Source organism: Castanea sativa, chromosome 8, assembly GCF_040712315.1.
Source record: "Castanea sativa cultivar Marrone di Chiusa Pesio chromosome 8, ASM4071231v1".
Classification (NCBI taxonomy): Eukaryota; Viridiplantae; Streptophyta; class Magnoliopsida; order Fagales; family Fagaceae; genus Castanea; species Castanea sativa.
Window position 1 is genome coordinate 47,594,466 of NC_134020.1, and position 71,348 is coordinate 47,665,813.

A 71,348-nucleotide genomic window follows, 5' to 3' on the forward strand; every position below is an offset into this window, starting at 1 on the left:
CTCGATACAACGCACGTTGATTTGTGTGTACTTAAATTATATCCTGTGACTATCTATCTATCTATCTATCTATGACTGTGGGCATGTGGAAGATGATTAGTGTTGGTGAATCTTGTGACATCTTTTGTGGGTCCCATGTGGAGTGGGCGAGGATGCGGTGGCTGTTGCTGTGTTTGGCAAACTTTGGCTGCGTTGGGAATGGTTGAGCCGAACCGAAGTGTGACACGTGGCGTTGAAATCATGGCATAAAAAAGTTGAGGGAAAAGCGGTGGGTTGGTGGAGATGCGGGGTATCGATCCCCGTACCTCTCGCATGCTAAGCGAGCGCTCTACCATCTGAGCTACATCCCCTTTTGCCTCTGATGCTTGGATAATAATTATTTAATGTAATTTTATGAGGAGATAAGTTGAAGTAAATTTGAAATTTGACGAGAGGTTGAGAAATATCATTATTTAAATGCTTTGATACAAATAGGTTTGAGCTCCCTTGAGTTTGATTCAAATCTGTATGTCCATTTGGATCCGTTTATTTTGCTAAAACTGAAAACATTTTACTGAAAATATTACAAATAAAGGTATAAGTTAGCTGAAATAGTATAGTGGACCCATAAATAATACCAAAAATTAGTGTGAGACCTATGAATAGTAGTAAAAATAAGCTGAATAGTAAGATAAGCTGGCAAAAATATTTTTTGCCAAACGAACACTACATATTAATAACCTAAAATTAATAACAACATTTAAGGCACACTTGATAGACTGTAATAAGCACTATAATGTAATAGTTATTCTTATAATATAGCTATTCAGTAATTTGATTATATTTTTATTACAAGAAATAGTCATTTCTTATGAATAACTAACATGTAATTCCATGCATATGCATAGATACACTTAAAGATATACAATAAGATGCATAATTTAATTCCTATATATATATATATATAATTTAAATACTATTGATAGTCATTGTTATATTTTGTTAATCCTTTAAAAAAATTTGTAAGGATATTATTATATATAAAATGTAAATTGTCCATTTTTTTTATAAATATTGTGAAGCACTTTTTTTTTTGTGATTCATTTATTATAGATTTTTTGGTTTTTGTACTTAATAACTTATTTGAATGAATATTTATGATATGATCCCATATTTTATTTTAAAATTAAGAAATAAAATTCTTTAAGAATAAAAAAATTTAGGACACATGGTGCAAAATTGGAACTCTAATTTAAAATTCTAATTTGAGTTTTTCTTCACTTCAACTATTATTATATATATAGATTATTTTTTAAAATGAGGAATAACTATTGATTTCTAAAAGAGATGTAATAACTATTCTTTAGTAGGTGTATTAATTTTTAGAATTAATATATTTCTAAATAAACAAACTTTCCACATGTACATAACAATTATGAAAAAAAAAAACCATAAAAAAATAACTAATCTCTCTTTCAAATTTTAAAAAAATATTATTTTTTAGAAAATATAATTATATGAGTAAGATATTTCCTAAAATATATCTTAAATTTGATCAAAATTACTTTTATTCCATTGTTTTCAAGGTTCTATTATTGTGTTGTTACCAAACAAATGAATAATAATAAGTATTACATTACAACATCTTGTATTTCTTATAATACCTATTCCTATTCCTATGTAATTACATTTACAGTCTATTAAACGTGCCCCGTATTTAGTACTTTTCATGCAATAGATTAATAGAATATTTTTTTTTTGTACTTTTCATGTTTTATTTAAGCCATTTTAAACTTAAAATTGAAATTCAGTTTTTTTCCCCCTCAAATACTAATATCTTGTATATTGCAATAGTTTTTTTATTGTGAACCAATCAAAGTAAGAAAGTTACTCTCTCTAAAAGTCATTTGTTGCAAATTTGAGAAAGATTTTTTTTATTTTGGGAATTAAAAAAAAATGTGTTCCAATCTTGAATCAAACTATCTCACTTCATGCTCATGAAGACACTTCAAAAATTTCATGTATTAATAGTGTGGTAGATTAAATCTAAAACTTCCTAACCCGAAACCAATAAGGCCACTACCAGAATGCCCTCATAATGGTAAATGCGAGAAAGATTATAGATTTTGTTTAATGTTGAAAACTTCAAAACAAGTGGACTTATAAGATTTCCATGTAACTCTTTGAAGGATTGGAATATGATCATTTTTCTTTTTTTCCTTTTTGTTAGTACTCTCACACTTTCTTAAACAAATTATGTGAGACTAAAATTGAGTTTTTTTTCTCCCATTGTGTGTCAATTTTTCTTTTCTTTCTCAAGAATCAATTTTAATTTCAAATGCTTATTGTGACATGAATGGTCAAGCTTTTTCTCATTTTGAGAAGATTTCAATGGCTTTCTCTCAATTTTTTATTTTTATTTAAAAAAAAATTACCTTATTAGTAAAATATGAAACTCATTATATCATATATGCATAGTTTCGATCTTAATGATACCATTGGATTATAAAATTACTAATTATTTTTAATAAAGTACCTTTAGAGGGATTCTAACATTAGATGTTAGCCATGTTATCAACTTAATAGTTTAATGGTAAATTGCAAATTACAATCCTAAAGTTTAGGGGTGTTTGAATTTTATACCCTGAAATTTCAGAATTTGGATTTTACCTCTTAAAGTTTAGGTTGTTTAGATTTTACACATGACGTTTCAAATTTTGGATTTTGCCTCCTAATATTTGAAAGTGTTTGGATTTTATACCTTTAAATTTTGAAACTTTAGGTGTAAAATTCAAATATTTCCAGATTCAAATACTTTCAAATTTTAGAGCATAAAATTTAAATTCGAAAATATCAGAATGTAAAATCAAAATAACCAAAATTTCAAGCGGTAAAATTAAAATTCTAAAACTTTATGGTGTAAAATCTAATTATTCTTAAACTTTAGGATGTGATTTATAATTTATTATTTTTTTTAAATTAAGAAAAATAATCACAACCTTTGAAATACTTAAATAATATCTGATTATATTAATCATGTTTTTTATTAATAATTATACGTGTGTACTTGGTGGATCTTGATTTTTTTTTTAATGAGGTTGAATTTACGATCTCACTTTTACAAAAAAGAGCGTGTGCCTTTTTCAAAAGTACTTATTTATTTATATATTTCCCACACTAATGCAAAATTACCCCTTCGCAGCAGTCTTTGTCATTCGTCCTTGGTTACCTTGGATTCTGTTCGTGTTTCTGTTTATGTGTCAGAACGTGATCGTTTCTTAATTCAATCACACAAAGCTTCCACATCTACAACTGTTTGGTTTGAGGGTTAATTATAATAAAATAAGTCTAACTAAATTAACCAATTACAATTTTTTTCATAATTACTTGGATAATATGTTGTGATTAGTATACATTAAAAATGAGCAAATATGAAAGTAACATTGCACAAATTAGAACTTATTATCTCAACAAGTTATGAAATAAATTGCGAAAAAAATTATATACCAAACCTTTCTAGTACTGAAAGAATAATGTTATGTTTTTTAATATTTTATATAAAATCTTAAGTGAAATAATTTGTGCTTATTACTTACATTATTTTTTTGATGCACTATTTAAAATTTGTTGTAAAAATATTATAAAAATGTGCTACATTTCATGCTAATTTTTAGCTGGATCCGATTCGTCGCCAAGTTTGAACTTATTTTTGTTTTCCCAAAGTGCTAACTTTTAACGGCTTGATTGTCCCAACACAAAAGTAGAAAAGTGAAAAAAATATTCAAACGTTGCGTGCGGGAAATGTCACCTTGTTTGCCAATGTCAAAGAAAGCAAGAAACCTCTAAAAAAGCTACCACTGATAAATAAGAGTCACTGTTACAGAAGACAACACAGCACCATTAATGTACACAACAAAACCAACAAAGACAATTATTACTACACTAAAATATTGCCAGAATTGCATGGTGTGAGTATAGGCACATAGATTATATCTCACGCAGGCTCATCACTCTTATATTTATATTTGCTGTACAAATCAATAGGTGACCAGTGTGCATTAAGGGAGACAAATCCAAATCTTTTTCTTTGACTCTGGCTTCAGTGTTTTAGGCCACAAATCGGGCTAAGACACGCAATCTCCGGAGCCAGATTTCAAGGACACTGCTCCAACTCACTAGTCACAAGTCACAAGTTGTAATATATTTGGTGAGGGTCCAAATATGATACAATTATTGGATGCTCAAGTGGATTGAACAATGAATATTCATTCCTGCATTTTGGGCTAAAAATCTCATATGGGTATTGCAGTTCTGAGCTATTTTGTACTGTTTGTTTAATTCTTTGTGCATTTCATGCTGGTTGATCAGGTGCTTGGGCTATAATTCTCATCTGGGCTCATCTGGGTGTTGCAATTCTTGGTTAGTTTTTGTTCTGTCTGTTCCTTATTTTCTGTCTGTGATTTTGATTATTAAAAAGACATGGACTTAATTTTTCATCTAGATGTTGATGTTTTTTGGTTGGTCTATTGCTATATATTCTTTCTATTTTGATTAGTTTATTGAAAGTATCGTATATGGTGGAGACTCGCACTAGTTCATGTAAATTTTGCATTATTAGGGGGGGATTTGAAAGTGTCGGTTCTGTTTGCTTATGAACTAAATTAACATTTTTTTTTTGGGGTTCATGCATGTGGAAAATGACAAAAGTAACAGATTAGATGTGGGGATTCTTATGTTCACATGGTAGATTTAAATTTGATTTTGCCCTTCTGGTTGTATTTAATTAACCATCCCCTTCTTTCCCTTCCCATTTCTAACTAACCCTTTTCCTGACAGATTAATTATCTCTATTACTCTGCATATTCTTAATCCGTGGTTCTTAAAAGAAGGCTATTTCCCATGTGAAGTTGTGATAGTTTTTGAAGACTTGATGATTTTAGAAGTAAGGGGAAGGCTACGTTTGTTATATGTTGCGTGGTGCAAGTATTCTGTTACTCTTTTATCAAGTAATGTAACACCTTGAGGTAAACAATCTAGATTGTTAAAATTTTGCCTTTGATTGTAGTTTCATTTATCTTCTTCCGTATTCTGTGAACCATCAGCAGCATTTTGGCTGTGAAATCTTAGGACTTTTTTCCACAAAATTTCTCCAGCTCCTAAGGGTATAAAAGGGGATCATAATTCTACTTTTGAGCCTATTTATTGGTTATTTCAACTGAAGTAGGTGCTGTCTGCACCACTTTTGAATCCTACCCCTTTCTTTAATTACAAGCTCAAATTATCTTTTGACAATTAACTCTTCCTGCTATAATAATTTTGTTAGGATTACGTGTGAACAGGAAATTCCATTGTTGAAGCAACCTCTAATAAGATGCTTGCTTATAGCTTCCTCCTAGGAAAAATACAGAGCATTTCCCTGACTATTTATGTTTTGTCCTCCCAGGCTTTCCTTAGAGAACCTAAGAACTAAGATATGTAGTCAACATTTTATGTCTTTCTGAGTCTTTTAGTAGTTTTTCCTTTGCTTGGGTTAAAAGAGAATGTAATGGAGCAGCCCATAAGACAGCTGGATTGTCTCTTGCTTCCCTAGAATGTTTTTTTTTCAATAATCACAGTCAGCCAGCTGCCTTAGTGTCTGTTTGTAAAGCTGACTGCTATCCAGTTTAATTCAATAAAGATTGAAGATTATCAATAAAAAAAAAAATTCTTAAGGTGTTCAACCATATGAAACTCTTCTATATTTTCTTCTTGGGTATTGCAAGTTGTGCTTTCCCCCTTGCAGTTGCATGGACCTTCATTAGGTTCTGGTATATACAGATTTGAGAAAAAGTAAGGTTTCAATTGGGTATATAACCTTCGATCAAAAAAACAAATCGGGTATACAAAAAATTAAATCTGTGAGCTGGTTTCTAATATTCTTTTTACTGATGTTGGGACTTGGGAGCAGAAGAATCTGGCACATTTCTTGTTTTTCATATTGCATCCTACCGCTGATTAGACATGGCCAATCAAACATAGTTATTGACAATGTCATAATCATATTTTTTTTGGGTAAGTACATAATTTAGTTACTTGTAAGTTGTAACAAGTATATGGCCATCTTCATAGAGAAGAAACAAATTTGTAAAGAAAAGAAGAGTAAATGTTTTATACCACAGCATATCTTTATCACTTCTGTATACGATTGATGCTTTCATTATGAATTGTCTGTGTGAAAAGTACCTTCTTTTCTTTACTAGTTGTTGTTAGTCTCTATTTAGTATTTAGTTCCTTTAGAAAATCTATGCAAAATTTTAGTACACTTTCCTAAGAAAGTTTTTATGCGTTTCAATTTAAAATTCCTTTTTTAAAACTTTAGACTGGTTTCTAATATTTCTGCCTTTGTTAATAGAAATCAAGCTTTCATGTAACTACCTAAAACAATTTTCTGTAACATATAGCCTACAGCAGTAACTGAGCTTCTAATGTGGTAGGTATGACAAGGTAAATCCATCCAGACATTACAAAAAGTGACACGAGAGAGTAGATTTTGATATTGATCCGATTTTGAGGAGAACATATCAGCATTCACAATTGACAGGAAAACATGTTCTGCAAGGAAGTGACTGAGTCTTGCACTACATCTATGGATCCGGATCTGGCAACTTCTAGTGCTGAGTTAGGAAGTTCAACTTATAGAAAAGCTGACCCTGGGTTAGGTGGAAATCCTGGAAGGCCCTCAAATAATGATGTGCAAGACCTACTTGAGTGTCCTGTTTGCATGGATCTGATGTACCCTCCAATATACCAGGTATGTTCTCATAGATTCTGAACTTACATGATAATTTTTTTCTTTTTTTGGGGGGGGGGGGGGGGGGGGGGGTATTTCATTTCTTTACAAAATATTCCTTTTTCTAATGAGAATATACTTGGGCATTATTGCTTATAAGCAGAGTTACAAAGTTACATGGTTTCACACAAAACAACTTTACTGTAGTTTATGAAGCATTCATTGTTAAGAACAACTAGAAATTGTGATACGAAATGACATTGAAGTTATCTTAAATCAGTTTAGAAAAATTCAAGAATGATATTAAGTTTTCAGTCAAGAAGTGAAGTCCTTGTGAGTAAGGGTGACATGTTAATTGAGTTGACTAATCTTATATTTGCCAAAGCTGTTATCTGGAATGTTGGCTCTTTTCAGAAATCTTTCTAAATTTATTTTGATCATTCTTTTAAATTGTATATAAAATGTCCTTGCTATGATAATTTCAAACGCTTCATCCATCATGGATCCTTCTTTTCTATTTTCTATTTTATTTTGCAATTCAACAGTCATAAAACTGTTTGATAGTTTTAAGCATTTAAAATATTCTATTTAGCATTGCATTCCTTTCAGAAATTTAGTAAAATTTTTGTAAAGACATGGAACATTGAATCATAATAACTTATTTTATTTGGTGTCATAGTGTCCAAGTGGCCACACTCTATGTTCAAACTGCAAGGTTAGAGTGCACAACTGTTGCCCTGCGTGCCGACATGAGCTTGGAAATATAAGGTGCTTGGCTTTAGAGAAAGTAGCAGAGTCCTTAGAGCTCCCTTGCAGGTACCAAATATTGGGTTGTCATGATATTTTTCCATACTACAGCAAGCTCAAACATGAGAAAAACTGTAAATATCGTCCATACAACTGCCCTTATGCTGGAGCTGATTGTTCTGTGACTGGTGATATCCCATTCCTTGTCATGCATCTCAAGAATGATCACAAGGTTGACATGCATGATGGGTGTAGTTTCAGCCACAGATATGTGAAATCCAATCCCCAAGAAGTTGGGAATGCTACGTGGATGTTAACTGTAAGAGCTCTTCTCTCTCTCAGCGCCCCCCCCCCCCCCCCCCCCCCAACAACATACACACACATCAAGGAAAATTGCACGAGTGTGTTATATGAGGTAAAGGCAGGGGAAAATTCTTTCCCACCTCATGAAGAAAAGTCAATTTGGTTGCTTCAACATGGAATACAAGAAAATAAATATGAACCTCACAATTGTCCTTGATGGGATATGATGAATGCCAGCTGGATTTCCTGTGGAATTATGCATTTACTTTTCTGATTCAATCTGTCAAAAAAAAAAAGAAAAGTTCTTTCTGCCTTTTATTTGGCTTGTGAAATGAATGGGTGGAACTGGGCTTAAGCTTATGGAAGGCTGAAAAAGGAAGCTATATTTGTGCATTATCTTGTACCTTATCCCATTATCACCAATATCCTAATGGTGATGTAATGCAACTTTGTTCTCTTGCATCCAATTCTATTTGATTTGCACCAACCATCTAAAAAACTATCTTGTAATTCTTTCATCTGGTGCAGGTCTTCAACTGTTTTGGCCGTCAGTTCTGCTTGCATTTTGAGGCTTTCCTTCTAGGAATGGCACCCGTTTACATGGCCTTCCTGCGGTTCATGGGTGATGAAGATGAGGCAAAGCAATTTAGCTACAGTCTGGAAGTTGGCAGAAATGGAAGGAAACTTACATGGCAAGGTATACCAAGGAGTATCCGTGATAGCCATAAGAAAGTACGGGATAGTCAAGATGGATTAATCATTCAGAGAAACTTGGCACTCTTATTTTCGGGTGGTGATAAGCAGGAGTTGAAGCTGAAAATATCTGGTCGTATATGGAAGGAGTAATAAGATATTATAGAAACTTCTTTGGAAATGCTGTTTTGGGAAAATTGAAAGGTGCCAATTTTTTTTTTCACCCTGTAAATAGATAGATGTTGTATTTCTTATTGATTGAGGTCACTTTCATTTATGTATCAATCTAGGAGGGCATCTTTCCTTGTTGATTTCAATGTTTTGGTATTTCAAATTTACTTGGCACGCATAATTAAAACCTACTCACAATGTTATTGAAGTGTGAGGAATTAGGTATAATAAGGATAACTGTGCTCTAAAACCTTTTCTTTTCACTTTATTAAACACAATTGAATATAAAGAAACATTTCTAAGATGTATAACCAGAAAACAAAAACAATAAGAAGAAAAGAACAAGAAATGTTCAGGAAATGATTTGAAATTGGTACGTTGGTTCATTATTTTTTCCTAGTGTCATATATTTCAGTTGACCCTCTTACAATCAAGCCTTATCTCTCCATTATTTCCTGTCAAGGGGCTTATATTTCCCATTTTAATCATTGACTTAGCAAAATTGTCAAAGAATTCACTCTGACTATTAGCAAAACGGTTTACAATGTCAACTGTGTCAGCCCCAGTAGTTGAGAACAACTCCTGATCAGTTTGGAGAAGGCCTTGGTTGTTTTGAAGGTTTGTGAAGTAGTTATTATCAAAGCCATTAGGAGTAGAGGGATCAAGATTGGTTATGGCATTGCCATTCCCACCGTCCGGACATGTTTGGCGAAGCGTTCCCAAGTATGTTGTGTCTAGGCTGGGGTCTGGATTTCCGGTGCTGCTGAAGTTGTAAAGCCGGTGACTAAAAACCCTACATTGTGCCCGCCCAAATGTATGTGCACCTGAAAAACAACCATATCCATCAAATTTCAAAACGTTAGTCTTATACATATAGTGAAAGGGTCCGAGATCATGTTAACCGCATGTGACATCTAAGTAACAATTAGAACTCCTGATAATCACATTATAAAATTCACAGACTTAAGATCTGTTTGGATAAAACTTATTGCTGAAAACTGAAAACACTGTAGCAAAATAATTTTAAAATGTGTGAATAGTACCGCGGGACCCATTTTTAATGAAAAAGTTGCTGAAAAGTGAAATTTGTGGGTCCGTGAACAGTGCACGAATGCACTGTTCACAGAAGACTGGGTCAATAACTGCGACTGAAAAAAAAAAAAAACTGCAAACGCAAACGCAGCATTTTTCAGTGGAATCCAAACGCCCACTTAGTATAAGTATGACATGGGATGCCTCTATAAAGAAATTTTGGACATAGATGTGACATGACCTATAGGCAATGCTGAATGAGTGTGAAATTTGTTTATGGGAAAAAAAAATATTAAGCTTCAATAATATCAGACTTTGGTTGTTTTTGTGATTGTTTTTACTTACCAGATAAAGCAACTAGATCAGTGGAATCAAGTCCCACAGCAGTAAACTTGGCTGTGATGTTGCTAAGGCTTTCAAAAGGACTTGGAATGGAAGTATTAGCACCTGCTTGGTTGGCTGACTTGCTATCTCTTCTTCCCAATTGAACTTCCCATGTTGGGCCTCCAGCCTGCAACAGTCAGTTTATTGTTCATTGGGTTGGGGCAATGAAATCCCTATCTACTATATATTACCATGCATTTTTATTCACTCGAATACTATTTAAGTTGAGGATTTCCTTCTCCAAAAAAATAAAAAATAAAAAATTGAGGATTTAAATAGAGTTAGCAATATGTAATTAAGTTATATTTGATAATAGTGCCTACATATACGAGTCAATTATTCAAACCCTCAAATCATAATTTGTGTTGCAAAAATGTTAATCTTTTTTTTTCGAAGCTCAAATATGAGTTCCATAAATAACCATATGGTTCATATTTTACAAATAGAAGTTCTTTGTACGTTGTTTTATAATTCTATTTATATCTTGATCGCCTCATACGGTCACAACACTCATACCCATTTTTATATCATAGTCTATGCTCATTGTTTACTACAAATTAAAAAAGACAACGTTAGAAAAGAAATTAACAACATTTTTTAAAATTGTTTCAGATCATGATTTCTTCAATAATAATAGTATTAAATCATTATGTGGAGCTTTAGAAAATATGTACTTAGCCTGATTTTTGTACGGGAAGTCTTGTAGATTTTTTTTATCTATGAAATCCAGTAATCTGTCTTTCACCATAATTATTAATTAGAAGAAGGTCGATAGTGTTTATAGAGTAGTTGGTTTGACCATTAGATAACTTGTAACATCAACTTAGAATTAGCGTAACAATTAAACAAATTATAAGAAATTTTACATACGTAGTCCTTGAAGAATTTATAGTACATTCATACATGTTCAAATGAATGAAGAAATAGCTATAATATGATATTATAAGAATATTTTTTAAGATATATATAGAGAATATATATATATATATATATATATATATATATGTATATATATTAAGTTTTGTCCAAACATGATATCATCAAGAACAGACTAAGTTGTCATGTGTCTAGGTTTAATTTGTCGGTGTTTTTTTTTTTTCCCCATGTCCTCTTGGCTGGCCTGTTTAAGTTTTTAAGTAATTTTGCTACTAAAAGATTTTGTTTATTAATTGTAATTTGAACGTTTTATTATTATTATTATTATTATTATTATTATTATTATTAAAAAAGTAATTAATTGAGTGCAAAATAACAAGATGGAAATTACTATATAGTATATATATTAGCTATAATATGCTAATAATAATGAAAAACTAAAATGTTTTATATATAGGACGATATGATGATAGAATTAGTGAATATTACCATAGAAACCAATATCTGAGAGGAAATGGCTAAAATATCAGCACATGAAACTACTCCTGGGCAAACATTCTCTAATGCAGTTTTAATATCATCGACCACATCAAACCCAGCTGCTGAGTCGGCATTAGGAGCTGCATTTTTCTCACTCGCTATGCCATCTGCGTCATCTAGCAAAATTGAGCCATCACACCCCTACATGACCAGATGCACATAGTGAAATATATGTGGTAGCATTCGAAAATATAAAGTATATACAAAAGAAAATTTCAATGCAAAATCTCCTGGGTCCATGTGACACACTATTTGCTGTGTTCTAAAGCTCATATACGTGCGTACAAGGGTGCAAACTACAAACAATGGGTTAAAAAGGGCCATTAATTTAAAGCACAACTCTTCTTGACTTCATTGTGCATGCATATATATGCTATTCTTCTTATATACGCAAAAACATACACATACGTACACACATTTGCAGAAATTACTGAATGATCAAGAGAGAAATTTACATCAACAAAGCAATCATGGAAGTGAAGGCGGATGAGCTTGGCACCAATTCGTTCATCATTCTGTGCAGCCTGCTGCACTACACCACGTACAATGCTCGACACATTTGCACACGTGGTATCGTAAAACGTAGGGTTCAGTTGAGCAATAGAACTTGAAAACAATAAACTTGTAAAGAGAATCGTTACTTGAACTGAAAATGTAAACATAGTTTTATTTTTTTCCTTTGTCTTGGGGATGTTGAAATGGAATTGAAATTTGAGAGATGGACTTGCATTGTGAGACACCATATTGCACCCTTTATATAGGGAGAGTTAGTGGGGGGTGAGTAGGTGAAAGTGGAGCCAAGAGTTTAATTGTATGTTAAGCAAATGAGTAGAAAAGTCAATCTCTTACGTTTGATGAGAGTGAAAAAAAAAAAAAGAAGTGGAATTTTCATATGTATGATGTAGGATTTAAGAATCTTTTATTTCATAGAAAAATTCAATCGTCGGTTAACTGTTCTAAATATCTAGGAAAAGTAGTCCTTTTTTTAGAAAGGAAAAGTAGTCCTTTCAAAAAAGGAAAAGTAGTTCATTACTTAACATATCTCTGGCTTGCAATATTAGCTAGGACATAGGGCATAACAGCAGACTACATGAGTAAAGCCATGTAAAATAGTGGAACTTCCTATGTGACCAAAATTCTCTCTATCCTAAGTAAAAGCCAGTGCCCTAGTCTTGGCCATATTACTAGTCCTTATTACATCAACTGTAACCCTAGATTAATCAAGGGTTGGCATAATAAATTAATTTTGTTGTAAATTCTGAGTGTTGTATGTACAATTGTTTGACACAAATGATAATCCAATACTTACTCTTCTCTTTCAATATTTGTGACCAATGAAAGGAACCTTCGCTTAATTCACACAAATTCTGGATGTATTATTGCTCTTCAAAGAATTCACACAAGTGATTTTCTCTCCCTTATTTCCCTTGACTTTTTCCAATGCTCACTCAATTTTCCCCTCCATGAACACGGTGTTAGCTGTACAATTTGTCCAATTTTAATTATGCTGACTTGTAGTTCTTATTAGTTTCACCTAAAATGGAGACAATGGCTCATAATGCAAAGCAATGTAGTGGTTCCATGTGATGAGATACTCTATAAAATTGACTATAGGAAAATGAAGACATAGTCTTAATTAATCTAACCAGCTAGCTAGCATGCCTTACAAGAAAATTTCATCAACACTAAAATTCTTCATAGGAACTTATATGTATTGCTTCAAGGACAATCCTTCTTACGTATAGAAAAATGGTATTATCCAGAAATGTAATGATATGGTCAAACTAGCTAGCAGGACGCTCGCTGGAACAGCCAGATCTTATACTAAAAAATATATATAATCAAACATTCTTTTACTACAAATACTTCAAAGCTGGACTTATTGATATTATTTTCATTTTAGGATTAAAATTTCTGAAGTGTAAGAAATACTATATTTGATGGCAAATTGGATTACTATTCTAATTTTATTGGACTATTCAAGCTTGAAACTTCTGCCCGCGTATCCAATTCTAGAACTACTAGATTTGGTCAAATTTTCGTGTACAAAAGGTCTTGGTTTGTGAATTAATTAGCCCGCGTAAGAAAAGTTGTTAAGTGTTCCCATCAAATTAAAAAGAACCGCGTTTACAGATAATTATTTTGGTAAGCTTGTCTAAAACAATAAGAAAATTCAACGTTATTAATGACACCCATATACAATAACCAGCACACCACCATGGAGTGAAGACTGTACAATATTGTTTCAATACTACCCGCCAAGCTTGAAAAATAATACGTCGGTTAGGTTAAAATGGGTTCTTCATTCTTAAAGTTTAGAGTCATTCTGATTTCTTGATTTTTAAAACTTGCAATTGACACCATCGACTTTCAAAATTTTCAATTTACCTAATTTACTTAGGTCTTGCTATTATAAAAGTTGAAGGTGTAAATTGTATTCATAAATAATTTTTATTTTTATTATTTTTATATAGGATAGAAATTCTATTCTAAATCTAAATGTATGTGTTTGAAATTCCCTTCCTAACTAGAGACTTGAATCTCGGTCCTTACCTCCCACATTTTATAAGTATTTATATTTGTGAAGTGACCATTACACTAAGAGTATGTGGTGGTTTTATAAATAGTTGAATGATTGATTTTAAAGTTGAATGACTGATTTTAAAGTGATGCCAAACATTTAAAGGTGTAAAATGTATTCTAACCAATAAGTTATCAATAGCTGAGATTTCATTACAAAAGTACTTCAAATGTATATGCAGCTAGCACTTGTAAATTGTAATGCATATCCCTTATATGTTAATGATTCATTTGTTTGGCAAAGATGACCATGAGGCTTAGAGGGAGAAAAAACATTTGAGGTATTAGACATAATAGGTATCAAGGACAAAGTTTGACTTCAAAACTGGTTTGTAGCTATTTTTCCAATTTATTAACTGACAATTTATAAGGTCATTTTTTTTAGAGAGAGTTTCAATTTATGACGTCCGCTCCTAATAATAGCTCTTTATTATTAGACCAAGATACCAATCAGTTTTTGGTGTAAGTGGAGATTGAACTCCAGATCTCTTATACAACCATTAGAAACTTTACCAGCTAAGTTAACTGGAATCCACATTTATAAGGTCATTTATATGTATTATTTTAAAAAAATCACATGACTAAAATTACATATAAATGGTTATTTCAACCGTCACATCATGAGTTAAAACAAAAAAATTCCAAACTATTTTAGATCCAAACTATTTTCCAACATGCAATGTAATCAAGATAGTCTTGAGCTTGTTACAAGAAATTATTGATTATAATGTTCGAAAATTGAGAGAAAGTGTATTGTACAATATTGTAGTATATGTAAATAGTTGTATATATAGGCCCTTCATATAGTTATTTTTTTTTAAAGACTCCAGACCTTCATATAGTTATTAGGTGATAAAGAAGTACAAGTACAATATCTATATACACCTAAAGAAGTACAAGTACAATATCTATATATAAAAAGAGCCAACAGGCTCATAAACAATGTTATGAATAGTATTTTTGGTTTAGTAAGTTGCTTTTTTACTTTTTTTTTTTTTTCCTCTTCAAGTTCACCAATTTGGTTTGAGTTTTTTTTTTTAAATTTTTTTAAAGGATCTTTATATGTTTACTTTATACTTATAATGTAAGCTTACATTGTATATATACAAAAAGTGGCAAATATTATATACATTTGCCAAAAAAAAAAAAATTGTACAAATTTTGCAAATATGTACAACATTTGCCAATTTTTGTGTTTACAATATAAATTTACATTGTAAGTGTAATATATATTTCTATATATAAAAGAGTAAATGAGAAAAGTTATAGTAATTTTGCTACAGTAGTTTTGGTTTGTTCAATTTTCACTGTTTTGCTAGCCTCTATTTTTTTTATTTTTTTTTTCCTTTTGGTGAATGCATAAAGCTGTAGCAGATTTGTTATATTATTTTTGGTTTGTCCAATTCGCGCTGTTTCACATTATAATAAAATATTAACACTACAAATTGGCATAACTTTTTTTTAAAAGGATCTTTATATGTTTACTTTGTACTTGTAATGTAAGCTTACATTGTATATACACAAAAAGTGGCAAATATTATATACATTTGCAAAAAAGAAAAAAAAAATTATTGTACAAATTTTGCAAATGTGTACAACATTTGCCAATTTTTATGTTTACAATATAAATTTACATTGTAAGTGCAATGTATATTTCTATATATAAAAAGAGTGAATGGGAAAAGTTACAGTAATTTTACTACAATAGTTTTGGTTTAATTTGTTTAATTTTCATTGTTTTGCTAGCCACTATATTTTTTTTTTTTTTGGTGAATGCATAAAGCTGTAGTGGATTTGCTATATTATTTTTGGTTTGTCTAATTCGTGTTTTTTCACATTATAATAAAATATTAACACCACAAATTGGCACAATATTTTCATAATTGTTGATGTGTTAATTCATTATAGGTCAAAATAAAATAATAAATATCATACTAGAGCTAACCACAACTAAAAATAAAAGTATTGTGAAAAAGAAGTACTACATCCACAATAATTTTCACAACACTTTCATAACAAATTAAATGTGGTAAATTGTTAATGGTTCTAATTTAAACTTACCAATGAAACTATTTTTTTGTCCACCAATAACAACTTGTAGTAACCTACTACTTATGATTTGTTGTGAAAATTTCATGGACATAGCATTTTTTTGTGTAAAAAATATTAAGACATTTTAATGTCATCACAATATTTTTAAAATTGCTGAGTTGTTAATTCTTTACAAGTTAAAATAAAATATACCAAAATTATAAAGGTATTTTGTTGTGTTTTTAGAAAATTTTTGTTGGTTTAATCAACTTTGTTGGGCCAACATTCACTATTCTACGAGCAATTTTCTTAGGTTGACTTTTTGTTTTTTTTTTTTTTTACACACCATTTTAAGTAAAAACACATAGTTTTACACACAAATACAAAAACAAAAACTTAGGGAAAAAAACTTTTTATCCTTTATGTTTGGGATAGTTTACAATTATTTTTTAAACTTTAAAATCAAGCAATTTTTCCTTTAATATTTTGGAAAAGAGCAAATATGTCATATTATTAAATATTCTCTCAGTTAAACCCTAATGAAAGCTTATGATTCTTAAAATATTTTAGTGTGTAATGTGTAAATTACTCCCACTAAATTTTAACATCCCAAAAATTTTCTTAATGTATTTTGAGGTTTAAATGATAGAAATTCTTAGTTTGGAATGATGATATAAGATATTTTATTTGTTATCTAAAGAACGTTGATTTTGTTGGTTTAAATTTTCAAAAATTATAATTTATCTAATGAAAAATTCGATGACACATGCCTTTGTTATCATCTTCTTCTTCTTTTTTTATTTTTTTTATTTTATAAATTCTTAGCAAAACTCAGTTGTTTATTGTTGGAAGATGATGATATTCATTATTATTTTTAGAAGTTTCCATAGAGTAGATATATTGTCTTTAGCAAGTAAGTACTAAAAAACTATTATAGTAAAATAAATATTTATATGTTAAATAGCTACCCTAACTTTGTGGTTAATCAAAATTCTTATACGAATAAGATTAACTTTTTATGACATAATTATCAAAATTTTTAAAATTAATGTCTCTTTTGATTAATGTACTATATACTTTAAAAATTCAATAATTTATATCTTTATTTTGTGATACAAATAAAATCTAGAATTGATTTTAATCACTACTTTATTTTCCACGGTAAGCACGTGCCTTGCATGTGCTACCCTAACTAGTATACAATACAAGTGTTAATGCAACAAGATATTGGGTCCAAGCTAGCGGACTTGAACTATTATTCTTAAAGGTTAGAAGCGAAACTCTCTACCATAATCCTATGTTAGTAGAAAAAAATGAAAAACTTAAAATTAAAAATCTATAATCAATAATAATATTTATAATAGTATATAAAATGAAATCCTTTGAATTTTTGTAACTACTTCTAATACTATCATATAACATTATGAAAACCCACATTTTTTTTTTCGAATCATTCTTCTAATATATATATATTTTTAAGTTGACCTTAAATTCTGTAATATTCTTTATAAAACACCATATATTTACACACTTCATTAAAATTTTGTCATTTAATATACATATAAATCTAGAGAATCTGAATCCTATATATATATATATATATATATATATGTGTGTGTGTGTGTGTATGTATGTATGTATATGTAAAGTTCCATGTACAAAGTACAAACACAATCATAATAAATAATAAAGAAAATTAATCCTATTAATAACTACTATAAATTTATAATTATTAAGTTTCATATTAATTTATTAAAAAAAATCATATAATTTGTTAAATTTTCCTATGTATTTTATGGATTTATGATTACTATTTCCAAAATTTCAAGGGCAGGCGTTGAACTTTCACCTGGTCAAAGCAGCAGAATTATTAAATTATAAGTCTCCCTTGTATCGACCTGATATATATAATTACATTTGGAATTTTGAACCACACATATTATTTTTGAGAGGTTGAAACAAAAGCATCAATTCATGTTTTTTTTTAATAGACAAAAGCATCAATAATTTTGTTTTTGAAAAAGAAGAAGAAAAAAGGTTCTTGGTATATAATTGAGTGAATGACGGCTGATGAACTTTTTATTTGAAGTTTCAACAAGCCTCAAGCTGTAGGGAATCAAAAATGATTACACACTATGAATGTTCAATTGCAGATGTAAGTTCAAATGTTGCAAGCTAATAGGTCTAAAGAACATGTGATTGTACGTGTTCCAATTTACAGAAGATTATGGGGAATCATTAATGCTTTGTACCGACTCCTGTTGGCTATATTAATTGAAGTCCTTTTCTATGACAATTCTGCAGTTCTACTTTGATTTTTTCTAGAAACAAATTTATTAGTGTTTGCTTTGATTTTTATAGATTGTTCAAATTTCTTTATTTTTTCAAGACTAGTGATTGTTCAAATTCCTGTTCATATACATAATTTCAATACTTCTAATTTTCAAAATACCTCATATATATTATATAAACATTTGGACAATGAATTGATTACTTATATGGTACCTAAATACCTCATATATATTATACCTCATATATATTATATACCTCAGAAACTTTTTTTCTTTGGTATCCTTTGACCATTAAGTCTTGTAACTCATTCATTTTTGTTTTTTACTTTGACTAAACTTATGTTCTATTTACTCTATTTTAGTCCTAAAACCGTTAGACGCTAAAGAAAAATTATCCAATTTTCTAACTTGACTTTAAGTCTATGTCTAGTTTCATCTACTAAACTTATAGCATCTGCAAAAAACATATACCAAGGGACTTTATCTTGAATCAACTTAGTGAGTTCATTCATCACAAATACAAAGGGATATGAATGTAATGTTGGTTATTGATGTTATTCTATAGTTATAGGAAACTCACTTATGATGCCTCCACAAATTTGTTACTTAATATATTATAGATAAATCCCTTTCTTTTTTAAAACTCACATATAATTTCTCTAAGTTTCCCATATCATATACTTTCTCTAGGTTAATTAATAAAAACTAGATGGAGATTTATATGGGCTTCTATATATATTTCTATTAAACATCTAAGTAAGAAAATAATTTTTATCGTAGATCACATATAGGGGCATAAATCTGGATTGATTCTCTGTTATTGTTGTTTTGTGTCTTAATCTATGTTTAATCACTCACTCTCAAAGGTTTTATAGTATGATTAATGAGCTTAATTCTGCTGTAATTTGTATAATCTAATATCTCCATATGTGTGTATATATATTATATTGGTGTTCAAATCACTATTCATGGTGAATCCACCACCTCCTAAGGCATCCTCCAAATCCCGATCATGACATTGACATTTTAAGAGAGAGAGAGAGAGAGAGAGAGAGAGAGAGAGAGAGTCATGGGCTTTGCCATCTTAGACATAGATTTGACTAAACTTGCCAATAGATGGCCTTTGACTATTTTGGCCTTTGACTATTGTAGACTTTATCTTAGGGATTAATTGAATTAATTTGTATTTGTGAGGTTTATGAATGAGGTTGTCCGGTAAATGTAAGCATATAATTTGCCAAACTACGTACATTCAAGCATCGATTTAAAAAAAAAAAAGGATTTTATTGTTGGTGTGAATGTGATTTATCCTAATTTTAAATTTCAATGATTTGGAATGGGAACTTTTGCTGCCATAAAAACTGAAGATGTGAGCTTTTTCAATTTCTCTGTATAGTTATTAAACGGAAAATCATTGGCTACTGGATAATAGACCCTGGTTATAAATTGATTTTCAAGCCTTCATTCTATTTTTGCATTACATATCCCAAATTATTTAAGATACATTTCCAAATAAACATATGTGATTTCATATATCTAGACATCTAGTAATGAAAAAAACAGCAATAAAACCACACTATAGAGACTTCAAACAAGGCACAGTGATACATGACTACACTGATCATATACCGAGTAGCAGACTTTAGTGTACACACACATACACACACACACACACACACACATATATATATATATATATATATATATATATATATATTGTTTTTTCCTCCATTAAATCCTTCTTGTGATCAGCACAGTTTATGAGTTCACAACCCTACAGTTCTTTCTGATCTCTCCATTGGACCCGGTAAGTGGACTTATATTTCCCATCTTGATCATGGAATTAACAAAGTCAGCAAAGAAACGACTACTATTAGCGCTGTAACTTTGTACCAAACTTTGGGTTGTGGTTTTGGCCTCATCACTAGAGAATAAAATTTGGTCAGAACCAAGAAGGCCCTTTTGATTAAGCAAGTTCTGAAAGTAGTGGTTGTCAAACAAATCAGTTGAGTTTCGATCCAGGAATGTTGTCTTGTTTCCATCACCATTCACTGGGCATAAATTTTGCAAATCAGACAACATATTCGTATCCAAAGTACTGTCTGGAATGCCTGGTCCCGAGAAGTTATACAACCTATTGCTGAAGACGGCACACCTAGCTAGTCCAATCGTATGACCTCCTATACAATGCATCAAATGAAAAATATAATCATCTAAAACCGGTTAATGAATGTTAAGGGAATACGTGTACCTGTGGTTACAAATTATAGGTTGTTAGTTGTATAAAAGAAGGGTCCGGTTAATAGATGTTTTAAAGTATTTATAAATAAACAATTTTAATAAAATTTTAACATTGTAACTTGTAAAAGAGAGTAACATATAAGAATTTTTGAAAAAAATAATAGTTAAAGTTAGGGTAAACTGCACTTTTGCTCCCTTAATATGGACTTTGTTTAGTTTTGGTCCATCATATTAAAATATTTGATTCTGGACTTCTTATTTGTTTAGTTTTGACCCCTTTGTCTATCTTTCATTTATTTATTGCTTTCCATTCATTTTTTATTTGCATTTTCGTTCGATTTTATTCCTTTAAATATGAGGTTGGTTTGGTTTTAGTTCCTTAAATATAGAGATCCCTTAATTATGGGGTGCTCCAACATTTCATTAGTCACCTAAATAGAAAAATAGATGCAATGACTTAATTGTTATGTTTTAAAATTTTGAAGGGTCAAAATTGAATGTTTTAAAATTGAGAAACCAAAATCAAGCAATGCATACCCTATATTTGAGGGATAAATCAAAAATGCATTTTATCCTTATATTTATGAAGGCAAAATCAGTTTGGTGAATTTGAGAGAACTTTACTGAACATGCTTCAATGTCATGTTATATTAGTTAAATTTAGTGTACTTTATGCAAAATTTAAGTACCTGATAAGGACACCACATCTGTGACATTAAGACCTACATTTGCAAACTTAAGAGTGATATTACCCAGGTTGTCAAAAGGAGAAGGAAGCCCATTATTTGCTCCCGTTTGATTTGCCACTAGTCCATCTCTTCTGCCCAACATAACCTTCCATATAGGTCCTCCGTTCTGCAAGCCATTACAAAACATGATAAATGTTGAAAGATAATTTTGAACTCAGATTTCACAAGACTTGTTTTGTGTGATAATTTAGTGTGTACTTGAAGTTCCCTCAACATTAGCATGTAAACGCAGCTATCTACAACGACAATGACAACTAAGTCTTAGTCATAAAATTTTGGAGACGACAAGGAATACCTTAACAAAATAATTAGAGTTGGCCATGTATAATCCAAAAAAAGAAAAGAAAAAAGAGTGAAACTTATAAATGACCTCGATTTCATTATCTGTAACCTAAAGTTGCGACCAAATATTAAATTGCATATATTATTCTACTAGTGAATAGTGATGATATATATATATATATATATATATATATATATATATATATATATATATATATATGTCAACTAGAAAAAAAAAAGTTGTAAACTTACTAAGAGCACAGAATCTCGGGCAGCTATAGCTAGTAGATCAGCACATGATACAACACCAGGGCATGCGCTCTCTACAGAGCTTTTGATATTATCCACAACTTCAAATCCTCTAATTGAGTTTAAGTTGGGAAGGGCAAACTTCTCACCGTCGCTTCCATCCAATAGTACTGATCCATCGCAGCCCTATGCATTAAGAGTAAAGAAAGTTTTACTAATTATTTGTGATACAACAATGAGGCCCTCAATTTAAACACAAAAAGGAAGTTAAGAATATGAAGAGTGGCTTCATAGGCATATTCACTTCTAATATATTTAAAAGAAAGTACTTTAGGGATAAACAAGATTAGCAAGGAATACTTTGAGTGTCCTTGTTGATGTCCCTTTTGGAAATGAGAAACTCCTTAATTTGACAGGCATTAATCAAGGGGTTTCACTGAATTCTTCAGCTTCTCATAGAATAATTAGTCTCATTACCTAAAAATTATAAACCCTTTCATGACCTAGGGAACCCTTTCATGACCTAGGGCTATCTTTCTCATGAAACAAGCAAAATATGGTAAAAACACCTTTAAAAGTCAAGAAATATAGATATTGACAGAACAAAGTTGATGGCCATTACGTGTGGATAAAAAAAAAAAAAAAAATTATGCTTGAGCTTACATTCACAAAGCAATCATGGAAGTGAAGCCGAAGCAAAGAGGCAGCCATACGCGTTTCAACCTTGATAGCATTTTGCACCTGTGTCCTCACAATAGTGAGAAGTTTTGGACATGATGTGTTATAAAAATCTGTACTCAGTTGAGACCTTGCAGCAAGGGACAACATAAAGAAAGCCAGAATCAAAGAATAACCATAGAAGCTATTAGACTTCTTCATGGTTATTTTAATAGCTTCCACACAAGTAGTCAAGGGATGCAAAGAACTCAGAAAGATAATGTAATGTAAGTGTTAAGGTTTTGAGGCATGCAATATCTTTCAGGCTTAATTTATAGCGGAGAGAATGAGAGAATTAGCAATTTTATAATCTATTATAATATAATTGATATGTTTTTACTTTACAAGTGCTGATGATGTATGGCTGCTGCAGATAATGTCTGCCTGAATTCAAGACCGCGCTGTAATTGATACTTAAATAAACCTAAGAGATTAGTAGTTTTAATATTACCGACATGATAGTTAATTGAAAGAGTAGTGGGTTCATAGTTATCAGATTGCATAGAAAATGACCTTCTAATGCAAGTTCATGAATCAAAACACACCCAGAAGCATTAGTGCTTGTGGAAGAGCTCAAGCTTTTTGCCACCACTTTGGCGCACGATTTAGATGTGCATGCGTGCATTAAGAATGTTTAAGATTTAAATTTTGTTGGTATTAGCATTTTTCTAACTTAGATTGATGGCTATGTTTTCATTTTTTTTTCCCTTTGATTTTTAATGCTTTAACCATATCTTGTCTCATCTTATTTAATGCAATTTATTGAACTTAGGATATTCCTTGGTACCTGAGTGGAGTTGCTGACCATGATTTGATTATTGTTATCCGGGGTTTGACATTTTGATTGAACAAATGACCTTGATCCAAAAAGAAAAAAAAGAAGAAGAAGACCATGATACAAAATGTTTACATGGTAGTCAATGTGTCACACATAACTGGGAAAAAAAAAGATTTAATAGTCATATTTACAAAAAGAGAGGTGCTACGTCCACAACATTTTTACAACAAATCATAGGTGGTTAGTTGTTATTGGTTCAAATTTGAACCTAACACTAAGATTACTTTTTTGCCACAATAATAACAACCAATAACATCCTGCCACTTAGGATTTGTTGTAAAAATGTTGTAAAAATGTTGTGAACATATCATTTCTCTTTACAAAAAAAATGTACTGCAATTTTTTAAAATTTTATAAGGGGGACATTAGCTAAAATTCATATACAATTTTTTTAAAATAAAAAAAATTGGGAGTGGGGGAGGGTTTTCAAAACTTCACTGGGAGATGAGGGATGGCCCTCTTCTCTCTGCCCAGACCTAAGGTTGTAGTACTTACAACTGGGCCAGGCTAAGATTACTTTGATGCTTGCTTTATATGTACAAGGGCCTATAATAAGCTTAAACATATTGGGTCATAATATTTATTAACTCCTTCCATCAAACTCAAGGTAGAAGTTTGAAGATGTCTAGAGTTTAGAATGTAAGCTTGAGAAGGAAACCATGACATGAAAGACTATCGAATGTAGAATGGACTAACCACGACATAAAATTAAATGCCCAAAAATCATAGAATAACGTAGCAAAAATGACGATGTTCGGTGATGGATGAAGGTCGAAAGACATCTATATAGGATTGGGGAACAATTTCACCTATGGCCAAAAAGAGATTATTATGGCTAGAAGATACTGTGGGGAGTAAAAGGACCCAAACAAGCATTTGGGCCTTTGAACTCTAGCAAGGAGGGCCGATCTGTTCTTGAGCTAAGAATTTGTTAGTACTGCGAATCGACTCATACGCCGAGGGTCCGAGGACACATCCGAGGGTGAGTTTCTCCTCGGACAAACCCAAGAGAACTCGGAGATTCACTACGAAGGTCAAGACAGAATTCCGGAAAGACTGTTAGTTAAGAGGGGGAAACCCTGAACCTTCTAGATACATCGGTGTTAGAAAAATATCATGAGCAAAGGCTACCACCTCCACATTAAAGGCTCTGCACCTACCTCCCTGGCCGCATTAATGGGGAAGTGACCCCTGAACAGTAGAACTGAAAATTCTGTTTACTATTCAAAGGCACTAAGAGAAGAAATATCTAGAAGGGAGGGGATTTGAGCAACACGTGGATAAAGTATCAGGAGAAGAAGTATTTAGGGGGGGTGAAGGCCAAAGAAAGGGGGGGCAGTCAGTAAAAAAGAAAGAAATTAAGAATTGTAATCTTTAAGAAAGAAAGAAAAATAATACAGAAGTAGTCCTCGGCTCATGTCCGAGGAGGTCCATTTGCAATTATCATTCATTATTTACAAGTGTTTGCACACCTTAGCCTGTTATCAAGTTCTCAGTAACTCTAATCTAGATTTCAAGCCCACACTCTACAAATTTCATTGTTTAAGGCTCATTGGGCTTGAGCCCATAATTATCTTTGGGTCTAGGTGCAATTGTGCACTTACAATTGGCGCCGTCTATGGGAAATCTAGTCTGAAAGGAGTTGAGATACTATCGCAGGCCTAGGCTCACACCATGCAGAGTTTGAAGGATCACAACCTGAGGATCTTTTCGAGCGTCTTGAGCGTCGAAGGGATCGTGAGGGAAGTGTTCATACAGAATACCCTAGAGCGAGCCATACTCATGGCGGGGGCAGCACCACCCACGAGGATGGTGCTAAGGCCATGCAGAAGGAGATTAATCATTTGAAAAGGAAACTGCGCCGCGTCAGACACAAACATTCACCGTCCTCATCCAATCCTTCTTCAGTGGAGGTCCGAGGAAGTAGTTACAGCTCGAGGTCATGGTCGCCCCCCAGCGCAACGTCCTCTTGTGAGGAAGACGACTTGCCAGCTCGCAGGCACAAGAAGCTCCCTTCCAGGGGCTTGGGGAACGATGCTATGAGTCGGGCGTTGCACCAACTCTCTAAATCGCCTTTCTCACGAAGGATTGAGAAGGGGAGGCTCCCAAAGAGGTTCACCCAGCCCACCTTTACCATCTACAATGGCCGGACTGATTCAGTGGAGCACGTGAGTCACTTTAACCAGAGGATGGCAGTGCACTCTCATAATGAGACCCTGATGTGTAAAGTTTTCCCCTCTAGCCTGGGACCTGTTGCTATGAGGTGGTTCAACGGCCTTAAATCGGGGTCTGTAGGTTCGTTTGGGGAGCTTACTAGAGCATTTGCATCGCGGTTTATCACATGTAGCAGAGTGCCTCGACCGTTGGACTCACTGTTATCCATGGCCATGAAGGAAGGGGAGACGTTGAAAGCATACTCCAACCGGTACTGGGAGATGTTTAACGAGATAGATGGTGATTTTGATGAGGTGGCGCTCAATACCTTTAAGGTCGGCCTTCCTACTGATCATGACTTGAGGAAGTCTTTGACAAAAAAGCCCGTCCATAGCGTACGCCGCCTCATGGATTGCATTGATGAATACAAAAGGGTAGAAGAAGACCAGCAGCAAGGAAAGTGTAAGGAGAAGGTTATCCTGCAGGAGAGAAGGGATTTCAGGTCGGACAAATACCACAACAGATAGCCGAGAAGAGATTACATCGGGCAGTCCGGCTCGACAGCCCCTCAAGCCGTGAATACTGTGTTCCGAGAACCAGTACACCAATTACTAGAGAAGGTTCGTAAGGAGCCCTTCTTCAGGTGGCCTAGTAAGATGGCGGGGGACCCCGCGAAGAGGAATCAGCACCTCTTTTGTCAGTACCATCAGGACGTGGACCACACTACTGAGAACTGTCGGACCCTTTGGAACCACTTGGAGCAGCTTGTCAGTGAAGGGAAACTGAAGCAGCACCTGTGTCAACCTAATGGGCAGGGCAGTCAATCCGGCTCAAGCAATCAGAAGAATAATCTTTCTCGGCCGGCATTGGGAACAATTAACGTCATCTTTGCTGCACCTGGCTGGACCGGCTCAGGACCCATTAGGGTGATGGCAGTTTCCCATTCTCAGGTCGAGGAGGCAGGCTGCAGGCCGAAGAGGTTGAAGGTGAATTTACCCGTCTTGGGATTTTCAGAGGAGGATAAGGTTGGTACCATCCAACCCCATGACGATGCTCTTGTGGTCACTCTCAGGATAGGAAATTACGACGTGAAAAGGGTGATGATTGATCAGGGCAGCGGTGCAGATATCATGTACCCTGATTTATTTAAGGGGCTAAGGTTGAAGCTGGAAGATCTTACTCCTTATGACTCGCCACTCATAAGCTTTGAAGGAAAGGCCGTTGTACCGAAGGGACAGATTCGTTGCTCGTTCAATCTGGCTCAGAAACGTTGGAGGTGGATTTCATTGTGGTTGACGCATACTCCCCATATACAGCCATTCTCGCCAGGCCATGGCTGCACGCTCTGGGAGCTGTCTCATCTACCTTGCATGTTAAGGTTAAGTTCCCTTCGGGGGAATATGTTGAAGAGATCTTCGGCAGTCAATCGGTGGTCAGGCAATGCATATCGGCTGCAGTGCTGCATCAGACAGAAGCCGAGTCCTCGGCTTCGATCATCAAAGACTCATAGCAATTAACAGCTCCGGACGTGCCCGATGCGGTGACAGGAGAGTAGGCTTTTTGTGAGGATTTAGAGAAGTTTTTGATAGCCGATGACCCTGAGAGGTTCTTCCAAGTTGGTATACGCTTGCCATACCAGGAGAAGATGGATTTGTTGGAGTTTCTGAAGGACAACGTTGATGTTTTTGCGTGGGACCCCTATGAGGCTCCGGGCGTGGACCCAAACTTCATTTGTCATCATTTGAATGTCAACCCCGCCATTGTTCTGAGGAGGCAGCCACCTCGGCGTTCTTCTAAGGAACATTCCGAGGCTGTCAAGGAGGAAGTGCTCAAACTCAAGAGGGCTGGGGCTATTAAAGAAGTTTTCTACCCCGAATGGTTGGCGCATACGGTTGTGGTAAAAAAGAAGAATGGGACGTGGAGGGTATGTGTGGACTTCACGGATTTGAACAAAGCCTGCCCCAAGGATTCGTTCCCAATGCCGCGTATTGATCAGCTTGTGGACGCCACTGTCGGACATCCTCGTATGAGTTTTTTGGATGCCTTCCAGGGTTACCATCAGATTCCCTTGGCATTGGAGGATCAAGAGAAGACTGCCTTCATTACTCCAACAGGGAACTACCACTATAAGGTCATGCCGTTTGGTTTGAAGAATGCTGGGGCTACCTACCAAAGAATGATGACCAGAATATTCGAACAGCAACTAGGGAAGACCATTGAGGTATACGTGGATGATATGGTGGTGAAGAGTAAAACGATACCTTCGCACCTTAAAGATTTGGCCGACACCTTCCATGTGCTAAGAAAGTACAAGTTGCGCCTTAACGCCTCAAAGTGCTCTTTTAGCGTGGCTTCTGGAAAGTTCTTGGGTTATATGATTACTCATAGAGGCATAGAGGTAAACCCAGCGCAGGTCAAAGCTATTCAGGACTTGCAGCCGCCTCGGAACCCAAAGGAGATCCAAAAATTGACTGGAATGATTACCGCACTGAGCAGGTTTATCTCTCGGTCTATCTCTCGGTCAGCTAACCGATGCCGCCCTTTCTTCTAATTGTTGAATAAATGGAAAGGGTTTCAATGGACCGAGGACTGCGTGTTAGCCTTCCAACAGCTTAAGCAATATCTTTCTCGGCCGCCCATTTTGTCTCGCCCCGAGGCGGACGAGGTCTTGTTTGCTTATCTGGCAATGGCCGTCCACGCGGTCAGCTTGGTCCTCATAAGGGACGAAAGCGGGGTGCAAAGACCGGTCTACTACGTTAGTAAGTCTTTGAATGAGGCCGAGGTGCGATATCTACTCTTGGAGAAAGCACTTCTGGCCATAGTTCATGCCACGCGGAAGCTTCCTCATTATTTCCAGTCCCACACTGTGGTAGTTCTGACCCAATTTCCTCTCAAGGCGGTGTTACGCAGCGCTGATTACTCTGGTAGGGTGGCAAAGTGGGGAACCATTTTGGGAGCCTTTGACGTTAAATACATGCCTCGCACCTTGGTGAAGGGCCAGGTCCTTGCTGACTTGGTGGCAGAGTTTACCGAACCATTGCTAGAAGAAACTCTGAAAGAAGCACACATGGATGAAAAATCAGTTGGTGTGATCACAGCTGCAGCACCTCCGACTTGGAAAGTGTATGTGGATAGGGCAGCTAATCAGAGAGGGTCTGGTGTCGAACTTGTCCTGATATCCCCTGAGGGAATTGTCTTCGAAAAATCTTTGAGGCTGTCGTTCTCGGCTACTAATAATGAGGTCGAGTACGAAGCAGTCTTGGTGGGCATGAACATGGTACATAGGATGGGTGGAAAGGAAGTCCATGCGTTCTCGGACTCTCAATTAGTGGTCGGCCAGGTCACAGGGACCATGGAGGCTAGGGACCCAAGAATGCAAGAATATTTGGCCTAGGTCAAGCGTCAGCAAGCTGAATTTGACTCCTTCGTCTTAGCTCACATTTCTAGGAGTGGAAACACCCATGCAGACTCCTTGGCCACGTTGGCAACGTCTTCGGCTCAAGGTTTGCCCAGGATTATCCTCGTAGAGGATTTGCTAGAGCCAACTCTTACCGCTGTCAACGCAGCTCGCATCCATCTAATAAGGCCTGGACCTAGTTGGATTGACCCGGTCATATCTTTTCTTAAGAACGACATCCTTCCTAAGGACAAGTCTGAAGCAGATAAGATACGTCGAAAGGCGCCACGTTTCTGGTTGTGCGAGGATCAGAAACTGTATAAACGATCCTTCTCAGGACCATATTTGTTATGTGTGCACCCTGAATTAACGGAAGCGCTTCTGGAAGAACTGCATGAAGGGATTTGTGGGAGCCACACTGGGGGAAGGTCCTTAGCCCATAGAGCTCTGACTCAGGGTTATTGATGGCCTAATATGCAGAGGGAGGCTCAGGACTATGCCAGAAAATGTGATCAGTGTCAGAGGTTCGCCCCTAATATTCATCAACCTGGAGGGGTTCTCAACCCTCTCTCTAGTCCTTGGCCTTTCGTACAATGGGGATTGGACATTGTGGGGCCATTTTCGAGGGCTGCAGGAAACAAAAGATGGTTGCTCGTAGGGACGGACTACTTCACTAAATGGGTCGAGGCCGAGCCCTTAGCAAATATCAGAGACGTGGATTCTAAGAAGTTTGTTTGGAAAAACATCGTCACTAGATTCGAAATACCACACGCGCTTATTTTAGACAATGACGTTCAATTCGACAGCAAGGCTTTTAGGAAATATTGTGGTGATATGGGCATCATAAATAGATACTCCACCCCAGCTTACCCTCAGGGAAATGGGCAAGCCGAGGCCGTCAACAAGGTCATAGTCAGTGGGCTTAAGAAAAGGTTAGACGATGCGAAAGGCAGATGGGTAGAAGAACTACCACATGTCCTGTGGACGTATCGGACTACACCGCGCAGGTCCACTGGAAAAACGCCATTCTCTATGACTTATGGAGCCGAGGCGGTGATACCTCTAGAATCCAGTTTTCCCACCCTAAAGACAAGTTCTTTTAGCCCAGAGAATAACGATGGCCTCCTAGAGAAAGGCCTGGATTTAGTTGTGGAACAACGCGAAGCAGCTATGGTCTAAATGGCTTATTATCAACAGAAGCTTAAGCGAGGATATGATGCCCACGTGAAGCTAAGGCCACTTGCACCTGGGGATCTTATACTAAGAAAAGTCGTGGGCACTGCTAAGAACCCGGCTTGGGGTAAGCTAGGACCAAACTGGGAAGGTCCCTATCGCATTGTTTCAGTAGCAGGCATAGGGTCTTATCGACTAGCTGACCTAGATGAAAGAATTGTACAACGCCCGTGGAATGTAAATAACCTTTGAAGGTATTATTATTAATAAAATGTGCTTTTGTTAGTTAACAATTCAAAGTTATAAATACCTCGGGGGCTTACAGTTACTATTCTTAAGTGTCAACTTGGTTAAGTATGGTCCTCGGACCACAAACCTTGTGGAAATTGATATCTTGTCATTTGTTAAACAGAACCTTAGTTATGTCGGGTCCTCGGACCTCCTACTTTGGGAAAATTAACATTTGAAGTTACTATTCTTAAGTGTCAAACAGAAACTTGGTTAAGTATGGTCCTCGGACCACAAACCTTGTGGAAATTGATATCTTGTCATTTGTTAAACAGAACCTTAGTTATGTCGGGTCCTTGGACCTCCTACTTTGGGAAAATTAACATTTGAAGTTACTATTCTTAAGTGTCAAACAGAAACTTGGTTAAGTATGGTCCTCGGACCACAAACCTTGTGGAAATTGATATCTTGTCATTTGTTAAATAGAACCTTAGTTATGCCGGGTCCTCGGACCTCCTACTTTGGGAAAATTAACATTTGAAGTTACTATTCTTGAGTGTCAAACAGAAACTTGGTTAAGTATGGTCCTCAGACCACAAACATTGTGGAAATTGATATCTTGTCATTTGTTAAACAACACTTTAGTCACTGTTCTTATTCTTATCACACACTTTGTGGAAATCAATATCTTACCATTCATTGACTTGGATCTTAAGTGCTATATCTTTAAGTGTTAAACAAATTTTTGTAAGGACTGGTCCTCGGACCTACATCCTACTAAAAGTGATACCTCAGATTGCAAAGGCAATGTATAATATCCAAACTAAGTTATTTCTTTTTGTTGGGTTCTTGGATGATTCACTCTGCAAAGCAAGTGTGTATATGGCTGTTTAGAAGTTATACTTGGCTGACTGTTGGAGTTAGACTTATTTATTCTGTTCTTCCTTTAGCTATGTGTTAGTGAGAACTTTCATGACAAGCACAAAAAGAATAAAGTAAAATAAATACAACTTGAATAAAGGTTGAATAAACATTGTTCTTCATTAATTATAAGCAGAATACATCATTACGTGAAGAAAACTGCAAAGTACAGAAAAAAACCCTATGCTAGGCCCTAAGCTTTGGGAGGGGGGTCTTGGAGGGAGCTGCTGCCAGCCTCTGTGCTCTTCAGCTCCAACTCAAAGGTAGACAAGAGTTGTTTCCCTTTGTCTGTTGGAGGAAGGATGGGCTCCACATTCTGGCTTTGCTCCTACTCGGCAGCTTCACACCCGTCCTTCTCTTTATGGGAACCTTCAGGTTCTGTAGGATCAGGAATGAGTTCTAGCACCACGGGAGGAAGGGCAGGAGAGGTAACAACAGGAGGGTCTTCTATCTCCTGTATGTCTAGGGAAAGCCAAACGTTCTCGGGCTTCCTCAGCTCGGAAGCTTGAGGAACCCCTGCTGCGTTCAAGGCCTCTCCCCAGACCTGTTGACAGTACTCTCGGCACAAGGCCGCAAAGGCTTCTGTCAACAATTCCTGCATTGCAGTTACTCCCTCCTGATAGCTGGCCTGCTTAGCGGCCTTCAGTGAACGCTTGTGGGTGCGAGCCTTCTCCTTCATCCGCGTGAGCTCCTTCTCCAAGTCAGAGCGTGTTCGTTGGGCTTGGGAGAGCTCGTCATCCTTTTAGCGAAGAAGCTTACGTTGCCCCTCCACTTGGTTCTCCATCGTCTTTAAGCTGGCCTCGGCACCATCCTTCTCTCTTTTTACATCCGCCAGCTGCGATGTGATCTTCCCATTTTCTGCTAGGGCCTGGCCTAGGGACCTTTCTGTCTCTTGCCGTAGCTCTTGCTCCATTCCAACTCGCTTTCGAGAATCCTCCACGAACTTCTCGGCCGCGAAAACTTCTTGGATGGCCTGCAAAAATGTCAGGGGGTTAAATGTGGTAAAGTGTTTACAAATGAACCTAGAGTATAAGTGTGAGGTGGAACTTACCAGAGCTAAATCCATTTTCAATGAAAGGAACAGCTGAGGCTGGCTCATCTTCTCCAAGGCTTCCATGTCCTTGGGCAGTAGAAGAGGACGCTCCAACGCCTCGGCCAGGTGGAGGGCATGGCCTTGTTGGAACGACCTGATGTTGGACTGGAGGGGAATTGGCGCTCCATCCAGTCTCAATTCGGGAGACCACATAGCTGGTGCTCGGCGCACCTCGGCCATGTCTCTGATCTCCCCGCTTTCAACTAAACGGGCGTGCCCTTTGCCCTTGTCCAGCTTCTGCTGCTGAGCCGGCGGTGGCTGCTGTTTCAACTTCTTTTGCTTCTCGCCATCAGTCCCCTTGGCCTCCACCTTCCTTTTCTTCTTTGGATCTTCGACCGGAGGCTTGGGGTCGCCAGGAGGAGGGGGTGGTGGCAAGGCTGGAGGAGCTTGGGATCCCCTCGCCCCTTTTTTGGCAACTTTCTCCCTTCTCGCGGTCAGGAGGTCCTTAAGCACGTCCATGTCCTCTTCAACAGAGCTGTTGTCTGGACGTGCTATCACTAGACCGGGTATCCCAGAGGTCTCGGCGGCTTCCTCTTCCTCGTCGGAGAGTACGACAAATAGGCTTCTGCGAGGCCTTTGGACGTCCTCAAGCTGAAACTTGTTTATCTCCTCGTCCAACGTGTTCAACGAAGACACTTGCTCCTCTGGGATGACAGTTGCCTGAGAATGCGCGGCGAGAGGGATTGCCGCAATGGGTTGTGTGTATAGTATGGTGTGGAGGTCGTCAGGAATGTCGTGGTCGGCCAAGAAGTGCGGTCTGGCTATGTGAATCCTCTTACGCCTCCGGTCACCCGCAACGATGGCGTTCTAGATCTCCTGGAAGTCCGAGGAGATAGGGTCGTACCCTAATATCAAATGAGCCGCCCTAAGTTGTAAGTCTTCACTGACGAACACCTCTGAGCGTAGCACTCGGTTCAAATCCGCGACGTTACAATGGCTCAAGTGAGGGCGCACGTGTTGTTTATCTGCAAAGAAAGGCACCAAAATAAACAAACATGGTCAGATTCGTAGAATATGTAATAAACTAAAGTTAGACGCTCAAGTAAATGCAAATGCACATTTTAAGATGTTAGATGGAGTTATAGGGTGGGAAGTTAGATCCTAAGGAGTCGCACCTGGATCTCCCCACTCAACTGGGCAGTGTAGGCCGTCGTGCCAGTTGCCTGAGGCGATGAGGTAGTCGTCCTTCATGCCTTTATTGGACTTGGGCAGACAGGAGATCAACCTAACTACGCTAGAGCGGGATTTGATATAATAACCTACTCTAGTGAGTTTGTGGCATTCGTACATAAAAGCGACATCATGCCAGGTGAGATTCAGACCCATCTGCTCGTTTAGAGCGTCGACGCTTCCTAAGACTCTAAAGACATTGGGAGCACACTGGTCGGGACACAACCGGTGGTTGCGGAGGTATTCCCTGGTCACGCTTCTCATAGGGAGGGTCATCCCACCTTCTATGAAGGCAATCATGGGAATGACAACCTCTCCTGTTTTCCTAGAATCGGCCACGGCTTCCGCCGGGCAATATCTTAAACCTACATCGCTGAGAATGTGATACTTGGCTCTAAAGCCTTCCATCCCAGCGGCGGTGTCAACTAGACACTTAAATCTACCCATCAGAAAGGAACGAAAGACTGAGTTTTAAGAGGAAGGATGGTTAAAATGAGAGCCGAGGACAGGATTTGAAGAGAATGGGTTAAAAAAGAAGTAGGTACTTACAAGTTCGAAGTTGTACGAGTTTCCACGGATTTCTACAGAGAAAAAAGCAACTGTTGATATTTTGATGGGATTAGCCTCTGAAGAAATAAATGAAGGCGCATGTTTCCAAAGCGTCACGACGTGCGGGAAGCGGCCTCGAAATTGCATTCATCCCGCCCAAATTTTCAGGGGGTAATAAGGGCCGTTAGATGTTCATCTCACCGTTGAAAGTGGGGGACAAGGTGTAACTTGCGGTCATAAATGCGCGCGTTTTTGAAATTGAAACCGCCAGGTGGCATCTTCTGGAACACGAAACGATCTCCACACGCGTAGTTATTTACAAAACGTGTGGGGTAAGTTCTCGTTGGATCAAAACACTATTTTTCTCCTCGGATGCTGAAAAATAGAGTTTTGAGGGGCTATTGTGGGGAGTAAAAAGACCCAAGCAGGCATTTAGGCCTTTGGGCTCTAGCAAGGAGGGCCGATCTGTTCTTGAGCTAAGAATTTGTTAGTACTGCGAATCGACCCATACGCCGAGGGTCCGAGGACACATCCGAGGGTGAGTTTCTCCTCGGACAGACCCAAGAGAACTCGAAAATTCATTACGAAGGTCAAGACAGAATTCCGGAAAGACTGTTGGTTAAGAGGGGGAAACCCTGAACCTTCTAGATACACCGGTGTTAGAAAAATATCATGAGCAAAGGCTGCCACCTCCACATTAAAGGCTCTGCACCTACCTCCCTGGCCGCATTAATGGGGAAGTGACCCCTGAATAGTAGAACTGAAACTTCTGTTTACTATTCAAAGGCACTAAGAGAAGAAATATCTAGAAGGGAGGGGATTTGAGCAACACGTGGATAAATCATCAAGAGAAGAAGTATTTAGGGGGGGTGAAGGCCAAAGAAAGGGGGGGCAGTCAGTAAAAAAGAAAGAAATTAAGAATTGTAATCTTTAAGAAAGAAAGAGAAATAATACAGAAGTAGTCCTCGACTCATGTCCGAGAAGGTCCATTTGTAATTATCATTCATTATTTACAAGTGTTTGCACACCTTAGTCTGTTATCAAGTTCTCAGTATCTCTAATCTAGATTTCAAGCTCACACGCTACAAATTTCGTTGTTTAAGGCTCATTGGGCCTGAGCCTATAATTGTCTTTGGGTCCAGGTGCAATTGTGCACTTACAGATACTACATAGATACCTTGAGGAATGTTGATGGAGGAACAATGGCAGAAGGATAACATACGCAAGTTAAGACAAAAGCTTGTAGTAGTAGTCGACAACGACAAATGATTGCCAAAGGATGGCAACAGTGTTGACCAAAGGAAAGCAACACCATTTTCCAGAACATTTGATAGCGTTGAGCATGGGCAGAGCCGGGGGGGGGTGTTGCAATTTCCCTCTACCCACCCAGGGTCCCCCTAGGTTCTTTAAAAAAAAAATGCTCCCCCCTTGGCTCCAAATTTTGTATGATGTTTATTCTCTTAAAAAGAAAAAAAAATCTTTTACAAATGCCATATTCTTTTTAAGATTATTTTCAATCAACTAACCCTTTGATATCATAGCAATATCTCCTCATCAGTGTGTTGAATTTTCTATTTTATTTTATTTTAAAAAAATCATTTACAATGCTATATATATATATATATATATATATATATATATATATATATTATGGGTCATTTGCAATCAACTAATCATTTGATACTTAGAAATGATATATAAGATTGTAGAAGCATATATTGATGCTTTTAAATTAATTCAAAATAAAAACATCATACAACATCTTTAACAAAGAACATTTTAAAATTTTTAAGTATATGATCGTATTGTTAATATTTCTAAGTTAATTAATTAATTTTTTTCATTTTGTTGATAGGTATTCACATGTTTTTTGAAATATCTTATATTTAGATTAATATTTTAACTTCATATATTAATAACCATTTATTGATTATTTTTATTTATTTATTTTTACTTGTTTGAAATATATATTTATAGTTAAATATTTATTTATTTATTTTTACTTGTTTGAAGTAGTTTAAGCATAACAATGATTATATTTGCTCTAATACTAAAATTGAAACAAAACACACAAAAAAAAAATTATAACTTACATTTACATTATGCATAACTTTTTATGTATATCGAATATCAAGTAATTTTTGCTATATTCGTAAATATTTTTCAATTTGATACCATCGGTAATTTATCACAAACTATACACTTATATCTCACAACAAGAAAACCCCCAAGCAATAAAGTGAGGACCACGGTTTCCATCTTCTAATAAAAAGGGTAGAATTCAGCACACCGTTACCATGAGTGTATGGCCTTAACCAAAAGCATGGTGTCACATCGTCTCTTACCATTATAAAAAAGAAAATTCCTCATTTGTATAATCTGTGTATGCAAGACAGCAGAAAAAAAAAACATAATAAGCAAAGCGAAGATCTACCCATTCATGCTTGAATTGATTGACCTTCCAGCTCTATGGAATTCCAACTAGCTCAATTTAGTTTGCAGCATGTAAATGTGGGCTCTTGTTTCTGAGCCATGAACTTATTGAGTCTTTGTACATTATAGCTTAGATCAGATCATCTCTACGGGCTTCTATATATTTTCATTTTTAAAGTAAGAAATAATCCCCATCATAGATTGTGCTGGTATAAAACCAAATTGATTCTCTCTGATATTTTTGTTTTATGTCTTAATCTATGTTTAATCATTCTCTTTCAAAGTTTTAAAGCATGACTCATAAGCTTAAATTCTAATTTATATTGTAGAGGGAGAGAATCATAGATCTGGCTTAGCGACTGTTGATTGAGGGGCTCTGACAACTTAGATTTGATCCAACTCGCCAATTGATATTGGCCTTTGACTACCCGGTCATGAGAATCTTATTCACTTTGAGGTCCGTTGCCTAATCTGACTATTAACCCAATACCCAATATATATATGGCATGGTTTGATGACTGCTGTTGATCAATCAACGCCAATATCATTGTGAAAATATTAATTAATTCTTATTAAGAGTGTTAGTTCCACATTGATATGAAACTAAATAAGCTTGGTGGTAGTCCATACTTTTGTGCTTGTGCAAGAGTCAGAAGATAGGACTTTCTCGTGTATAACTGTAAGAGCACCTTTGAATATTTTGGGGATTTGAGTTAATTTGTATTTGTGAGGTTTGTGAGGATCTATGAATATGTGGTGTTTTTGAGATTTATGTAAGCATAGAATTAACCAAACCTTATTGTAATGTTAATTTTTTTTAAAGATTTTATAATTTGAATGCATGCGATTTCTGGTTAATTTTAAATTTCAATATATTGTATGAGATCTTTCTGCCATAAATTGTGAAAATGTGAGCTTTCACAATTTCTTTGTATGGTTATCAAATGGAAAATCATTGGCCACAGGATTCAAGAGAACAGAAAAGGCCAGCAATAAAACCACACTATAGAGACTTAAAATATGTCACTATGATACATGACTACACTGACCTTACAGCGAGTAGCATACTTTAGTAACAATCTTTTTTTTTTTTTTTTTCCCCATCAGATCCTTGTTATGTTCAGCACAATTTATGAGTTCACAACCCTACAGTTCTTTCTGACCTGTCCGCTGGACCCAGTAAGTGGACGTATATTCCCCATCTTGATCATGGAATTAGCAAAGTCCGCAAAGAAAAGACCAGCATTAGTGCTGTAACTTTGGACCAAACTCTGGGTTGTCGTTTTGGCCTCATCACTAGAGAATAAAATTTGGTCAGAACTAAGAAGACCCTTCCCATTGATCAAGTTCTGAAAGTAGTGATTGTCAAACAAATCATTTGAGTTTCGATCCAGGAATGTTGCCTTGTTTGCATCACCATTCACTGGGCATGTATTTTGCAAATCGGACAACATATTCGTATCCAAAGTACTGTCTGGATTGCCTGTTCCGGCGAAGTTGAACAACCTATTGCTGAAGAGAAGACACCTAGATAGTCCAATTGTATGACCTCCTATACAATGCATCAATCAAAGAATCTAATCATTTAATAAGTGGTTTGTCATATATAAAAGAATTGTATGAACCAAGAATTAGTGCCATCTCATAAATTCTGATGGCTAGCTATAATATTGTAATAGGGAGTAACATATAAGAATTTTAATTAATAGGGTAAACTGAATTTTTGGTCCTTCAAGTATGGAGTTTGTTTGATTTTGGTCCCTTATTATCAGTTGTTTGATTTTGGTCTTTCAAATTTTAAAATGTAACAATTTAGTTTGATCAATCCCATCATAATTTTTTCCATTTAATTATTGCTTTCCATCCATTTCTTATTTGAATTTTTGTTTAATTTTAGTTCCTTAAATATGAGGTGCTCCAACATTCCTTAGTCACGTAAATAGAGGAATATAGATGGACGGACTATATTTTAAAATTTTGAAGGACTAAAATTGAATACTTAAAAATTGAAAAATCAAAATCAAACATGTTTGAGGGATCAAAAATGCATTTTACCCTTATGATTATGAAGGCAACTTTTTATTTATTTATGGAATTATGAAGACAACTTAGTCGTGTAAATTTGAGGGAACTTTTGCTTAACATTCTTCAATATATGCATATTATGTCAGTTAAATTTATAGTGTAATTTATGTAACAAGTACCTGATAAGGATACCACATCTTTGAGATCGAGGCCTACATTTGCAAACTTAAGAGTGATATCACCCAGGTTGTCAAATGGAGAAGGAAGCCCTGTATTTGCTCCCGATTGATTTGCCACTAGCGCATCTCTTCTGCCCAACAGAACCTTCCATGTAGGTCCTCCACTCTGCAAACCATTACAAAACATGATGATAAATGTTGAAAGATAATTTTGAACTCAGATTTCATAAGACTTTTGTGTGTACTTGGAAGGTCCATCAAAATTAAATATTTCTCTAAGATTATTCTACTGATTCTATGTGCTGTTTAGCATGTTGCTGCAATAATATACTACAACAATAGCAACTAAATCCCCAGTCATAAAATTTTTAGGGTCGACAATGCATCTTCAACAAATTAATCAAGGTCGACCCGTGTATTCTTAACACTACAATAATAGCAATTATAAATGACTGTCATTTCATTCTTCTGAATTTGAAGTTGATTCCAAAAATCAAATTGTATATTAGTCTATGTATACTGGGGAGCAGTGAACTAATGATCATATATATATGTCAACTAGGAAAAAAAGATTTAAACTTACTAAAAGCACTGAATCTCGGGCAGCTATGGCTACTATATCAGCACATGATACAACACCAGGACATGCATTCTCCACAGAGGTTTTGATATTATCCACAACTTCGAATCCTCTAACTGAATTTAAGTTGGGAAGGGCAAACTTTTCACCGTCACTTGCATCCAATAGTATTGATGCATCACAACCCTATGCATTAAGAGCAGAGAAAATTTTACTAATTATTTATGACACAATGAGGTCATTAAGTTGCCCCAAAAAGTTAAAGAGAAAAGGAAGTTAAAAATATGGTAAGTGGCTTCATAGGCATATCCACTTCTGATTTATTTTAAAGAAAAAGTACTTTTTGAACAAGTATACCAACGAATACTTCGAGTGTCCTCTTGTTGAATTCCCTTTTGGAAATGAGTAACTCCTTAATTTGACAAGCATTGATCAAGGGGTTTTCATTGAGTTCTTCACTTAATAATTGGAATAATTAGTTTCAATACTTAAAAACTATAAACCCATTCATGACCTAGGGGTGTCTTTCTCATGAAACAAGTATGCTAAAAACACCTATTAAAAGTATTGAAATAGACAACTTACAGGATAATTTTGATGGACATTAAAGAAAATTTGATGCACAAACTTACATTCACAAAGCAATCATGGAAGTGAAGCCGAAGCAAAGAGGCAGCCATACGCATTTCAATCTTGATAGCATTTTGAACCTCTTTCCTCACAATAGCCATAAGATTTGGACATGATGTCTTATAAAAATCTGTAATCAGTTGAGACCTTGCTGCAAGGAATAACATAAAGAAAACCAGAAACAAGGAATAACCATAGAAGCTATCAGACTTCTTCATGTATGTTTCAATAGCTTCCACACAAGTAGTCGAGGGATGCAAAGATATTCAAAAAAATAATGTAATTCAAGTGTTAAGGCCTTGATGAATGCAACATCTGGCAAGCTTGATTTATAGCCGAAAGAATGTGTGCATTAACAACTGCATAATCTGTTATTATATAATTGATATGTTGTTACTTTGTAAGTGCTGATGATGTATAGCTGCTGCAGATAGTGTCTGCCAGAATTCAATACTGCTCTGAATTTGATACTAAATAAACCTCACATATTAGTAGTTTTAATATTTCCGACACTATATTAATTTTATTGAAAGAGTAGTGGATTCATTGTTATCAGATAGCATAGAAAATGACCTTCTCATGCAAGTTCATGAATCAGAACACACTCAGAAGCATTAGTGCTTGTGGAAGGGCTAAAGCTTTTTGCTACCACTTGGGCGCACGATTTAGTTATGCGTGCATTAAGAATGTTTAAGATTTAAATTTTGTCAGTATTAGCATTCTGGTAACTTAGAAGGATGGCTGTGTTTTTGTTAAAGATAATATTATTATAGTGGTTTATTATGCATTGGTTCAAGATGCCCAACTTAGTGGAGATTAAGTCTATTTAGGCTAACCCTAGACCCTATAGCTCTTATATATATATATATATATATATATATATATATATATATATATATATATATATATTAAGGTTCTTTGTGTAACTGTTTAAGACTTTACACCGTGGACATAGACCACTAAGCCGAACTACATAATCTTAGTGTCCTCCCTCTCTCTTTTAAATTTCTACTCTATTTTCTATTTCCTTCAAATTTATTGAATAATTTTCATTTTGGCCCATCATTTTTAATGCTCTAATTAATTTTACTTGTCTCATCTTATTTGATGGAATTTATTAATCTTAGTTAGCATATTCCGTAGTATCCAATTAAAGTTATTGATATGATTATTTTTATATGGGGTTTGACATTTTGATTGAACAACTGACCAAGATACAAAATGTTTACATGGTAATCCATGTGTCACACATAACACACTCACAGCATTTGACCTGCCAAAAGCACACCCAGTACGTACTAGCTAGGTTTTAACATTTAGATGAGCCATCATCTAAGTTGCCATGACATGCGAAATGAGAATGATATATATCATGACTCTCTTGAACGTTTGATTGAAATCATTACATAACATGGTACGGATATACCTACTGTCTACTGAGTGAAGTGAATGTTCACTAGATATAAATAATGAATTGCATGAATAGATAGTGGTGGGGAGAGGAAGAAGTGGGATTCGAACAAAAAAAAAAAAAAAATACTATTACGGTTGAGCTATCACTTGAACCCCAATAAATGACCTAATCTAACACTCAAAAATCACCTAGACTAAATCTAAGGGTTAAAATAAAATTATGTAGAGAGGGAAAGAGAGAATAAGAGAATTAACATGACTTGATTGCTTACATATACTACAATATTAGATCTTCAGAATTCTTTACTTTAAAGAAGTGGACCGAATTGGCTGAATTGGACTAAAATAGACTGAAATAGACTAATGCTCCATTTGTTTCGAAGTAATATATTTTCAAGAAAATATTTTCACATTTTACTATGTTTGTTTTGCAGTAAAATATTTAGTGAAAAGTAAAATATTTTCAGTCAACAAAAATAACCAAGGCAAATTTGTGTAAAATATTTTACACTTGAAATGTTGGTAAAACATTTTACATTTTGTTCTCTCTCTCAGCTCGATACTCTACCTATCTCTCTCACTCTCACACTATCAGTATTTTCTCCAAAACTGAGTCCACCACGGTCCGTCTCTCCCACCTCTCACTAGCTTCACCTTAGGCACCACCCATCACCGGCTCCTCCCTTCGCCGGTGCTACCCATCACTAGCTTCACCTAAGTTTTTTTTTTTTTTTTTCCTTTTTATTTCTTGTAATCCTCCATTGTTGTTAGCTCCACCATTTCTTCGCCACCTTCACTGTCATCAACTCATCCACATGTTCTTAGTTTTAATTTTTTTCCCTTTGCTGCCGAGTGGGTTACCGATCGATCTGGGTTTTTGCTTCGTTTGGGTCTAGCATGGCTACTTTTGTGGACTGCTGTGGATGGTAAAGACAGATTGTGGGTCACAGTGGTGCTTCATGGTGGCAAAGGGTGGGTAGCTAAGATGGTTTGTGGGTTGCTGTGGTGGCTGTGTTATGGTGGTGGTTGGATGTGAGAAATATGCCAACAACGATTTTTGTGATAACTCTGTCGAGTATTTTGCACTTTCTTTTCTTTTGCAATCATCCACGATTATATACTTGCATTTTAAAATTTTTTAATAACACTCAGATTCTTTATTACAATTTTAGGAATTCTACATTGTTGCAGAGGAAGGGAAAAAAAGGCAATTTAAACAACAAAAAGAAGCCTCAAAGCCTTTCTCTTCAAAGTTCTCCCTCTGTTGGTGTGGGTGTGAGTTTCTGTTAAGTGATTGGGGTGCTTTTGTTTCATTTTGATTAGAGATTTCGAGAATTTTTGGCATATTTGTTTTGTTTTTTTTTTTTCTTCTTCCAGTGTTGAACTTGATTTTTAGGATTCAAGGTAGTCCTTTTTGTAATCCTTGTAAACCAAAACTGATTTGTCCTCAATCACAATGGATTTAAGATAGTCTTTTTTGTAGTCTTTGTAGACTTTTTGATGCTCCCTCCATCTCTATGTATTTTTTGGAAGTTAATAAAAATTTTTTTTAATATTTTAATCATTTGTTTCTGTCCATTTTATGTTGTGCCAAGTACTGAAAAATATTTTATACAACATTTTCATGTACACAGTCAAACACGATAAAATGAAAATATTTTCCTGCAAATGTTTTACATGTAAAATATTTTACTTTTGCAATTATTTTACATCCAAATAAACAGAGTGTAAATTAGACCGACATGGATTGAAGTGGACCAAAGCATACCAAATGGACCTAATTAGACTAAAGTGGACCAAATTAACCGAATAACTGAATTGGACCAAAATAGACTTAATTAGACCAAAATGGATCAACGTGAACCAAATGGACTGAATTAGACTGAAGTGGACCGAATGGACTGCATTAGACTAAAATGGACCAAATATAATAAATTAGACCAAATGGATTGAATCATCAGCCACATCACAGTTTTTTTAACTGATTTGCTCTTTTAGTTTTTTGATAATATTAAATATTTTAACCGATTGACTTCACAGATTTATCTTGGACATTTGTTTTTTTTCGCCTAATAATATATGTGAAGGTTTTAACTTTATATATACTTTTCCTTTACAAATTCATCTATTTTAATTTAGAAATAACTCTTTCCACACTTTTCTTTTTCTTCATTGATATTACTTCAATAAAAAAAATTAGAGGAACAAATCAATAAAAAATAGTGATGTGGCTGGTGATGTGACTCAACAGGAGTGTAGTAACATTAAATACTATACTTTGACTTTTAGCTATGACAAACTCATGACTTGTGAGTATAAGGCTCAATTTAAATATATATTATTCACCACACACCCTTGGTGTGGTGGTCACTCTACAAATATAAATGCTTGTGGAGTGTGGGAGGCAAGAGTCAGACTTCAAGTCTCTAAAAGGGAGCTTCACACACATATACACTTAGATTAGGTTTAAATAAAATTTCTCTCTTGTATAAAAAAAATATTATTATATATTTATAGGTATACTATAAATATATATCAATATACTTATATAGCCCTAGAATTGTATAGATTATGTAGATTTGTAAATTAGCTCACAAAATATCAAATATTTATTTGTAATTTATTGATCATATAAATACTTCATTTTGTAGTAAAAAGTATTAAATTTTTAACAATACATGGTTGGTGAATAAAATTTTTATAAGTTCACATACAAAAATAATTAAATATAATTAATACAAATAAAATAATTTTAGTATAATTTAGTTAGTTTTAATTATTAACATAGATTTGTAAAGAGCCATGTAGCTCGACTTATTCTTTTTGATGTCCCTAATTTGGTGAATATCTCTCATGCATCTTCACTAGGGCTAAGCGCTCATTCCTTAGCTTGACTAATTCTTTTTGATGTTCCTAATTTGGTGAATTTCTCTCATGCATCTTCGCTAAAGAAAAACACTCATTCCTTTTGTCTAAAGACTTATTGGGAAAACTCTAGCTCGTACTTTCATCATAAACGTTCATGGTTGAAATCTCTCCTCTCATAATTATAGGATTATAAAATTAAAAGGAAAAAAAACTATTAGCATATTTTAGTGACAAACCTTATTTGATTCAACAGAGATACCAAGAGGAGGTTGCATATAAATGTTTTCACTTAAATCCCCATTAAGGAATGCATTTTTAACATCCATCTGAAAAAGGTCTCATTTACTAGCAGTGGTAACAACTAAGAGGGCACAAACAGATGAGATACAAGCAACCGGAGTAAAGGTCTCTTCATAATCAATCTTATACTCTTGTGTAAAACCTTTTGCAACAAGACGAGCCTTATAACGCTCAATGGACCCATCAGAACGAGTCTTGATCTTGTAGATCCCTTACAACCAACCACAGACTGTCCAGGAGGAAGAGTAACCAAATCCCAAGTATGGTTTTTGGATAATGCATCAAGTTTCTCTTTTATTGCAATCTGCCAAAAAGGGTCAGTGGAGGTCTCATGATAGGTGTGAGGCTTGTGGAGTGTAGCAAAGGCAATGTAACAATGATAGTCAAGTAAATGTGAAAGAATTGATCTTACCCTGGTTGAGTGACGAGGTGGAATGTATTGTGGAAGATCTTCAGGTGAAGCAGGAGTAGGGGACCCCGACTCAAAGTGGGGTAGCTCCTCATCAACCTGTTCAGGAGAAGCATCAAAAATATTTGGAGGATGGATAGAAAAGTCCAAAGGAGGATCAAGAGTATTTGTAGAAGGAACATGTAACTCATCTAGAAAGATTTATAAAATAAAGGAGGTAGTCAAGGAAGAACGAAAGTGAGAGAGTTCAACAAATGAGCGGTGTTCCTAGAAGACAACATTACGGGATACACGAAGACGATGAGAGATAGGATTATAACACCGATAACTCTTTTGAGTTTTGCCATAGCCAAGGAAATAACAAAGTCTAAATCGAGGCTTAAGTTTGTTATGCTCATGAGGCTGAAGAAGAATGAAACAAGCAGAATCAAAGGAGCAAGGGGGTGACCCAAAAAGGCGCTCATATGGAGTTTGATTATGGATGATAGTGCTTGGAATGCGATTAATAGCATGAACAGTATGATAAGCAGCTTCACCCCAAAATCCAGAAAAAGAGCACGAATTGTGTCAAGAATATGATGAAATTTTCGTTCGGCTCAACCATTTTGCTGAGAGATACCTGAACAAGTTAGATGATGTATAATGCCATAGAAATGCAATCGAGCTTGAAAAGCATATTGAGTATATTCAAGAGCATTATCAAATTAAATTTTTTTGATACATTTGGAGAATTGTGTTTCAACCATTTTTGCAAAGTTATTACAGATTGGTAAAATTTCAGAATAAGATTTCATAAGAAAAATCCAACTATAACGAGAATAATCATCAATAAAAATAACAGAATATCGTGATCCACCAGTATTAGCAACAGGAGAAGGTCCCTAAACATTAGAATGAATTAACTCAAAAATACTATTAGAGATAGATTCACTATTATTGAAAGGCAAAACTGGCTGTTTCCCTAACTGGCATGAGGTACAATCAAAATTGTCTTTGGATACAAAACCTAACAAACCCTTAGAAGCTAACTGTTGTACTTGAGAAGAGGGTGCATGACCAAGACAAGAATACCAAAGTGTGAGAGAATGTAAGGAAGGAACCGCAGCTAGCAACTACAACAGTAATAGAAACATGAGCAACTGGTGGAAGATGAAGATTGTCCACGAGAAATACCCAACTCTAGGATTGGCCCCAAGCTCCTGCCCCGTCCTTGGATTCTACACAGTACACCCAAAATAGTAAAAAATAAGACGATATCCTAGTTCAACTAATTATCCCACAGAGCATAAATTATAGGATAGGTTAGGTACATGGAAGACCCCAGGAACTGAGAGGTTGGAGGTCAAAACAAAATCTACACTATTTCCATGCATGGTGGAACCATTGACTATATAAATATTAAGAGGATGTGGTACAAGGTCAAGTTTGAGGAATAAAGACGAGTGAGGTGTTATATGATTGGAACAAGCAGAATAAAAAAGCCAAGGATGAGACTTACCGAGTAAAATTGAGAGAGTAGTGGATAAAGATGCATTACCAGCCATACAAATAGCCTAAGCTATGATGTCCTATAGTTTATTAGAGGAGAGGTTGATAATGGATCCAGAAGACTAAGACTCAGCTGAAACGGAAGGCATCGACGGAGTAGACTCAATATTAGCAACAGCAGCAGTAGATTTGTTGGGATGGTAACAAGTCTCAATAGTGTGGCCAAGACGCTTACAATAGTTGCACAACTTTTTATTGGTCTGCTTGCAATGATTACTAGAGCCAGAGGAATCAAACCCTGATTGCATAGGCTGCTCTATGGGTGGAACAGAAGGAGCAATAGCCAGAACATTAAGCTTATTCTCCAACCAACTCAGTCACAGCAGTATCAAGAGAGGGAGAAGGACTACGATTAAGAACTTGACCTCAGATGGGCTCATAGTCCTTGTGAAGTGACATCAAGAATTTATAGAGACGAAATTCATCTCTAACAATAACATATTGCTGAGCATCCTTTGAGCATGCCCAAGTTGGATAAAAAAGGTCAATTTGGTCCCAAATGAAGCGAAGCTGATCATAGTAGTCATCGATAGATTGCCCTGGTTCTTGCCTGAGTTGATGCAATTCAACCACTAACTGATATTTTATGGATCCGTGAGTAGTGGAGTATCTTTTGGCCAACATATCCCATGCCAATTTTGAATCATCAAAGCTGCCCAACAAATTGGAGATGGAGGAAATGGAAGTGTTCCGAATCCAAGTGCGGATCAGGTGGTTATGATTATCCCATTCCATCATGCGACTGATGAAGGCAGCGTCTTCTTCACTTGCCCCCGTGACAGGAATAGTGATTGTACTAGTACAATATTGCCAAAGCACGCAACCCTTAAGAAAACTACATATAGCTTGAGACTAAAATAAGTAATTCTTATTCCCCTCCAATATAGTATTGATAGGGCGAGAAAGAAAATATCATTTTATCCATTTAGAGACACAATATGCAAAAACGAAATCTATGTGAAAAACTAGGTAAGAAGAATCTTGATTGCAAAAGTCAACTCTCAAGAAAAGGCAACGGTCAAATTCAATGGTGCGATTAAAGACAACGGTCAAGTCAACTGTTCGGTCAACGATCAAAGTCAACACAATCAATGGTCAGTGGAGATGACGTCAGCAAGATGACATGGCATTAATGTTAGCAGATGATTGGATGCTGATGTAAGCTAGGACTAACGTGGCACTGCTGACGTCACGGGTGACGTTAGCCTAGAGTTGTTAACGGCGTGTGGGGTGTGTGAGCTACGGCGCGGAACCTTTGAGCAGCGCGTGAAGGCACATGCAGTCTCCGATGGCTGCAAGGCTTCCACGAGTGTGTAGATCGGTGTAAACCAATCTTAGTGGTACCTACAGAAAATTAATTGGAGCAATATTTGTGGCGGTGATGAAAAGAGCAGTGGTCTTTGCGGTGTGGGACTCCTCAACAATAGTGGCTATAGGTCCGGAACCCAATGACGACTGCTGGAAGATGTTGGAGGTTCAACGGTAAGAGGCTACGGCGGCTGCTGTGACGGTGGAAGCGATGTTGAGAATAAAGTAATACCAATAAAGACAAGACTGCTAAGAAAAAGTTAGAGCAGTGGCTTTGATACCATGTTAGAAATACTGAATTCAATAGTATTGTATTTCATAGTAAAAGAATATATGTGAGTGCCTTTATATAGGAGGCAGATATGTGTAGTACAAGTAAGAGTGTAGTGTAAGTATGTGTGTTATACAAGTAATCCAAAACGTGCCTAAAGCCCACAACACTATACACGTTAATAGTCAAGTTTCCAATCTCTGAGTCTAAGTCAGCACTATAGCTACTAAACTTTGGGCACAAAAGTTGCAACTGGAACAGCATATGTGCATCTATAGAACTGTCTGGACGACCCGTTTATTCAAAGTTGAACAACCAATTGTTGAAGGCAGCACACCTAGCTAGTCCAATTGTATGAGAACCTATACAAAAACCAAAACGCTCAAAGCATCAATTGAAAAAATAAATTTAATCATATAATGTGGCTCATGAATACTAGAGTGGATGTGTGATTACAAATTACAACAAGAGAAATAACCTAAAATATCAGAGACTATTAATTTAAGGTCATCAAGGTGATTTTAGTTGTGAGAACATGTTAATACATCATATATTATGTTAGCAAATTTTTAGAATACTTTATGCGAAACTTAAGTACCTGATAAGGATACCACATCGGTTACATCGAGTCCTACTTTTTTGAACTTGGAAATGATATTATACAGTGAGTCAAATGCTGAAGGAATTGAAATATTTGCTGCAGCTTTGCTTGACACAAATCCGTCTCTTCTGCCCAACAGAACATTCCATGTTGGTCCTCCAGTCTGCAGACCATCACAGAACATACATGCTAAATTAGCTTGTACTTAAAGTTCAGTCAATATAAAATATTCTATGAGTAATACTAGGGACGCAATATTTTTATTATTATTTAAATGGTTTGTTATAATTAGAACAATATTACTTTTATTCGGGCCTATTACTGACAGTAGAAGTTTTGTGGTTCAGTTTGCCGTGGGCATATCAATTTGCTGCAGCAATTAACTTATAGAAGATCTAAGACAACAGCCGCGGAGGTGAATTTAACTTTAGGGCAGGCAATATTTATAATTAGGTTGCGTTTGGCATTAGCTTAAAAAAACCAGATTTTTTTACTATTTAACTTATTTTTGCTACTTTTTATGGGTCTTATTATACTATTTCAACTACTTTTTAGCTCTATCTATCGTTTTTTCAGCAAATTTTTTTTCATTACAGCTAAATAAGTTGTTCTCATACATATGGAAGCATAAATAGACAAAATTATAATACTAAAGACCAATTTTAACAATAATACACTGTCTACATAAATACTAAGCCGCATTTTAATGTTAGAAAATTCATGAAAAGGTAGCATATTCATTATATTGTATTATTTGTTAGGTATATATATTAATAAGCCATGTTTTAATTTTTCTATAATCAAAATTCCACTTATATATAATTCTCAAGTACTAATTTTTTGTAACTAGAGCAATTTCAAGTACAACTTATATGGGGTTTTGTTAAACTCATAAAATAATTAAATTGTTACAATTTAAAACCATATAATAATCATTTGTGCATATACTTTAAAACGTCTATTTGGAAACAATTTATTTAACTGAAACTGATTTTTTTTACTGAAAATATTGTAAATAAACTAAAAAGTAGCTGAAATAATATAGTGGAACCTATGAATAATATCAAAAAGTACAGTGAGAACCATAAATAGTAGCAAAAATAAGCTGAATAATAAAAAAAACTGGCTATTTAAACCATGTCAAACGTACACAAAGTCTAATTTAAAAATGATATAAAATTATAGAGTTTATTATATAACTGTTTCCAAATTGTATATTTTACATATTTTTATGAAAAAAAAATTAATACATAAAGAATTTGAGTTGTTAAAAGTTTTGAAAGGATAGCTTCTTCTTTTTTTTTCAATTAAAACTTTTTTTTTTCTTTCACATTCTTCTTATTCTTTTGATGAAGTTTGATATATATATATATATATATATATATATATATATATAATACAGAGAGAGAGAGAGAGAGAGAGAGAGAGTTATATAACAACTAAAATATGGGGAAAAAAGCTATAAAATAGGGGGAGTTTTGGGTGAACTAGTTGAGTTGGTACTAGTCCTAAAACATTTGATTTGAGTTTTCACTTCGTGAACATATACTATATTTGTGTGTGCGCATTTGTGGAGTACATTGTTTATATTGCTGAATGTGTTTATCAATATTGACCACTGTGCTTTGAATATTGATTAATTAACTACCCAGTTAATAATTGAATAATTTAGTTAATTTGGTAGTTAAGTCGCATAGGGTTTAGACCTAACTCTCATCCCATATGGATAATCTTTATTTACTACATTAAATAGAGGGATGTAGCCCAAAGAATTGAAACTGTGCCCTCCCCATAGGCAATGAAAAGGCCAAAAGTGCTACTATGTAAGCTGAGAAGCTCTTAGCCCCTATACAGAGAGAACTGGGATTCGAATGGCTGTTTTGCATGTAACTGCAACAATATAATTCTTAATAACAATAACCTTATAAATGACTAATTCATCCTATATATATTATTCTACTAGTGATCAAATATATGTAAAAAAACATTAACAAAAAAAAACTTACTATGATCACAGAATCTCGAGCAGCTATGACTAGCATATCAGCGCAAGATACAACACCACTACATTCGTATTCCACGGCTCTTTTGATATCATCTAGAACTTCAAATCCTCTAACTGAGTTTAAATTGGAAAAGGAAAACTTCTCACCATCACTTACATCCAACAGTATTGATCCATCACAACCCTATAAAGGGCAAAGAAAATATTATTATTTTGTTAATGATACAATGAGGCCATGACTTTGCCTCATAAGAGTTGAAACGCAAAAGTAATTAAGTTAAGAGACTTTGAGAGGGCTTCATAAGCACTCCCACTTCTCACATATTTAAAAGAAGTACCTTTAAAAAATAAACAAATGTACCAAGGAATACTTTGAGGATCTTCGTAGAAAATCCCTTTTTGTAAATGAAAAATTAATCTCTCCTTACTTTGACAAGCATTAATCCAGATGTGAATTCCTCAGCTGATTCTTGGAATATTAGTTTCGTTAATTAATAACTTGTTTTGATGGAAGGGGAGTAGAGCAAAGAGAGAGAATAAGTTAAATTATCTTGTTTCAATGTTTTTTATGGGAAAATGGGAAGGGATTTGGAATGGGTTCTAACTACTTCTAAACACTTATTTTTAATTCCTTCAAATTGAAGAGATTTGGAAGAAGAGTAGAGTATAAAAAAAACTGCTATAAAAAAACTGATCGAAAATGTGAGCTTTCACAATTTCTCTATACTGTTATCAAATGGAAAATCATTGGCTACAGGATTCAAGAGAACCAGTTAGAAAAAAGCCAGCAATAAAACCACACTATAGAGATTTAAAATATTGTCACTATGATACATGACTACACTGACCATACAACGAGTAGCAGACTTTAGTACATATTCTTTTTTTTCCCAAATCAAATCCTTGTTAAGTTCAGCACTACTTATGAGTTCACAACCCTACAGTTCTTTCTGATCTGTCCACTGGACCCAGTAAGTGGACTAATATTCCCCATCTTGATCATGGAATTAGCAAAGTCCGCAAAGAAAAGATCAGAATTAGTGCTGTAACTTTGGACCAAACTTTGGGTTGTCGTTTTGGCCTCATCACTAGAGAATAAAATTTGGTCAGAACTAAGAAGGCCCTTTCCATTGAGCAAGTTCTGAAAGTAGTGGTTGTCAAATAAATCATTTGAGTTTCGATCCAGGAATGTTGTCTTGTTTGCATCACCATTCACTGGGCATATCTTCTGCAAATCGGACAACATATTTGTATCCAAAGTACTGTCTGGAGTGCCTGTTCCGGTGAAGTTGTACAACCTATTGCTGAAGAGAAGACACCTAGATAGTCCAATTGTATGACCTCCTATACAATGCAGCAATCAAAGAATCTATTAATTTTTCTCAAAAAAAAAATCTAATCATTTAATAACTGGTTTGTCATATATTAAAGAATCGTATGAACCAAGAATTAGTGCCATCTCATGAATTCTGATGGATAGCTATAATATTGTAACAGGGAGTATATGACATATAAGAATTTTAATTAAACTTAGGGTAAACTGAATTTTTGGTCCTTCAAGTATGGAGTTTGTTTGATTTTGGTTCCTTATTTTAAAATGTTTGATTTGTTCTTCCAAATTTTAAAATGTAACAATTTAGCTTGACCGATCCCTTTATAATTTTTTTCATTTATTTATTGCTTTCCAACCATTTTTGTTTGCATTTTTGTTTAATTTTAGTTCCTTTAAATATGGGGTCCTTTAATATGAGTGCTCTAACATTCCGTAGTCACGCAAATAGAAAAATAGATGGATGGACATATTTTAAAATTTTGAAGGACTGGAATTGAATGTTTAAAAATTGAAAAACCAAAATCAAACATTATTACCCTTATGATTATGAAGGAAATATATATATATATATATATATATATATATATATATATATATATTATGGAATTATGAAGGCAATTTTAGTTGGGTAAATTTGAGAGAACTTTTGCTTAACATTCTTCAATATTAATTTGCATATTATGTTAATTAAATTTATAGTGTAATTTATGTAACAAGTACCTGATAAGGACACCACATCTTTGAGATCGAGGCCTACATTTGCAAACTTAAGAGTGATATTACCCAGGTTGTCAAATGGAGAAGGAAGCCCAGTATTTGCTCCCGATTGATTTGCCACTAGCGCATCTCTTCTGCCCAACAGAACCTTCCATGTAGGTCCTCCACTCTGCAAACCATTACAAAACATGATGATAAAAGTTGAAAGATAATTTTGAACTCAGATTTTAAGACTTTTGTGTGTACTTGAAAGGTCCTTCAACATTAAATATTTCTCTAATAATATTGTACTGATTCTAATGTGCTGTTTAGCATGTTGCTGCAATAATATACTACAACAAATACAACTAATTTTATCGGTCATAAAAATTTTAGGGTCAACAATACATAGATACCTCAACAATTTAATCAAGGCAAGCCACATTTATTCTTTAATACTATAATAATAGCAATTATAAATGACCATCACTTATTTTTGTGAACCTAAAGTTGATTTGTATATAGGTGAGTAGTGAACTAGTGAATAGTGATTATATATATATATATATATATATATATATATATATATGTCAACCAGGAAAAAAAAAATTTAACTCACTAAGAACACTGAATCTCGGGCAGCTATGGCTACTATATCAGCACATGATACCACACCAGGACATGCACTCTCCACAGAGGTTTTGATATTATCCACGACTTCGAATCCTCTAACTGAATTTAAGTTGGGACCGGCAAACTTCTCACCATCGCTTACATCCAATAGTATTGATGCATCACAACCCTATACATTAAAGGCAGAGAAAATTTTACTAATTATTTATGATACAATGAGGCCATTAAGTTGCCCCAAAAAGTTAAAGAGAAAAGTAAGAGAAAAGGAAGTTAAAAATATGGTAAGTGGCTTCATAGGCATATCCACTTCTGATATATTTAAAAGAGAAAGTACTTTTCGGATAAACAAGAATACCAACAAATACTTAGTGTCCTTGTTGAATTTCCTTTTGGAAATGAGAAACTCCTTAATTTGACAAGCATTAATCAAGGGGTTTTCTTTGAGTTCTTCAAATAATCCTCGGAATTATTAATCTTTCTCATGAGTCATGAAACAAGTATGCTGAAAACACCAATTAAGGTATCGAAATAGACAACTAACAGGATAATTTTGATGGAGTTTAAAGAAATTTTGATAAACAAAATTTGATGCATAAACTTACATTCACAAAGCAATCATGGAAGTGAAGCCGAAGCAAAGAGGCAGCCATTCGCATTTCAATCTTGATAGCATTTTGAACCTCTTTCCTCACAATAGCCATAAGATTTGGACATGAGGTCTTATAAAAATCTGTAATCAGTTGAGACCTTGCTGCAAGGAATAACATAAAGAAAGCCAGAATCAAAGCATAACCATAGACGCTATCAGACTTCTTCATGATTGTTTCAATAGCTTCCACACAAGTAGTCGAGGGATGCAAAGATACTCAAAAAAATAATGTAATTTAATTAAGTGTTAAGGCCTTGATGCATGCAACATCTTGCAAGCTTAATTTATAGCCGAGACAATGTGTGCCTTAGCAAGTTTATAATCTGTTATAATATAATTGATATGTTGTTACTTTGTAAGTGCTGATGATGTATGGCTGCTGCAGATAGTGTCTGCCTGAATTCATTACTGCTCTGAATTTGATACTTAAATAAACCTCACATATTAGTAGTTTTAATATTTCCGACACTATATTAATTTTATTGAAGGAGTAGTGGATTCATTGTTATCAGATTGCATAGAAAATGACCTTCTCATGCAAGTTCATGAATCAGAACACACTCAGAAGCATTAGTGCTTGTGGAGGCTAAAGCTTTTTGCTACCACTTGGGCGCACGATTTAGTTATGCGTGGATTAAGAATGTTTAAGATTTAAATTTTGTCAGTATTAGCATTCTGGTAACTTAGATGGATGGCTGTGTTCTTGTTAAAGATAATAATATTATAGTGGTTTATTATGCATTGGTTCAAGATGCCCAACTTAGTGGAGATTAAGTCTATTTAGGTTAACCCTAGACCCTATAGCTCTTATATATATATCTATATATATATATATATATATATATTAAGGTTCTTTGTGTAACTGTTTAAGACTTTACATCATGAACATAGGCCATTAGACTGAACTACATAATTCTAGTGTCCCCCCTCTCTCTTTGGCATCTCTACTCTATTTTCTATTTTTTTCAATTTATTAAATAGTTTCGATTTTGGCCCGTCATTTTTAATGCTCTAATTAATTTTACTTGTCTCATCTTATTTGATGGAATTCATTAATCTCAGTTAGCATATTCCGTAGTAATTAATTAGAGTTGTTGATTTGATTATTGTTACATGGGGTTTGACATTTTGACTGAACAACTAACCAAGGTACAAAATGTTTACATGGTAGTCCATGCATGTGTCACACATTACACACTCACTGCAGTTGACCTGCTAAAGGCACACCCAGTAGTTAGGTTTTAACATTTAGATGAACCATCATCTAAATTGACATGACATGCGTAATGAGAATGACATAGATCATGACTCTCTTGAAGATTTGATTGAAATCATTGCATAACAAGGTACGAATACACTTACTGAGTGAAGTGAATGTTCACTGGATATAAGTAATGAATTGCATGATCTTGATAGATAGATAGCAGTGGGGAGAGGAAGAAGTGGGATTTGAACAAAAGAAAAATACTATTACCGTTGAGTTATCACTTGAACCCCAATAAATGACCTAATCTAACACGCAAATCACCTAGACTAAATTTAAGGGTTAAAATAAAATGATGTATAGAGGGAGAGAGAAAATAAGAGAATTAATGTAGTTTAACTTGATTGCTTACATATACTAAAATACTGGATCTTCAGAATTCTTTACTTTAAAGAAGTGGACCGAATTGGCTGATTTGGACTAAAATAGATTGAAATAGACTAAATTAGACTGACATGGATTCAAGTGGACTAAATTATACCAAATGGACCTAATTCGACTAAAATAGACCAAATAGACATAATTAGACCGAATGGGCTGAATTGGAACGAATTAGACTTAATTAGATTAAAATGGATCTACGTGAACTAAATGGACTGAATTAGACCGAAATGGACTGAATGGACTGTATTAGATTAAAATGGACCAAATAAAGCAAATTAGACCGAATGGGCTACTGAATCATCGGCCACATTACAGTTTTTTAAAAATGATTTGCTCCTCTAGTTTTTTGATAATATTAAATATATTAACCAATTGACTTCACACATTATTTATCTTGGACATTTGTTTTTTTTTTCCTATTAATATATTAGAAGGTTTTAACTTCATATATACTTTTCCTTTACAAATTCATCTATTTTTATTTAGATATAACTCTTTCCACACTTTTCTTTTTCTTCATTGCTCTTACTTCAATTCATTGCTCTTAATTCTTTTTAATATTGTCAAAAAAAATTAGAGGAACAAATCAATAAAAAATAATGACGTGGCTGAGATGTGATTTAACAGGAGTGTAATAACATTAAACACTATGATTTGAATTTTAGCTATGACAAGCTCATGACTTGTGAGCATAAGGCTCGATTTAAATATATACTATTATATATTTATAGTTATACAGTAAATATATAATAATATATACTTATATAGCCCTAGAATTATATAGATTATGTAGATTTGTAAATTAGCTCACAAAATATCAAATATTTATTTATAATTTATTGATAATATAAATAGTTCATTTTGTAGTAAAAAGTATTAAATTTTTAACAATACATGTGTAAGGACACAATTCAAATTCCCAAACCACGACTGGGAGGAAATGGGCTTGAAAGACCTTTCTTCACAATGAATTTGTAGAGGATGGGTTTGTAATCTAGATTTCAAGGATGGCTTAGACAATTACAAAAAGAACGGGCTTTGGGCCCAATGGAACAAAACAAAGAATCGTTTGCAAAGAGTAAGACTGAGAATTCCTCCTCGAACTGTTTCCGAGGATAGTTTATAATAGTATTTCTCAAGTTTGGATACAAATATTGATTATCATACACTTTTTCTTTCTCAAAAAGCCTCTCTCTTCTTCGTATGCCTTCCCTTCTATTTATACTCCTCTCCTTCTCTTCATCATCTTCCACTTTATGGTTGCAATCCTGATTTTCGGATACTTGTCCCATCCATTCTTCCCTAAAGCCCGCTGGGATTAGGGACCAAGTTCCAAGCTCTATGCTCAGGTCCCATCCTTCCATCTATCCAGTCAGCGTATCAATTACAGAGCTTTTAATGTATGGGCGGTGGTAGCAGCTTTACTTTAGACATTCCACCGCTCTTTCTATTGTCCTCCACGTATACTGTGTATCCTCGACTTAACATTCCGAGGACAAATCTACTCCTTGGACGTTTTGGGACATTTAAATACTCCACGACCATTTTGATGTTTTCGGATTTGGGTTTCTAGCCCAAAAGACTTCGTTGGGCCGTCCTTCATAAATTACTGGGCCCAATACCCCTACAATAGCCCCTCGAGATTCTTTATTTTTTTCACCTCGGGAGGAAAATAGGATCTCGACTTAAAAGACCTTTTTACCCTGCAGAATCCTGGAATACTACTGACGGAAATAACTTCTGAAATACCCATCGCGTGTTCCCGATGCTTCGGTATGCGAAACGCCCCTGAATTAATTATTGGCGCTTCTATGTCCCCCACGTTTCATTGATATGACACATATCCAACGGTCGAGAGCGATTCTTGTGTTGAGGCGGGAATTCGCCCGCTTCAAAACACTTTTGACATATAAATACTAATTTTCTTCAAAATTCTTCACACTACAGAAACCTCATAACGTACCTGCCACACTTTCCATCTCCCCGTACTCTCTCTTTCTATCAAGTACCCTGTCCGAGGTGACGTGCTTTCTTCTTTTTTTAAAAGTAAGTTCTTCAATACTCTTTCCCCTCCTTATCAGCTTTTTGTTTCTTTTGTTTCTTTTCCTTCCCATCTTCTCTTTTTCACTGTATCTTTCATCCTCGGCGTAGTTAGTTTTCTTCACACCCCCCTTTTTTCAAAAGAAAATGGGTAGATTTGCGTCCCTGGTGGATTCAAACGAAAAAATAGAGCAGTTTAAGGTTAAGTACAAAATTCCCTCGGATGTATCCATTAGGTACTGTAACGAGGAAGAATATTATACAAAAAGAAAAACGGAGGAAGTTGTAATCCCGATGATTGCGTTCATCGAAGGGGGAATGAAAATCCCCAAGGGAACTGTGACTAGGGATTATCTTAGGGCCTTTAGATTGGCTCCCACCCAGTGCGCCCCAAATGTCTTTAGGATCCTAGGTTCCATAGATGCCTTAAATGAGAAGAAGAACCTAGGGCTCACTCACCACGACGTGAACTGGGTTTATAACCTCCATTACCTAAGCAAAAAAAACGAATATTACCTAAAGTCTAGATACCCCGAAGTTAGGCTAATTCAATGTCTGCCTGAATCAAATAAGGGCCTAAAAAACGACTTCCTGATCGTATCAGGAAATTGGCACGACGGCCTCCCCTGTCCGACAAGGGAAGGGACTCCAGGTGAAGTTTCTTTTACATACTATTATATTTCGTCTTTTTACTTATTCTTACCCACTTTTACTTGGATAACTCTGCAGATCCACACGCAGCGGATCGTCATCCTAATCTTGTTGATTTCGGGCGATTGGATAGGATCCTACAAGCTGAGATCTTCGTGCATACTGACGGCCAACTCCGTGCGGCTCATCTGATCCTCGGCTACACTCCGATATCTAAAGCTTTTCAGGCGCCGAAGTGTGTGATTAAAGCCCACGATCCTCGTCTTCCTCGGATTAGTGTTGCCGTTGAGGGTTTCTTGCTACTGGAGGGGACTACCATTCCTCAAGGTACTTTGGTCACCCAACCAATCCGACCACCCCAATTCGTTCCAGTTGGGATTCCCACAGTTCCTTTCTCCACAAAATTAACCTTTGGTGAAGCCGCATCTTCCCACTCTACTGTAAAGGAAGAAGAGGAAGAAATAGTTGAGGTATCAGATTCCGAGGACGAGTTTGAGGTTTTTAATCAACCCTACTCTCCTGAAGATTCAACTTCCATCCTCGGCACCTCTACCCAAATCTCAAAGGCTACTACTGAAGAACTTGACAATATGGGCATTCAACGAAAGATTAAGCCCAGCTTAAAAGATGTCCTTAAGGGCGCTGACAAGGGCCCTAGAGTCCAAGAACCTCCAAAAGAGGTGCGCCCTCGGACTCAAGAAAAGGGTGCTGACAAAGGCCCTGAAACTAGGCTTCCTCCTCCTCCCCCATCCTCCCAAACTCAACGCACCAACATAGCTGATCTCAAAAGAAAAAGGGATCAGCCGAAAGGGAAGGAAGTGGTTGAGGTAGGAAAGGGCTCTGTTTCCAAGGAGCCCGAGGTGGAAAAGGGTGGAAAGCAGGCCCGCACCATGTAGACTAGGTCAGAAAGAAGAACCGACCAACAGGTGGCCGTGCGCGCCCCTGTATGGCTTCCTGACATGTCTATGGACGACGAGGTCATTATCGTGGATGCGTCCATTAGAAATTCCGATGAAGGGACAGCTGCATGCGTCGCAGATGCATTGGAGCAGGCGCTGTTACTCCCCGAGGATATGGTTGAGCTTAGAAAGAAAAGGGACCACATCGTCTTCATGACTTCGAAGAAGGAGCTTGCAATGGTGAGTTTTCTTTCTCTAAAACCTTGGTTTTTGTTTTTATTTCCTATATATATATATATATATATATATATGTCTAAGTTTTATTTGTTTTGTTCGTAGGCCGTTCAATCTGCCCATAGGGCAGAGGAGATTGCCATCAGCTCCTACAAATCTCTGAGGGCCGAGGAATCCAGGCGTGAAACCGCCCAAAAGATCTCGGACCTTCACAAGAAGAAACTGCAGGAGGTCACAGCAAAGTTGGCTAAGGCAGAGAGTGATAAGGCAGGCTTAGAGGCTGATCTGAAGACAACGACTAAACAGGCCGAGGATCAGCGCCTAATGCTCCGTGAAGCCGACGACAACCTCTCAGCAGCACGAAGGCTCGTAGAGGATCTCAAGAAAGATCTGAACGAGTCTGAGAAGGCCAAAGAGGAAGCCATTAAGGGCAAAGAGGCAGCCATTGAAGAGAAGAAAAAGGCTGAGAAAGCAAAAGAAGAGGCCGAGATCTCAAGGGACCAAGCCGAACAAGACAGTTATGATATAGGCGTGAAGGAGGTCACCGAAACCTTCAAGGCTCAGGTTCCCGAGGTATGTAGGCATTACTGCCTCCAAGTGTGGAATGAGGCACTTTCCCAAGCTGGGGTTGATGCCTCTTCCACTCTTTGGAAAGCAGAGAGTGTCTACTATCCTCCCGCAATTCGCGCTTCTTCCATTCCTAAAGCTGCCCAAGAAGCTGCCCAGGGATCATCTGAGGATAAGGGGGGTGATTTGGCTGAAGACTTAACTCTTCCTGAAGATGCTCCTAAACAAGTTGATCCAGCACAAGAAAAGGAATTGAAGACGTACAGCCCTCAAGTGACCTTCAGGAATCTTCAAAGGATGAGTTGGGTGATCAAGCTAACCCAATAACTTTGATAGATGATCCCAAAGGCAAAGGAATTGCCGTTGAGTCCTCGGTTCAGCTTCCATCTCCTCAAGACCCCAAAGGCCCTCTGAAGATTAAGCTGAAACAGTGACTGCTTGTTGTCTTTTCTTTCTTTATTTTTAATTTATTTTATCTCTAAGTGTAATATCTAAGTGTAGGTGCAAAAGTACTATTTTGGAATCTAATATAAGAATGAATGTTGTTTTTCCTTTTTTTAGATGATTCTTACTTTTTTGCTTTATTTTGATCATATTGTTCAAAAAGTACCATCCTTTTGCTTTTTACCTAACTTAATAGCAACAACCTGGATTGAAATTGATACTCCAGGAAGGTTTAATTATGCCGGGAACTGCATCTAAGTGATGCAGTTAAGTAATTGATTCTTCACTTTGGATCTCTATTTGAACTATGTAAAAATAAGGCATATGGTCTTTTAACTTAGGTATGTAAAGATTTCTTGTCTTGCCAAAAAAGAAAAGAAATGTTAATTCTTCCCAAGTAAATGATCCGAGGACCAGGCCTAACTTAGGTTTTGTTTAACACTTGGTAAAGAATATTAATTTAGACGAGGTATGTGGTCCGAGGATCCAGGCATACCAAGCTTCAGCTTGATACTTAAACGAATAAATTGAAATGTTAATTTTCCCAAAGCAGATGATCCGAGGATCAGACGTAACTTAGGTTCTGTTTAACACTTAGTAAAGAATATCAATTTAAACGAGGTATGTGGTCCGAGGATCCAGGCATACCAAGCTTCAGCTTGATACTTAAACGAATAAATTGAAATGTTAATTTTCCCAAAGCAGATGATCCGAGGATCAGACGTAACTTAGGTTCTGTTTAACACTTAGTAAAGAATATCAATTTAGACGAGGTATGTGGTTCGAGGATCCAGGCATACCAAGCTTCAGCTTGATACTTAAACGAATAAATTGAAATGTTAATTTTCCCAAAGCAGATAATCCGAGGATCAGACGTAACTTAGGTTCTGTTTAACACTTAGTAAAGAATATCAATTTAGACGAGGTATGTGATCCGAGGATCCAGGCATACCAAGCTTCAGCTTGATACTTAAACGAATAAATTGAAATGTTAATTTTCCCAAAGCAGATGATCCGAGGATCAGACGTAACTTAGGTTCTGTTTAACACTTAGTAAAGAATATCAATTTAGACGAGGTATGTGGTCCGATGATCCAGGCATACCAAGCTTCAGCTTGATACTTAAACGAATAAATTGAAATTTTAATTTTCCCAAAGCAGATGATCCGAGGATCAGACATAACTTAGGTTCTGTTTAACACTTAGTAAAGAATATCAATTTAGACGAGGTATGTGGTCCGAGGATCCAAGCATACCAAGCTTCAGCTTGATACTTAAACGAATAAATTGAAATGTTAATTTTCCCAAAGCAGATGATCCGAGGATCAGACGTAACTTAGGTTCTGATTAACACTTAGTAAAGAATATCAATTTATACGAGGGATGTGGTCCGAGGATCCAGGCATACCAAGCTTCAGCTTGATACTTAAACGAATAAATTGAAATGTTAATTTTCCTAAAGCAGATGATCCGAGGATCAGACGTAACTTAGGTTCTGTTTAACACTTAGTAAAGAATATCAATTTATACGAGGTATGTGGTCCGAGGATCCAGGCATACCAAGCTTCAGCTTGATACTTAGACGAATAAATTGAAATGTTAATTTTCCCAAAGCAGATGATCCGAGGATCAGACGTAACTTAGGTTCTGTTTAACACTTAGTAAAGAATATCAATTTAGACGAGGCATGTGGTCCGAGGATCCGTGCATACCAAGCTTCACTTGATACTTAAACGAATAAATTGAAATGTTAATTTTCCCAAAGCGAGATGATCCGAGGATCGACGTAACTTAGCTTCTGTTTAATACTTCGTAAAGAATATCAATTTAGACGAGGCATGTGGTCCGAGGATCCAGGCATACCAAGCTTCAGCTTGATACTTAAACGAATAAATTGAAATGTTAATTTTCCCAAAGCAGATGATCCGAGGATCAGACGTTACTTAGGTTCTGTTTAACACTTAGTAAAGAATATCAATTTAGACGAGGTATGTGGTCCAAGGATCCAGGCATAGCATGCTTCAGCTTGATACTTAAACGAATAAATTGAAATGTTAATTTTCCCAAAGCAGATGATCCGAGGATCAGACGTTACTTAGGTTCTGTTTAACACTTAGTAAAGAATATCAATTTAGACGAGGCATGTGGTCCGAGGATCCAGGCATACCAAGCTTCAGCTTGATACTTAAACGAATAAATTGAAATGTTAATTTTCCTAAAGCAGATGATCCGAGGATCAGACGTTACTTAGGTTCTGTTTAACACTTAGTAAAGAATATCAATTTAGACGAGGCATGTGGTCCGAGGATCCAGGCATACCAAGCTTCAGCTTGATACTTAAACGAATAAATTGAAATGTTAATTTTCCTAAAGCAGATGATCCGAGGATCAGACGTAACTTAGGTTCTGTTTAACACTTAGTAAAGAATATCAATTTATACGAGGTATGCGGTCCGAGGATCCAGGCATACCAAGCTTCAGCTTGATACTTAGACGAATAAATTGAAATCTTAATTTTCCCAAAGCAGATGATCCGAGGATCAGACGTAACTTAGGTTCTGTTTAACACTTAGTAAAGAATATCAATTTAGACGAGGCATGTGGTCCGAGGATCCAGGCATACCAAGCTTCAGCTTGATACTTAAACGAATAAATTGAAATGTTAATTTTCCCAAAGCAGATGATCCGAGGATCAGACGTAACTTAGGTTCTGTTTAATACTTCGTAAAGAATATCAATTTAGACGAGGCATGTGGTCCGAGGATCCAGGCATACCAAGCTTCACTTGATACTTACACGAATAAATTGAAATGTTAATTTTCCCAAAGCAGATGATCCGAGGATCAGACATAACTTAGGTTCTGTTTAACACTTAGTAAAGAATATCAATTTAGACGAGGTATGTGGTCCGAGGATCCAGGCATAGCATGCTTCAGCTTGATACTTAAACGAATAAATTGAAATGTTAATTTTCCCAAAGCAGATGATCCGAGGATCAGACGTAAGTTAGGTTCTGTTTAACACTTAGTAAAGAATATAAATTTATACGAGGTATTTTGTCCGAGGATCCGGGCATACCAAGCTTCGGCTTGATAATTAAAAGAATAAATTTAAATGTTAATTTTCACAAATCAGATGATCAGAGGATCACGTAACTTAGGTTATGTTTAACACTTAGTAAAGAATATCAATTTAGACGAGGCATATTGTCCGAGGATCCGAGCATACCAAGCTTCGGCTTGATACTTAAACGAATAAATTGAAATGTTAATTTTCCCAAAGCGAGATGATCCGAGGATCGACGTAACTTAGGTTCTGTTTAACACTTAGTAAAGAATATCAATTTAGACGAGGCATGTGGTCCGAGGATCCGGGCATACCAAGCTTCAAGCTTGATACTTAAACGAATAAATTGAAATGTTAATTTTCCTAAAGCAGATGATCCGAGGATCAGACGTTACTTAGGTTCTGTTTAACACTTAGTAAAGAATACCAATTTAGACGAGGCATGTGGTCCGAGGATCCAGGCATATCAAGCTTCAGCTTGATACTTAAACGAATAAATTGAAATGTTAATTTTCCTAAAGCAGATGATCCGAGGATTAGACGTAACTTAGGTTTTGTTTAACACTTAGTAAAGAATATCAATTTAGACGAGGTATGTGGTCCGAGGATCCAGGCATTCCAAGCTTCAGCTTGATACTTAGACGAATAAATTGAAATGTTAATTTTCCCAAAGTAGATGATCCGAGGATCAGACGTAACTTAGGTTCTGTTTAACACTTAGTAAAGAATATCAATTTAGACGAGGTATGTGGTCCGAGGATCCAGGCATAGCATGCTTCAGCTTGATACTTAAATGAATAAATTGAAATGTTAATTTTCCCAAAGCAGATGATCCGAGGATCAGACGTAACTTAGGTTCTGTTTAACACTTAGTAAAGAATATCAATTTAGACGAGGTATGTGGTCCGAGGATCCAGGCATACCAAGCTTCAGCTTGATACTTAAACGAATAAATTGAAATGTTAATTTTCCCAAAGCAGATGATCCGAGGATCACGTAACTTAGGTTATGTTTAACACTTAGTAAAGAATATCAATTTAGACGAGGCATATTGTCCGAGGATCCAGGCATACCAAGCTTCAGCTTGATACTTAAACGAATAAATTGAAATGTTAATTTTCCCAGAGCAGATGATCCGAGGATCAGACGTAACTTAGGTTCTGTTTAACACTTAGTAAAGAATATCAATTTAGACGAGGCATGTGGTCCGAGGATCCAGGCATACCAAGCTTCAGCTTGATACTTAAACGAATAAATTGAAATGTTAATTTTCCTAAAGCAGATGATCCGAGGATCATACGTTACTTAGGTTCTGTTTAACACTTAGTAAAGAATACCAATTTAGACGAGGCATGTGGTCCGAGGATCCAGGCATACCAAGCTTCAGCTTGATACTTAAACGAATAAATTGAAATGTTAATTTTCCTAAAGCAGATGATCCGAGGATTAGACGTAACTTAGGTTTTGTTTAACACTTAGTAAAGAATATCAATTTAGACGAGGTATGTGGTCCGAGGATCCAGGCATTCCAAGCTTCAGCTTGATACTTAGACGAATAAATTGAAATGTTAATTTTCCCAAAGTAGATGATCCGAGGATCAGACGTAACTTAGGTTCTGTTTAACACTTAGTAAAGAATATCAATTTAGACGAGGTATGTGGTCCGAGGATCCAGGCATACCAAGCTTCAGCTTGATACTTAAACGAATAAATTGAAATGTTAATTTTCCCAAAGCAGATGATCCGAGTATCCGACGTAACTTAGGTTCTGTTTAACACTTAGTAAAGAATATCAAATTAGTAGAGGCATGTGGTCCGAGGATCCGGGCATACCAAGCTTCAGCTTGATACTTAAACGAATAAATTGAAATGTTAATTTTCCCAAAGCAGATGATCCGAGGATCAGACGTAACTTAGGTTCTGTTTAACACTTAGTAAAGAATATCAATTTAGACGAGGCATGTGGTCCGAGGATCCAGGCATACCAAGCTTCAGCTTGATACTTAAACGAATAAATTGAAATGTTAATTTTCCCAAAGCAGATGATCCGAGGATCAGACGTAACTTAGGTTTTGTTTAACACTTAGTAAAGAATATCAATTTATACGAGGGATGTGGTCCGAGGATCCAGGCATACCAAGCTTCAGCTTGATACTTAAACGAATAAATTGAAATGTTAATTTTCCTAAAGCAGATGATCCGAGGATCAGACGTAACTTAGGTTCTGTTTAACACTTAGTAAAGAATTTCAATTTATACGAGGTATGCGGTCCGAGGATCCAGGCATACCAAGCTTCAGCTTGATACTTAGACGAATAAATTGAAATGTTAATTTTCCCAAAGCAGATGATCCGAGGATCAGACGTAACTTAGGTTCTGTTTAACACTTAGTAAAGAATATCAATTTAGACGAGGCATGTGGTCCGAGGATCCAGGCATACCAAGCTTCAGCTTGATACTTAAACGAATAAATTGAAATGTTAATTTTCCCAAAGCAGATGATCCGAGGATCAGACGTAACTTAGGTTCTGTTTAATACTTCGTAAAGAATATCAATTTAGACGAGGCATGTGGTCCGAGGATCCAGGCATACCAAGCTTCAGCTTGATACTTAAACGAATAAATTGAAATGTTAATTTTCCCAAAGCAGATGATCCGAGGATCAGACGTAACTTAGGTTCTGTTTAACACTTAGTAAAGAATATCAATTTAGACGAGGTATGTGGTCCGAGGATCCAGGCATAGCATGCTTCAGCTTGATACTTAAACGAATAAATTGAAATGTTAATTTTCCCAAAGCAGATGATCCGAGGATCAGACGTAACTTAGGTTCTGTTTAACACTTAGTAAAGAATATCAATTTATACGAGGTATGTGGTCCGAGGATCCAGGCATACCAAGCTTCAGCTTGATACTTAGACGAATAAATTGAAATGTTAATTTTCCCAAAGCAGATGATCCGAGGATCAGACGTAACTTAGGTTCTGTTTAACACTTAGTAAAGAATATCAATTTAGACGAGGCATGTGGTCCGAGGATCCAGGCATACCAAGCTTCAGCTTGATACTTAAACGAATAAATTGAAATGTTAATTTTCCCAAAGCAGATGATCCGAGGATCAGACGTAACTTAGCTTCTGTTTAATACTTCGTAAAGAATATCAATTTAGACGAGGCATGTGGTCCGAGGATCCAGGCATACCAAGCTTCAGCTTGATACTTAAACGAATAAATTGAAATGTTAATTTTCCCAAAGCAGATGATCCGAGGATCAGACGTTACTTAGGTTCTGTTTAACACTTAGTAAAGAATATCAATTTAGACGAGGTATGTGGTCCAAGGATCCAGGCATAGCATGCTTCAGCTTGATACTTAAACGAATAAATTGAAATGTTAATTTTCCCAAAGCAGATGATCCGAGGATCAGACGTTACTTAGGTTCTGTTTAACACTTAGTAAAGAATATCAATTTAGACGAGGCATGTGGTCCGAGGATCCAGGCATACCAAGCTTCAGCTTGATACTTAAACGAATAAATTGAAATGTTAATTTTCCTAAAGCAGATGATCCGAGGATCGACGTTACTTAGGTTCTGTTTAACACTTAGTAAAGAATATCAATTTAGACGAGGCATGTGGTCCGAGGATCCAGGCATACCAAGCTTCAGCTTGATACTTAAACGAATAAATTGAAATGTTAATTTTCCTAAAGCAGATGATCCGAGGATCAGACGTAACTTAGGTTCTGTTTAACACTTAGTAAAGAATATCAATTTATACGAGGTATGCGGTCCGAGGATCCAGGCATACCAAGCTTCAGCTTGATACTTAGACGAATAAATTGAAATCTTAATTTTCCCAAAGCAGATGATCCGAGGATCAGACGTAACTTAGGTTCTGTTTAACACTTAGTAAAGAATATCAATTTAGACGAGGCATGTGGTCCGAGGATCCAGGCATACCAAGCTTCAGCTTGATACTTAAACGAATAAATTGAAATGTTAATTTTCCCAAAGCAGATGATCCGAGGATCAGACGTAACTTAGGTTCTGTTTAATACTTCGTAAAGAATATCAATTTAGACGAGGCATGTGGTCCGAGGATCCAGGCATACCAAGCTTCAGCTTGATACTTAAACGAATAAATTGAAATGTTAATTTTCCCAAAGCAGATGATCCGAGGATCAGACATAACTTAGGTTCTGTTTAACACTTAGTAAAGAATATCAATTTAGACGAGGTATGTGGTCCGAGGATCCAGGCATAGCATGCTTCAGCTTGATACTTAAACGAATAAATTGAAATGTTAATTTTCCCAAAGCAGATGATCCGAGGATCAGACGTAACTTAGGTTCTGTTTAACACTTAGTAAAGAATATCAATTTATACGAGGTATGTGGTCCGAGGATCCAGGCATACCAAGCTTCAGCTTGATACTTAAACGAATAAATTGAAATGTTAATTTTCCCAAAGCAGATGATCCGAGGATCACGTAACTTAGGTTATGTTTAACACTTAGTAAAGAATATCAATTTAGACGAGGCATATTGTCCGAGGATCCAGGCATACCAAGCTTCAGCTTGATACTTAAACGAATAAATTGAAATGTTAATTTTCCCAAAGCAGATGATCCGAGGATCAGACGTAACTTAGGTTCTGTTTAACACTTAGTAAAGAATATCAATTTAGACGAGGCATGTGGTCCGAGGATCCAGGCATACCAAGCTTCAGCTTGATACTTAAACGAATAAATTGAAATGTTAATTTTCCTAAAGCAGATGATCCGAGGATCAGACGTTACTTAGGTTCTGTTTAACACTTAGTAAAGAATACCAATTTAGACGAGGCATGTGGTCCGAGGATCCAGGCATATCAAGCTTCAGCTTGATACTTAAACGAATAAATTGAAATGTTAATTTTCCTAAAGCAGATGATCCGAGGATTAGACGTAACTTAGGTTTTGTTTAACACTTAGTAAAGAATATCAATTTAGACGAGGTATGTGGTCCGAGGATCCAGGCATTCCAAGCTTCAGCTTGATACTTAGACGAATAAATTGAAATGTTAATTTTCCCAAAGTAGATGATCCGAGGATCAGACGTAACTTAGGTTCTGTTTAACACTTAGTAAAGAATATCAATTTAGACGAGGTATGTGGTCCGAGGATCCAGGCATAGCATGCTTCAGCTTGATACTTAAATGAATAAATTGAAATGTTAATTTTCCCAAAGCAGATGATCCGAGGATCAGACGTAACTTAGGTTCTGTTTAACACTTAGTAAAGAATATCAATTTAGACGAGGTATTTGGTCCGAGGATCCGGGCATACCAAGCTTCGGCTTGATACTTAAACGAATAAATTGAAATGTTAATTTTCCCAAAGCAGATGATCCGAGGATCACGTAACTTAGGTTATGTTTAACACTTAGTAAAGAATATCAATTTAGACGAGGCATATTGTCCGAGGATCCAGGCATACCAAGCTTCAGCTTGATACTTAAACGAATAAATTGAAATGTTAATTTTCCCAGAGCAGATGATCCGAGGATCAGACGTAACTTAGGTTCTGTTTAACACTTAGTAAAGAATATCAATTTAGACGAGGCATGTGGTCCGAGGATCCAGGCATACCAAGCTTCAGCTTGATACTTAAACGAATAAATTGAAATGTTAATTTTCCTAAAGCAGATGATCCGAGGATCATACGTTACTTAGGTTCTGTTTAACACTTAGTAAAGAATACCAATTTAGACGAGGCATGTGGTCCGAGGATCCAGGCATACCAAGCTTCAGCTTGATACTTAAACGAATAAATTGAAATGTTAATTTTCCTAAAGCAGATGATCCGAGGATTAGACGTAACTTAGGTTTTGTTTAACACTTAGTAAAGAATATCAATTTAGACGAGGTATGTGGTCCGAGGATCCAGGCATTCCAAGCTTCAGCTTGATACTTAGACGAATAAATTGAAATGTTAATTTTCCCAAAGTAGATGATCCGAGGATCGACGTAACTTAGGTTCGTTTAACACTTAGTAAAGAATATCAATTTAGACGAGGTATGTGGTCCGAGGATCCGGGCATACCAAGCTTCACTTGATACTTAAACGAATAAATTGAAATGTTAATTTTCCCAAAGCGGATGATCCGAGTATCCGACGTAACTTAGGTTCTGTTTAACACTTAGTAAAGAATATCAATTTAGACGAGGCATGTGGTCCGAGGATCCAGGCATACCAAGCTTCAGCTTGAGACTAAAACTAATAAATTGAAATGTTAATTTTCCGAAAGCGTATGATCCGAGGATCTGCCGTAACTTAGGTTACGTTTAACACTTAGTAAAGAATATCAATTTAGACGAGGCATGTGGTCCGAGGATCCGGGCATACCAAGCTTCAGCTTGATACTTAAACGAATAAATTGAAATGTTAATTTTCCCAAAGCAGATGATCCGAGGATCAGACGTAACTTAGGTTTTGTTTAACACTTAGTAAAGAATATCAATTTATACGAGGGATGTGGTCCGAGGATCCAGGCATACCAAGCTTCAGCTTGATACTTAAACGAATAAATTGAAATGTTAATTTTCCTAAAGCAGATGATCCGAGGATCAGACGTAACTTAGGTTCTGTTTAACACTTAGTAAAGAATTTCAATTTATACGAGGTATGCGGTCCGAGGATCCAGGCATACCAAGCTTCAGCTTGATACTTAGACGAATAAATTGAAATGTTAATTTTCCCAAAGCAGATGATCCGAGGATCGACGTAACTTAGGTTCTGTTTAACACTTAGTAAAGAATATCAATTTAGACGAGGCATGTGGTCCGAGGATCCAGGCATACCAAGCTTCGGCTTGATACTTAAACGAATAAATTGAAATGTTAATTTTCCCAAAGCGGATGATCCGAGGATCGACGTAACTTAGGTTCTGTTTAATACTTCGTAAAGAATATCAATTTAGACGAGGCATGTGGTCCGAGGATCGGCATACCTATCTTCAGCTTGATACTTAAACGAATAAATTGAAATGTTAATTTTCCCAAAGCAGATGATCCGAGGATCAGACGTAACTTAGGTTCTGTTTAACACTTAGTAAAGAATATCAATTTAGACGAGGCATGTGGTCCGAGGATCCAGGCATACCAAGCTTCAGCTTGATACTTAAACGAATAAATTGAAATGTTAATTTTCCCAAAGCAGATGATCCGAGGATCAGACGTAACTTAGGTTCTGTTTAATACTTCGTAAAGAATATCAATTTAGACGAGGCATGTGGTCCGAGGATCCAGGCATACCAAGCTTCAGCTTGATACTTAAACGAATAAATTGAAATGTTAATTTTCCCAAAGCAGATGATCCGAGGATCAGACGTAACTTAGGTTCTGTTTAACACTTAGTAAAGAATATCAATTTAGACGAGGTATGTGGTCCGAGGATCCAGGCATAGCATGCTTCAGCTTGATACTTAAACGAATAAATTGAAATGTTAATTTTCCCAAAGCAGATGATCCGAGGATCGACGTAACTTAGGTTCGTTTAACACTTAGTAAAGAATATCAATTTAGACGAGGTATGTGGTGCGAGGTTCAATGCATACCAAGCTTCAGCTTGATACTTAAACGAATAAATTGAAATGTTAATTTTCCCAAAGCAGATGATCCGAGGATCACGTAACTTAGGTTATGTTTAACACTTAGTAAAGAATATCAATTTAGACGAGGCATATTGTCCGAGGATCCAGGCATACCAAGCTTCAGCTTGAT

General features: G+C 35.8%; 6 protein-coding genes and 1 non-coding gene across 16 annotated transcripts in view; 1 reads left to right on the top strand and 6 right to left on the bottom strand.

Annotated features, from left to right (window-relative positions):
* The window catches only part of LOC142607386 (formate--tetrahydrofolate ligase), a 4,811-nt gene extending 4,800 nt beyond the window's left edge, over positions 1–11 (bottom strand). The window contains exon 1 of the mRNA XM_075778846.1: positions 1–11. This exon is cut by the window's left edge and continues 312 nt beyond it. The gene's annotated coding sequence lies outside the window, so the exon portion shown is untranslated.
* A 266-nt stretch (positions 12–277) lies between these two features.
* On the bottom strand, positions 278–350 carry TRNAA-AGC (transfer RNA alanine (anticodon AGC)). The gene has a single exon. It is a non-coding gene; the product is annotated as a tRNA-Ala (tRNA).
* A 3,525-nt stretch (positions 351–3,875) lies between these two features.
* On the top strand, positions 3,876–8,893 carry LOC142607632 (E3 ubiquitin-protein ligase SINAT2-like). Of its 8 annotated transcripts, XM_075779191.1 has the most exons (6): positions 3,876–4,186; positions 4,348–4,398; positions 4,816–5,003; positions 6,453–6,769; positions 7,428–7,814; positions 8,327–8,893. In XM_075779191.1, the coding sequence occupies exons 4-6, from the start codon at positions 6,566–6,568 to the stop codon at positions 8,642–8,644; spliced, it is 909 nt and encodes a 302-aa protein (XP_075635306.1). In that variant the 5' UTR covers positions 3,876–4,186; positions 4,348–4,398; positions 4,816–5,003; positions 6,453–6,565; the 3' UTR covers positions 8,645–8,893. The 8 variants fall into 8 exon arrangements, with proteins under 8 accessions (XP_075635306.1, XP_075635307.1, XP_075635305.1 ...); XM_075779192.1 differs by having other exon boundaries at positions 3,876–4,398; positions 6,420–6,769; XM_075779190.1 differs by having other exon boundaries at positions 3,876–4,398.
* Positions 8,894–8,990: 97 nt separating this feature from the next.
* LOC142607631 (peroxidase A2-like) lies at positions 8,991–12,204 on the bottom strand. Its single transcript, XM_075779189.1, has 4 exons — positions 11,950–12,204; positions 11,444–11,635; positions 10,040–10,205; positions 8,991–9,486 (listed from the first exon to the last, which is right to left on the bottom strand). Exons 1-4 carry the CDS (start codon positions 12,154–12,156, stop codon positions 9,074–9,076), a joined length of 978 nt encoding a protein of 325 aa, XP_075635304.1. The 5' UTR covers positions 12,157–12,204; the 3' UTR covers positions 8,991–9,073.
* A 7,886-nt stretch (positions 12,205–20,090) lies between these two features.
* Positions 20,091–22,860, bottom strand: LOC142608048 (peroxidase N). Of its 2 annotated transcripts, none has more exons than XM_075779753.1 (4): positions 22,581–22,860; positions 21,921–22,103; positions 21,390–21,492; positions 20,091–20,576 (listed from the first exon to the last, which is right to left on the bottom strand). In XM_075779753.1, the coding sequence occupies exons 1-4, from the start codon at positions 22,794–22,796 to the stop codon at positions 20,155–20,157; spliced, it is 924 nt and encodes a 307-aa protein (XP_075635868.1). In that variant the 5' UTR covers positions 22,797–22,860; the 3' UTR covers positions 20,091–20,154. The 2 variants fall into 2 exon arrangements, with proteins under 2 accessions (XP_075635868.1, XP_075635867.1); XM_075779752.1 differs by having other exon boundaries at positions 21,327–21,492.
* Positions 22,861–37,702: 14,842 nt separating this feature from the next.
* On the bottom strand, positions 37,703–40,420 carry LOC142608168 (peroxidase N-like). Of its 2 annotated transcripts, XM_075779881.1 has the most exons (4): positions 40,007–40,420; positions 39,378–39,560; positions 38,795–38,960; positions 37,703–38,142 (listed from the first exon to the last, which is right to left on the bottom strand). In XM_075779881.1, exons 1-4 carry the CDS (start codon positions 40,220–40,222, stop codon positions 37,721–37,723), a joined length of 987 nt encoding a protein of 328 aa, XP_075635996.1. In that variant the 5' UTR covers positions 40,223–40,420; the 3' UTR covers positions 37,703–37,720. The 2 variants fall into 2 exon arrangements, with proteins under 2 accessions (XP_075635996.1, XP_075635997.1); XM_075779882.1 differs by lacking the exon at positions 39,378–39,560.
* Positions 40,421–51,516: 11,096 nt separating this feature from the next.
* Positions 51,517–54,312, bottom strand: LOC142608079 (peroxidase N-like). The gene is made up of 4 exons (XM_075779786.1): positions 53,992–54,312; positions 53,376–53,558; positions 52,781–52,946; positions 51,517–52,071 (listed from the first exon to the last, which is right to left on the bottom strand). Exons 1-4 carry the CDS (start codon positions 54,205–54,207, stop codon positions 51,650–51,652), a joined length of 987 nt encoding a protein of 328 aa, XP_075635901.1. The 5' UTR covers positions 54,208–54,312; the 3' UTR covers positions 51,517–51,649.
* Positions 54,313–71,348: the final 17,036 nt, after the last annotated feature.

What these genes read in the sequence shown, in the direction of transcription:
- LOC142607632 (XM_075779192.1), top strand. Translation starts at nt 6,566, where the DNA reads ATGTTCTGCAAGGAAGTGACTGAGTCTTGCACTACATCTATGGATCCG. An exon ending in TGTACCCTCCAATATACCAG is followed by an intron (nt 6,770 to 7,427) that starts GTATGTTCTCAT and finishes TTGGTGTCATAG; the next exon opens with TGTCCAAGTGGCCACACTCT. An exon ending in ATGCTACGTGGATGTTAACT is followed by an intron (nt 7,815 to 8,326) that starts GTAAGAGCTCTT and finishes CATCTGGTGCAG; the next exon opens with GTCTTCAACTGTTTTGGCCG.
- LOC142607631 (XM_075779189.1), bottom strand. Translation starts at nt 12,156, where the DNA reads ATGTTTACATTTTCAGTTCAAGTAACGATTCTCTTTACAAGTTTATTG. An exon ending in TCCATGATTGCTTTGTTGAT is followed by an intron (nt 11,636 to 11,949) that starts GTAAATTTCTCT and finishes CTGGTCATGTAG; the next exon opens with GGGTGTGATGGCTCAATTTT. An exon ending in TGATCTAGTTGCTTTATCTG is followed by an intron (nt 9,487 to 10,039) that starts GTAAGTAAAAAC and finishes GTTGTTTTTCAG; the next exon opens with GTGCACATACATTTGGGCGG.
- LOC142608048 (XM_075779752.1), bottom strand. Translation starts at nt 22,796, where the DNA reads ATGAAGAAGTCTAATAGCTTCTATGGTTATTCTTTGATTCTGGCTTTC. An exon ending in TCCATGATTGCTTTGTGAAT is followed by an intron (nt 22,104 to 22,580) that starts GTAAGCTCAAGC and finishes CTTAATGCATAG; the next exon opens with GGCTGCGATGGATCAGTACT. An exon ending in AGATGTGGTGTCCTTATCAG is followed by an intron (nt 20,577 to 21,326) that starts GTACTTAAATTT and finishes TGCATTGTATAG; the next exon opens with GAGGTCATACGATTGGACTA.
- LOC142608168 (XM_075779881.1), bottom strand. Translation starts at nt 40,222, where the DNA reads ATGAAGAAGTCTGATAGCTTCTATGGTTATTCCTTGTTTCTGGTTTTC. An exon ending in TCCATGATTGCTTTGTGAAT is followed by an intron (nt 39,561 to 40,006) that starts GTAAGTTTGTGC and finishes CTTAATGCATAG; the next exon opens with GGTTGTGATGCATCAATACT. An exon ending in AGATGTGGTATCCTTATCAG is followed by an intron (nt 38,143 to 38,794) that starts GTACTTGTTACA and finishes TGCATTGTATAG; the next exon opens with GAGGTCATACAATTGGACTA.
- LOC142608079 (XM_075779786.1), bottom strand. Translation starts at nt 54,207, where the DNA reads ATGAAGAAGTCTGATAGCGTCTATGGTTATGCTTTGATTCTGGCTTTC. An exon ending in TCCATGATTGCTTTGTGAAT is followed by an intron (nt 53,559 to 53,991) that starts GTAAGTTTATGC and finishes TTTAATGTATAG; the next exon opens with GGTTGTGATGCATCAATACT. An exon ending in AGATGTGGTGTCCTTATCAG is followed by an intron (nt 52,072 to 52,780) that starts GTACTTGTTACA and finishes TGCATTGTATAG; the next exon opens with GAGGTCATACAATTGGACTA.